Source organism: Silurus aristotelis (genome assembly GCF_946808225.1).
Source record: "Silurus aristotelis genome assembly, chromosome: 12".
Classification (NCBI taxonomy): domain Eukaryota; kingdom Metazoa; phylum Chordata; class Actinopteri; order Siluriformes; family Siluridae; genus Silurus; species Silurus aristotelis.
The window spans coordinates 17,363,950-17,416,253 of record NC_139585.1 but is presented as its reverse complement, the minus strand read 5'-3'; the positions used below and the strand labels follow the sequence as shown (position 1 = coordinate 17,416,253).

At 36.9% G+C, this 52,304-nt stretch overlaps 5 protein-coding genes across 17 annotated transcripts in view; 2 read left to right on the top strand and 3 right to left on the bottom strand.

Moving 5' to 3' along the window:
- Positions 1-1,784: 1,784 nt before the first annotated feature.
- On the bottom strand, positions 1,785-5,560 carry josd1 (Josephin domain containing 1). The gene is made up of 5 exons (XM_083556237.1): positions 5,405-5,560; positions 4,264-4,931; positions 3,907-4,035; positions 3,621-3,815; positions 1,785-3,212 (listed from the first exon to the last, which is right to left on the bottom strand). The coding sequence occupies exons 2-5, from the start codon at positions 4,548-4,550 to the stop codon at positions 3,110-3,112; spliced, it is 714 nt and encodes a 237-aa protein (XP_083412363.1). The 5' UTR covers positions 4,551-4,931; positions 5,405-5,560; the 3' UTR covers positions 1,785-3,109.
- A 700-nt stretch (positions 5,561-6,260) lies between these two features.
- Positions 6,261-10,394, bottom strand: xrcc6 (X-ray repair complementing defective repair in Chinese hamster cells 6). Its single transcript, XM_083556219.1, has 12 exons — positions 10,153-10,394; positions 9,911-10,023; positions 9,679-9,820; positions 9,353-9,604; positions 9,079-9,265; positions 8,518-8,704; positions 8,074-8,242; positions 7,792-7,953; positions 7,535-7,664; positions 7,356-7,456; positions 6,812-6,928; positions 6,261-6,713 (listed from the first exon to the last, which is right to left on the bottom strand). The coding sequence occupies exons 1-12, from the start codon at positions 10,214-10,216 to the stop codon at positions 6,514-6,516; spliced, it is 1,824 nt and encodes a 607-aa protein (XP_083412345.1). The 5' UTR covers positions 10,217-10,394; the 3' UTR covers positions 6,261-6,513.
- A 277-nt stretch (positions 10,395-10,671) lies between these two features.
- On the top strand, positions 10,672-14,590 carry desi1b (desumoylating isopeptidase 1b). Its single transcript, XM_083556244.1, has 6 exons — positions 10,672-10,918; positions 11,028-11,049; positions 11,167-11,236; positions 11,409-11,518; positions 13,407-13,529; positions 13,689-14,590. Exons 1-6 carry the CDS (start codon positions 10,834-10,836, stop codon positions 13,780-13,782), a joined length of 504 nt encoding a protein of 167 aa, XP_083412370.1. The 5' UTR covers positions 10,672-10,833; the 3' UTR covers positions 13,783-14,590.
- A 12,423-nt stretch (positions 14,591-27,013) lies between these two features.
- Positions 27,014-48,188, top strand: shisa8b (shisa family member 8b). 3 transcript variants are annotated; one of them, XM_083555568.1, is made up of 4 exons: positions 27,014-28,249; positions 35,379-35,500; positions 43,312-43,428; positions 46,184-48,188. In XM_083555568.1, the coding sequence occupies exons 1-4, from the start codon at positions 27,696-27,698 to the stop codon at positions 46,654-46,656; spliced, it is 1,266 nt and encodes a 421-aa protein (XP_083411694.1). In that variant the 5' UTR covers positions 27,014-27,695; the 3' UTR covers positions 46,657-48,188. The 3 variants fall into 3 exon arrangements, with proteins under 3 accessions (XP_083411694.1, XP_083411693.1, XP_083411695.1); XM_083555567.1 differs by having other exon boundaries at positions 27,638-28,249; positions 46,181-47,924; XM_083555569.1 differs by lacking the exon at positions 43,312-43,428 and having other exon boundaries at positions 27,638-28,249; positions 46,184-47,924.
- A 702-nt stretch (positions 48,189-48,890) lies between these two features.
- The window catches only part of mrtfab (myocardin related transcription factor Ab), a 26,766-nt gene continuing 23,352 nt past the window's right edge, over positions 48,891-52,304 (bottom strand). For 6 of the 11 annotated variants that reach the window (XM_083556207.1, XM_083556206.1, XM_083556209.1 and 3 more), the window contains 4 exons: positions 52,143-52,286; positions 51,917-52,003; positions 51,729-51,789; positions 48,891-50,424 (listed from right to left, as the gene is read on the bottom strand). In XM_083556207.1, the coding sequence (XP_083412333.1) occupies positions 49,892-50,424; positions 51,729-51,789; positions 51,917-52,003; positions 52,143-52,286 (825 nt within the window). In that variant the 3' untranslated portion in view covers positions 48,891-49,891. The remainder of the gene's footprint in view (positions 50,425-51,728; positions 51,790-51,916; positions 52,004-52,142; positions 52,287-52,304) is intronic. The other 5 variants (XR_014536010.1, XR_014536011.1, XM_083556210.1 and 2 more) reach the window with 3 other exon arrangements.

The window sequence follows — 52,304 nt, the reverse complement described above, 5'->3', positions numbered from 1 at the left end:
TAGCAGTTATTTTTACCTGTATTTACCAACGCACCAATTAGATATTTAGTTTCCTCTCTGTCAAAGGGATCTCAGTTCGATGTTGAGCTTTGCTTATTATGTATACCGTACAAAAGTTCCTCAAATTTGATTTGATGTTAGTGAAGCAAAATGTAAATTATGTCAAAAATAATATTTATAAAAAAAATTTTTTTACAGGTAGATCCCATCTTTATATTTTGTGTTTATTGTAATAAATAGCATGTTCTTTTGATTATTTTAGTTTGGACTTGCTACTTGTTTGTTGACCCTACATCAGCTCTGTTGTGTTTACACTGTTTCCAAAACCAACAGCCACCTGTTTTATACATTTTAATACACTATACACACTTTATACCTTACTAGTGCAAGGACTACCGTAATTTTATATTATTTATATATTATCATATATTTATGACTATAAAGCGCACCCACATATAAGCCGCACCCACTAAATTTGACAAAGATTTTTATTTTCAACATAAAAAAGCCACACCTGTGTATTAGCCGCAGGTGTCTACATTGAAAGTAATGAACTTTACACAGGCTTTAATGAAAGACAGTGTCTGTTACACTATGTAACGGGTAAAATATGTTATGGCTCCTTTAAGAGCAGAGCGGCATTTTGGAAATAGCCTGCCGCCGCATTTTCCCGGTATTACTGCATGTATGCAAGACCGAGGAATATGTCATTATTTTCTGATGCTCATTTCTAAGTTTCTTTGACTAACCCATAACGCTGTTGCCATGAGTTTTGGAAACCTGTCTGTGCTTATATGATTTCTGTTGCAACTGGAGTTAGTGAGCTCTCCCATGACCTAGACTCAACGCGCTACAACGGCTTGTAATCTAAACAGTAGCCAAGTAAGTCATTGTTCACTGTCTTCCTCGTTCCTTTCACAACAATTTCTCTCGGGAGTTCATCTTTCGGCATCGTTGTGCGTTTAAAAATCACCACCGGTGGAAGTTTTTTCTCCCGATGCCGTGCAGCTCAGAACACAGGTGAGGTGCGTTTTTTTGTTTCTATTCGGAAATTTCATTGGTCTAATGTTATGTCGCTCTGTTTTTTGGCTTGAAGCTTGTGAAACTGGGAAAAACCCAGGAAAAATAAATATATTAGCCGCTTCGTTGTTTAAGCCGCGGGGTTCAAAACGTGGGAAAAAACTAGCGGCTTATAGTCCGAAAAATACGGTAGTTACACATAGTTGTCACATGTAAGAGCTTGTGGTAAGCAAAATGTAAATGGGGAAAGTGATTTGAGACTTCATTATAGTGAACAGTATCTTTTTTCAATTGTTACACCAACTGGGATAATTTGACCAAAACTGTAAACAAAGAGTCATATTTTGCAAACACAAATGAATCGTCTAAGCACTCTAACATCAAGCTTACAACACAGTATAAAAATGCAATACAAATATAATATGGAAAAAATAACTGACCACATCAGTCTATATAACTTCCTAAAACGAAAATACATTTTCAGCTGCTATACTGTTTAATTACAAAACACATGCAAAATCATGTGTAGGTTCATTTTCAGATTACGAATCCTGGCCTCCTTTCACACATAAAATAATATATATAGCCCACAGGCCTGTGTGTATGAAAAATGTTTTGTAAGACTTTTGGCCTTCCACATCTCAGACTTAGTTTGTATCCTTGCAAAACATACATTAGTAGGTCAATCTAAGTTTTTCCTGGCAGTGTCAAAAAGATGCACAAGTTACATAAACCACATCAGCAGATATGCAAACAGCAAATCGTTTACATACAAAGCCATTTTATTGATGTCACAATACATCTGATTATACATAAAGTGCCATTACAAGCATTTGCATGGAAAACAATGGCATGATCACGTTGTGACTACATCTTCCCCAAAAGGGACATGAGGGAACAGGATTGTCATGGCAAGAAATCAAAAACACTTCTACAGTTTAACAAAGCACCCTGTGTATGTAAATGTGGAATGTCCCTCTCGTACAACAGTAATATTCTTCAGAATATTTATGGGCTTGGCCTAGCGAGGTTTCCAGAATGCAAAAAAAAAAAAAAAAAAAAAAATCTTGCTTCTATACCTAGATTACTAAATAAAATTGGAGTGTGCAGTTTTTAAGAAAACCTGAGGTGTACATTTAAATTTCCCTTTCGAATATTGTGATAAACAGACCCCCACCCCCCACCCCTGCACAATGAACAGGATACAAAGACTTGAACAAATTACTGCTATACTGCATAATTGGCTTAATTACTCAACCAACACAAAAGACAACCAACAACAAAAACAACACTCTCATCCTTTTAAATACCTCCCACAAAACTATCAACTATTTAACTCCAGCACATGAAAAACGAAATATTTTTTCTCTTTCTGACCTTTTCTTTAAGTTATGATAAAATAATTCTTAATATCTCTTCAAAATACAGCACAGAATAGTTGGCAATGTGACTTGGAAATGCTATTTTACTATCCATATAGGTTTTAACTGTATCTGTGCGAAGGAAAAAGTTGTAACTATTGTGGGATGCATGGCTGTAGTGCAAGACAGAAAGTAGCAGTTTTCCTACATGAAATTAACATGAAAAATCCAGTTATTACTTTGCCACACTGTGCTGCTTAGATGCTTCCTATCCATTACATGCACCACAAACCGATTACCATTACGTAAGGATGCTTCATGTTTCTTTTGTATGCATAAGAGGACAGAAGGGTAATCACATGAAGAGCAAAGAAGTGACTGTGTAACATATACAGATATATATGGCGTAATGAATTTTGAATGTCTTTAAAACAGTATGAAAAAACTAAACAAAAGGCAGACATAAAAAAGCACTGCCAAATTCCAAATGGCAAAAGTCTTATAGGCAAAAGAACAGTATAGTGTGTGTTGGTGACATCCCTGTGTTAATATACTTTGCTGCTTTAGTCTGTGTCCAGCATTTTGTGTGTTGTTTTTTTTGTGTAAACAAAATGTCTTGCCAGTGTGCTTTTGTGACTCATTGAGTACGACTCCATATGCTCTTATATATTCCCTGATTGAATCTTACATTCCCTCCTGAGCACGAGCTGAACAATCCATGAAAACTATCAGAAGTTATCAGTCCTCCAGGTCTGATGGACCTCCACCTCCTCCAGCACAACCAACAGCAGTTCACAGTTCTTTCCTCGAAGCTGGTGACGCAAGAACTTCCTGCAACATCATAAAAAAAAATAATGTTGCAACATGATTTCCAGCCAGTTGGCCATATAAGCTGAGAAACAAAACTAAAACTTTTCTTTTTTTTATCTGTGGGACTTTTCTGCACCGTTACAAAACTGAATAGCTCACTTAATATGAAGTGTTGTCCCTTACTTTTATTACACCACTATTTTATTTGACTGTGCTAAAACTTTTACATGGGCAATAATAATGCTGCTAATATACTGATGTTCTTCTCCTGCATTTACTTCATAATGCACTTCTCGCCAATATTATGGATTTGTTATAGTGTTGCAAATAAAAAAACACCTACAACCTATACTCCTTGAAATATACCAGATAAATTGAATATAATTACAAACACTTGTCGTTTAATCATTTTAGGTTGTTTCAGATTACCTGAGCTCATCAGCTGTTCCAATGGGATGGGGATTGCGTAGTTTTGAGTCCAAGTTATAGTAGACTCCGCCCACCTCCCTCACTCCAATCCAATGCTGGCGTTTTAGTGGCAGACGCAGAGGACCCCAACGAAGGTTGGACGGCACATTTAAAATGAAGCCCGTCACGTTTGGCAGTGCAATACTGCTTACATCTCTAAGATAAAGAAAAAATTCCACACAATGACCTAAAGACGCAGACGAGTAGCAAACTGCGCATTAAATTTGATCTCAGACAAAACAAGTACCTTCTTTTGTCCCACCAAACAGCTTCATACCCATGAGTCTGTAAAGCAGCCATGATGACATTTACATCATAGTTGCCGTTACCTAGCATGCTTTTCTTGTGAGGGGTTACCAATGTGCTCGGGGACAGCCTGAAATGTATGACAAAGAACTGTCAAAAAGGACATCATCATGATACATATTTGTGATTCTGCCTGATAACAGAATGTAAACTATTCTTGCTTCTGCTTGGTGGTGTACTAAACAGTGATCTCATAACAGGTATGGTAATCTTAAGTATCTGTCAAGGCAATCGAGGCAAGGTATTTAAAGCTCGATCACCTGGATTAAAAACAGTGCAAGATGGAAAATTCACAAACCTCTGGTAGATTTCTTGAAGTGCCTCTCGACTAAAGGCAGCACCATCCTGGAAGACATTATTTAGTGCATGCAGAGCACATAACTCTCTGTGTTGCTTCTCATGGTAGATGGCAGGAGGTTGTTGAGGAGGAGAGACAACTCTGGCATTTAAAGCTTCATACGATTCAGTGGTACATCCATCTCCAGCAGCTTCACCTTTCTGCTTGCTCACCTTCCATGGCATACAGCCTAACTCCTGAAAACTACCTCCCCCCCTCCCCTTACCAGAACACGGTGTGCTCCCCATCCCTGATGCTCTGCTACTCGGTCACTGTTGTCATTTCTATGACAACCACTCAGACGCTTGTGGTGAATGGCAAGGGGAGGGGAAGGTGGCTACAATGAGAAAACTGAAGCCAGTTTAATGTATGATTGATGATAGAGAAAGTATCAGCAGACAACCAAACTGTAAAATGTTCTTGAAATCAGCTTTGGCATCTCCTTTCAGTGTTCGAGACCTGGATCTCGCATGTAGACGTGCTGTAGACCCAAGTGTTCTCTAACACGAAGCAGTTCTTTCCATTTTTAGCTCTGATCAGATGGTGCAAAACATCCAGGAGAACACACACTCGGGCGACCAAGTGAAACTCCTGAACTCGTGGAAGTCATGTAGATCTCACGTGTATGACTTCATGAAAAAGAAATAAAGATTAAGCATTTGTTGAAACATTTTCAAGATCAAGTCCTTAAACTGAATGGCAAGAAAGCAACATATAATATTTCTTTAAACCTCTTTCTTCTCTACTGTAAGAAACAGAATGTTGTTCTCTATTAAGATTGATTTATTGCAGTCCATTTAAACAGTTCATGTCTGGTTACAGGGTTAACCTTCTCTACTTTGGATAGAGTGGCCCAAAACTTCCTGCATACCTGGCAGGAAAAAAGGAAGAAAGCTCTTTTAAAACTTCAGACATTCAGGAACTAATCAATCCAGGATTTTAACCGGGACTGTCACGGATTATAGTGACTGTCTAAAACATCCATCCCTCTCTAATCATTTTGCCATAGCGTTACTCCAGCTAGCTTACATGCTACCCGTTTGATTTTATTTATTGCATAAAACGGCAAAAAAAAGAAAACCACTTAATGAATTCTCCTCACCGGACATCGCATTCGGTACACAACAGCGTAGACCCGGAGCTTTCCGCCTGCTCCCAACCTGACGTTTTAATCTCTTTTCCTGAGGTTGTTTATTTCTTTGTTTCTCGCACTTTTCCTTATAGCGCTCTACTCCAACCTGAGCATGCGCGAGACGTCATTGGCTTTCTCCTGCTTGCTCCGCCCTACGTCATCAGCACCTTGTGAACTGTAGCCCCGCCCCCGCAAAGTTTGACTTTAAAACCCGAATCTCTCCAAATTCTACATATAAATAATTTATTTGTATTGATCCATTTTAGACAAATATGGTGATACACCATGTCAAAAATGTCAATACACCATTTTGCATTTAATTTAATTGAAAGATTTTAGACTTGTATTCCGATTTTAATGTGTTAACAGAGTGAATAAAAAAAACGCAATGCTATAAGTGAATACACACCTGACCCTGGTTAATAAAGTATAAAAAAAGGCTGCATACAAATTTGATATGTCAAGCTGTATTGGAATTAGTCGTTTATCTTCATATGTTCTTTGCCTGAAACAATAATACTGAATCATACTCTCGTTTCAACACAAGTCAAACTGCATTTAATGTCTCTCAAGTCGTGATCTATATAAATTGTCATAACGTATTAGAAACCTTCTTAAGCATCATCCACGATGGCAAACTCTAAATTTATCATCAGCCCCCATCCACTAATCCTTTTACATGCTTGGTTTGTATTGTAAAAAGAAATCTGTGAATCTGGAGAACATGCAAAACTCTCCCTAGATACTAATCCAATTTGATATTGTAATGTATTGAATTATAAATAGAGACAATTGTCCTGAAGAAAAAAAAAACAGTTCAAAAAAGTTTTAATCCAAATTGTTTCAAGGTTTATTTATTTTTTTGTTGTTTCTGTTTTACAAAGCGCTTAAAAAACAACTCAACATTAAGTGATGATTAAATTGCTGTAGAAGCATTTATAGTATAGTAACTGTTCCTTCACCAACTAAACATCAATGGCAAAACCGCTCTTTATTAAACACACTTTAACTTTATTATATATCAGGTTTTAGCACTAGGCACTGCATCTTATAAATCTTAAGCTGTTTACTGTCTCAATTTATGTAGAGAGCTGTGCAGTCAGAGCGTCTATGAGCTCCTGTTTCTTGGTGCCTGTGGTTCGTACTTTGAATTGTTTGCAGGCATCTTTTAGCACAGGTACTGTCAGCTTGCCCAAAGTTCCTTTAGAAACATGGGCTCGCAGCTCATCTTCTGAAATCTCAACTTTTGGCTTCTTTTCAGCACCATCCCCAGCCGCAGCTGTTAAAAAAAACAGAAGCATGTCTTCGGCAGCTGTAACAGTGACTGGTAAAGCTAAAGCACTTCAAAAAAATGTGTTATTTCAAGGCCCCCCTGACCTGTTTTGCGTTTGGCTGAGGGTTTGCCTTCAGGGTTGTAGTCCGATGGATAGACCAAATCTTTGAATTCCTGTACTAAAGGACCAAGCCGATCATCCATCATTTTCATCTTAGGCACTGGTGATAAAAAAAATAAATAAAAAAAAGATGGCAAAAAGTTTAAATGTACACTTGATAAAGAAGCAGGAAGCACACAGTTGTACTGGATGTCTTTTTGTTTCATTATTCCAATTTTCCTTCACTGGCCTCAACCACACTGAACCCTTTTAGGATGAACTGGAACTCTGATTTTATCCCAGACTTTCTCACCTATCATCAGTGCCCACTTCCCTATTTAATACCCATGTGCTCTTGTGGTTATATGGACAAACCACCAAAGTCAGCGACTTCATTTGTAATGGGATGTTAAAAAACACACATGGTCATGATGTTCAGATGTCGACAAACATTTGGCCATAGGTTATACAGCAGGAGTCAAATAATTCATGGTAACACGTCAATGACCCAAACATGGTTATAACTTAAAGAAAATAAAAACTCTTACTTGTAAAGTCCTCAATGGCTTCGGGTGCCATAAGGTCTAAAGCTAGGGCTTCCAGATTCCTATAATGCTGTTGCAGGACTGGATTTTCAAATGCATCACTCCTGTATACATAAAATTAAAAATTTTCTGTCATTTTCATTTGTACACATTACCTGAAATGGCAAACATAAAAACAATACCTGTATTTAAAACGAAGTTTGTGCACAATTTCTTTCATTTTGTCAACTTGTTCATCAGTGGCTGTTGGACACTCAGGCAAATCCAGGGTCCGTATATCATCCGCATAGGGTAAGAAAATAGCATGAAAGCCTGTATGATAAAATACATGTGTTTAGGGTTCATATCTTGACAGTTCTACAGATTTACAATAAAGATAATACAATAAAAATACATATTCATTATAGTGAATATTTTACTATAACACAACAGGTGGTACCTGGAGGTGCAGCTTGAACATGACTGTCATCCAGCACTTCTCTCTGTGGTAACAATGCCACAAAGCGAGGTGGAGTGTTACGGCGCGCAGTGAATTTGCACAATGCAAACACATTTCTTTCACTGCATCTTTTCAGCAGAGCTGTGAATACACAGGAACTCCCTGGAAGAGTATTATGAATAATGCGTTTTTGAGAGATAAAAGACATGCCATCATGTTAAAAAAACAAGCATTCGGGTTTAAGTCAAAACTGTACAGGAAAAAAATCGAATAAAGCCTTGCCTATGACTTGCTCCTCCTCCGGATATATGAACAATGCAGGCCGTATATGATGGTGTAATTTCAAACGATCCATTGGCTTAAACCCAATCAGAACCAGACCTGGATCATCACATTTTTTTATCTCCTCCACTTCATCCTTTTCCATTACAATTTGCTTGTTTCCATAAACCTTAATAAAACAAATAGAACATGTACATTATTCACTGTACATATGCTTACATATATATCACATGCTATAAATATGCTACATATTTATCTGCACTATTGCTACTTTTTGCACTTCTGGTAGATGCCAAACTGAATTTCGTTGCTGTGTACCTGTACAATGCAATGACAAAGATCAATCGATCGATCAAATCAAATTAATCTATTAAAGCTTGTTACTATGGGTTTATGCAGAACAGATGAATAAAAAAATAAATAACAAAAACTTTGTACAGTTACCTGGGCTCTCTTGGTATCACTGGGCAGAAGCAGGCTTCCATTCTGGGTGTGGAAGAGACGAGTCTTGGTGTGAACTGGCTCGTTGGTATCTCTGTACAACTTTACAGAAGAAGGTTTTGTGGCTGTTCTGACCAAAACATACACACCGACTGCCACATTCATATCATCCCCCAGAGAAAAAATCATTCTAAGAGGGGAAAAAAAAGGGGGTGTAAAACATTATTACACAGAAAATTTAGCGAAGGAAGCAGAGTTTGGGGAATATATAGGCTGTATGTAGCTTCGGCTTTCATTTGCAATGATCCTCATGTACCTGTTATTGTATAAATTAACTACAAATCATAAGCTTTAACTTTTTTTTTTATGTTGAATGTTAAAATGTTGATGGTGGCTACAGAATGGAAATATTCATTTAAATATTAATACTTTTTGATTCTAGACCATTTTACTCCTTTGTCATTTGTTTCAAAGAACAACGATGAACAATAATCAAACTGCAAACATTTGAGTTTTTTTTTTTTTTTATCCAAATTTTCTAACTACTTAAGTGTATTCACTTACCTACTCTGAGCTCTTTTTGGCATCTCTCGAGCACTGACCCGCTTCTGTAATTCCTCAAGTTTCCCACTAGGTTCACACTGCAGTCCAAGCTCACTCTCATCGTGCGGTGGGCTTACGATGTCACAGAAGAACAGGGATACATCAAACCCTCCTGGCTTGAAAAGGTGCATTAAGTCTATAACCACTCCTGAGGGAAGAGAGAAAAATTGATATCATGATCAGGTTAAACAACAGCTATACAAGCTTTCCACAGGTTAACAGTTCGCATTTTCACCTGTCTCTTTAAGATCATCAGCTTTAGTACAGGCCTGTCTGTCTCGAGTTCTTTCTCCTCCATGAGGGTTATCACTGCAGGTGAAAATCATGAGACGCTTGTGAGACAGCCGTAGCTTAATGTCACTATATAAGTTTGAACAGCACCACAAAGCATCTCCGAGTGACGTTTCTCCACTGCCCATGGTCTCTGCAGCCAACCTAGACCCTTTATCACCTCTCAGGTTATCGATATCCTGCACACGCCGAGCACCTGAGAGAACAATCAGGTTGGTTATAAATGGACAACTCTGACAACAATATACAACCACAAAGTCTGTTGCCTACCAGGAGAATCCAGATCATGGTAAACGTAGACATTTTTGAAAGAGTTTCTGGGGTTCTTGCTTTTCTTAGTTCCATAAAACACCAATGCAACCAGGTCTCTGTCACTACTTATGATTTTATTGTTGTACACACTCCGCACACACTAAAAAAAAAAAGACAAATAGAAATCGGTGGTGTAAAACTGTCCCCGGCCATCACTCTTTTCTTAATCAGGAGTTTTATGTTTGCATACCTGCATTGTCATGTCAAAGTTAGAAGATTCACCATCTTCACCCTTAACGAACATCTCTTTAGAGGCATCCACTAGAAACACCAGGCTGTCACGCCCACTGCTCTTGTATTCTCCTAGTAGAAAAATTAACAGAACATATTGCACATTAAAAAGCTTTTTAAAAAAAAGTAAATTTGCGTTGCTTATACATTCTGGTTGATAAGGTGTAGTTGATAAGGTGTAGTAAGGACAGAGGTGCACACCAGCAAGTTCTTCTTCTTCCTCAACTTCCTCGTCATCGTTACGGTAGTCTGACCAATCAGCCATCCTTTTCTTTCACTCAATATAACCTAAGTAGGACTTTATCTAAATGTTTATAAAACCCAGACTTTTCTTGTTGCTAGAAATGTAGGGTGATACTGATGGTCTTAGCAGCAGAAAAAAGACCGCGCAAGATGCGTGGTCCAAAAATGTACAATTTGAGTGACAGTGCAATAATCCAATCAAAATAGAGACAGAATCACTCCCACCAATCAAAGTGCAGGAGGGCGTGGTCTGTGCAGGCGGAAGTGTTTGGAATAAACAGAAATATAAATCTAACCAAACTAACGCAGAAATATTTACCTTAAATAAGAATAATCTCTTAAATACACACAAGGTAATAATAATAATAATAATAATAATAATAAATGACATTTGTTAGACACATTAATAAGTAATTATAAGTAAAATATTGCACGAAATGTCTCTTTTAGGAACGTTTGTGTGTCATATTGCCATCTAGTGGTGTGGAATACGTAAACGAGTCAATTTCTATTTCCTGATGTAAATAGCTCAGTCATCTTCTTGTGTTGTAGTCCGGTTCTTCTGCTTTATGGTATTGTGACCAATTCAGTGTAGTTTTAAACCGTTTTAGTTAGGAACTATATTCCTAGTGGTGGTGAATGATGGGGGAGACCTACAATGTGAAGCTCTATGTTTATGACCTGTCAAAGGGACTTGCTCGTCAGCTGAGTCCTTTGCTCTTGGGTGAGTAACTTGTGATTTCCAGCAAGATTCTCGCTAAAGTCTATGAGTTAGCAGGGGAACAAATATTCTTTACTTATTAAGCCATCAAACATTTATTTTTGATTGACAGGTAAACAACTCGAAGGAGTTTGGTAAGTATTCGAATGTCATATTTGAATTTTCCTCTGATCTTGCTTCTAATAAAAAAAAAATAATAAAATAGTTGTGGCATAAAATCCATGACTGAAACATGTGCTATTTAAACCTAGGCACACATCGGTGGTAATCCATGGAGCAGAGTATTTCTTTGGGGGACAGGGTATAACAAACTGCCCACCGGTAAGACCTGTTTAATACTCTTCAGTGCTGTTTCTTGTTTGTTTTTACAGAAATATGAAGGAGTTAGTTATCCGATCAGTAGGCAACACAGCTAGAATGCAACAGCATACCAAAAGAGCTGAGTCATGTGTTGTGAAGGACATGAGCAGTCGTGTATTGTTCATTGTTTTAGGGTGCTACACTGTTAGGAGAGCCTGATGCCATAGTGGATTTGGGAAACACAGAAGTTCCCAAAGACTTATATACAGAATATCTTTCATCCCTGCAAGAGTCCACATACAGGTAAATTCATTTGGTTTTCCTTTTCATAGCATGCTCCACATGATGAATAAGCACAGAAGCAAATTACACACACACACACACACACACACACACACACACACACACACACACACACACACACACACACACACATATATATATATATATGTGTGTGTGTGTGTGTGTGTGTGTGTGTGTGTGTGTATATATATATATATATATATATATATATATATATATATATATATATATATATATATATATATATATATACAGTGAGGAAAATAAGTATTTGAACACCCTGCTATTTTGCAAGTTCTCCCACTTAGAAATCATGGAGGGGTCTGAAATTGTCATCGTAGGTGCATGTCCACTGTGAGAGACATAATCTAAAAAAAAAAATCCAGAAATCACAATATATGATTTTTAAACTATTTATTTGTATGATACAGCTGCAAATAAGTATTTGAACACCTGTCTATCAGCTAGAATTCTGACCCTCAAAGACCTGTTAGTCTGCCTTTAAAATGTCTAGATGTTTAAAATGTCTATGTTTAGATGCACCTGTTTGAGGTCGTTAGCTGCATAAAGACACCTGTCCACCCCATACAATCAGTAAGAATCCAACTACTAACATGGCCAAGACCAAAGAGCTGTCCAAAGACACTAGAGACAAAATTGTACACCTCCACAAGGCTGGAAAGGGCTACGGGGAAATTGCCAAGCAGCTTGGTGAAAAAAGGTCCACTGTTGGAGCCATCATTAGAAAATGGAAGAAGCTAAACATGACTGTCAATCCCCCTCGGACTGGGGCTCCATGCAAGATCTCACCTCGTGGGGTCTCAATGATCCTAAGGAAGGTAAGAAATCAGCCCAGAACTACACGGGAGGAGCTGGTCAATGACCTGAAAAGAGCTGGGACCACCGTTTCCAAGGTTACTGTTGGTAATACACTAAGACGTCATGGTTTGAAATCATGCATGGCACGGAAGGGTCCCCTGCTTAAACCAGCACATATCCAGGCACGTCTTAAGTTTGCCAATGACCATTTGGATGATCCAGAGGAGTTATGGGAGAAAGTCATGTGGTCAGATGAGACCAAAATAGAACTTTTGGGTCATAATTCCACTAAACGTGTTTGGAGGAAGAAGAATGATGAGTACCATCCCAAGAACACCATCCCTACTGTGAAGCATGGGGGTGGTAGCATCATGCTTTGGGGGTGTTTTTCTGCACATGGGACAGGGCGACTGCACTGTATTAAGGAGAGGATGACCGGGGCGACGTATTGCGAGATTTTGGGGAACAAACTCCTTCCCTCAGTTAGAGCATTGAAGATGGGTCGAGGCTGGGTCTTCCAACATGACAATGACCCGAAGCGCACAGCCAGGATAACCAAGGAGTGGCTCTGTAAGAAGCATATCAAGGTTCTGGCGTGGCCTAGCCAGTCTCCAGACCTAAACCCAATAGAGAATCTTTGGAGGGAGCTCAAACTCCGTGTTTCTCAGCGACAGGCCAGAAACCTGACTGATCTAGAGAAGATCTGTGTGGAGGAGTGGGCCAAAATCCCTCCTGCAGTGTGTGCAAACCTGGTGAAAAACTACAGGAAACATTTGACCTCTGTAATTGCAAACAAAGGCTACTGTACCAAATATTAACATTGACTTTCTCAGGTGTTCAAATACTTATTTGCAGCTGTATCATACAAATAAATAGTTAAAAAAATCATACATTGTGATTTCTGGATTTTTTTTTTTAGATTATGTCTCACAGTGGACATGCACCTACGATGACAATTTCAGACCCCTCCATGATTTCTAAGTGGGAGAACTTGCAAAATAGCAGGGTGTTCAAATACTTATTTTCCTCACTATATATATATAACACATGATCATTGTTTTTTTTACAGACCAGAGACGTACCACCTTTTCGAACACAACTGCAACACTTTCAGCAGTGAAATGGCACAATTTTTAACAGGAAGAAAAATTCCATCATATATTACTGACCTGCCATCTGATGTGCTTTCCACGTAAGTCTTTAATACGGACGTTTATTACAGGGAATGACAATAAGCATAGTTCAAGCTAATGACTTAATAATAGTGTTGAAACACTTTCTTATTGTGTATGCCAGAAAGTCTGCCAACCTGAAACAATCAATTTAACAAGAGTTTACCTGCTTTCCACAGGCCTTTTGGACAAACACTGCGTCCTCTGATTGAATCCGTCACCATTGCCCCGCCTACAGACAACTCTTTCCATGGACACTATGGACAGAGGTAGACGCTGTTGTAAGGAACAGTGGCATGGTCATTCAAATTCAGAAAATGACAATTTAACAAAGCTCAATATATCAGCAAATATATAACAATATATGATCACATTATCTGCTACATTTAAATACAGGCAATATGGTTTTGGCAAAACAGACTTATGTAGCTAACAAATTAGGAATTCTCAGAGCTGAAATGTAAAAAAAAAAAAAAATCACATTTGTCTCAAAGTACATTTAATATAAACTGCTAAGTTCAGGAAGCAACAGGTCAATTCAATTCAACAACAGATGAATAATTGAGTTTTTAAGGCTTATTAAACACAGTAATAAAACAGATAATTGAATAATTTATCTGACTAATAAATACTTCCATTTTGGCTCATAGCCATAAACCACTAGCTTGCAAATATTTACAAAACAAGCTTTGACTGCAGTGATCACTTTTCATTAAGGTCTAAATAATAATAATAAGTTTGATTTGTAATGCTTAAATATGTTAATGTTTATAGAAATAACAGTTGAATAATACTTCTGCTGTTAGGGCCTGTTGTGTATTCCTCTTGGATATCAAATGTCTGCCTTTGTGTTGCGTTTTATTCGATCTGCAGTAACATCTGAAAGTCACACGAGCTTGAGCAATGTGATTCCAAAATTCATGTGGAGGAAGTGATTCTGGCTTCATGACTACTGTTGCCTTTTAAAATTATTCTGAATGTTTTTGACACTTGACTGAGTGTATGACATCGTGTATGATACAGTGTCTGAAACTAAAAGACTATTTACTATTACCTAATATATGTGATTAAAAAAAAAACATGCAATTTATGTGCTGATTTTTTAGACTGTAAGCTTTGGGAAATCAAATTTTTATATATCTATAATTTTATTGAATAGATAGATAGATAGATAGATAGATAGATAGATAGATAGATAGATAGATAGATAGATAGATAGATAGATAGATAGATAGATAGATAGATAGACATTTAAAGAATTGAATAAAATGATTAACATTTAATAATAATAAAAAAGTCTGTAGAATGTGCTATTTGGAAAGCGGGACTACTTTTAAACTGACACCAAATATCACAGTACACAAACAGGGAACTTACATTATTTATGATCTTTTTTGTAGGTGGGAAAGCATATGTTACATCATAGACACACTCATTTTTTAAATTGTCTCCTGATCAAAATCAATGAAAGTTATCTTCATTTACTTGTCACTCATCTGTATGTCCCAATTGTTGTAAGGCACATATGCTTATGAATTCAGTTGATTTATTGCAGCCTTTCCACTTTGTTTTGTTATTTTCTTCTGGAATAATTGTACATTTACAGTCTGTAAAAAAAAATTGATTTACTGATGAATTCTCAACTTTGTGACTTTTTTTAAATTCTACAAGTGTTCTTTCATTAGCACCACTGTTTCGTTTATGTGTTGGTGCTTCGGGTAAAGTGTTTTATAGGTTTAGCTAATTTTGTTTTTTCTAATACAGGAAATGACAGAATACAAAAAATGTTTTTTACATATACAGCTTTCAACTTCATATTTTACATCTATGTCGGATTCTACATGTGAACTTGTTGGCAGTGACTAAATGGCTCCTTTATTTAGTGTATACTTGAATTTACTTTGGTTGACCTATTACAGGTAGTCGTCGACTTACAACCTATGCAACTTACGACCATTCGACTTTACGACCACCATCGCTAGCCGTTATTTTTTTACAACTTTTTTTAAACTTCCGGCATAATTTTACAGTACGTGTGTAAAATTTCATCGTGTTACGAGTGTCCTACGCCAACCAAATCGTGTTACGACCGATTTGTTGGTCCCAATTGTGGTCGTAAGTCGACGACTACCTGTAACTGATTTATTGGTTACGGTTTTTGTCAAATTGGTGTAATTTTGTATCTCAAGTAAAAGTAAAGGATAACTATTTTTATTTTTAATAATTAATGGAAAGCAAAATGTTATATAGCTGTAATAAACCTTTCTTTTTGTTTAACACAAGAACTTTCCTTGAACAAAAGGTGAATGTGACTAGGTGTAAAATAACCGTTTGTAAGACTTGGATACTTGTAGTGCAGTAATGAAAATGGCCACTAAGTGGCAGAAGTACCGCACAATTTTGAGGGAAAACAAGCCAAACAGGCATCACCGTCTGTATATATTTATTTCCACTGTAATGAATATTATTTTAATTATGTAATTGTAAAATATCTGCTATAACCTGCAATAAAAAAATTTGCTCTACCGTGTTTCGTATAATATAAAATTATAAAAATGTACATTACACAATTTACAGAAGGATAAAGAAGAAAAACCAGGGACGCTGTCATACTACTGCTGTCACTTGTCCACTTAGAAAAAAGGATCACTGAAAATCACTGCAATGTTTTCTGTTTAATTATCCTATAACAAAATATTTTCATCCTTGTAGGCCAGGTCTTGTTGAGAATAGCACACACGCACAGGGCACAAAAGCTGGGTAAATAGTTTGAGAAGTAATTATGTAAATTATGTTTTACGGTTTTCAAAGTCATAAGATCTCAACCCATTTGTATAGCCAATGGAAACTTTGTCTGCCTCTTCAGTGTAGGTCCATAGATTAAAAGACCCGTTCCAGCAGTCACTTGCAGGTTTTTCTTATACTTCAAGGTGCTTCCTGTTTGTACCAGGGGAGAGGTTTTCTCATACACGACATGAGGGAAAAATATGAATATGAAAATATGAGTAAACACAGTTCAGAATCCTGTAGAGACTCAACTGTAAAGCCATTTCATATCTAAATGTGCTAGTAGCAGAGATTTTGTCTCTAATCTGTCAGAATCTGTTGTTATTCAGAACAACAAAATTAATAATTTTGATTCTGTGGTATATGATTTACTTTGATAATATAAAAAACCTTGCAAAATAAATGTCAAATTCAAATTTTATTTGTCACATATTTATACAGATTTTTTTTACAAATTTGTCACATTTATACAGAGTACGACATGTAGTGTAATGCTTTTGTCTAATATGTAAACATTAAGTATAAAGTATATGTATATTAAAAGTATGGTATAACAAAAAATTATGAAAAAAAGTTAATAATAATATATAATATAATATATTTTTATACACACCCTAGGGGTAAAACCTACCCCCCCCCCAAAAAAAATAAAATAAAATAAAATAAAATAAATAAATAATAATAATAATAAAAAATAAATAAAGAAAAAGAAAGAAAAAGAAAAAAAACTAATTATATACAGCTTAGGTCTTGTCACTGAGCAGTTATGCAAGGTATGCCATTGAGAGTATAGTTTCTCAGAGGTATTTGTTATGTAAGCTGATAGTCATCTGCATTTTGTCCGATAGAGTAGTGAGGATGGAGCCTGGTAAATATGTGGACATGTTTCATGAGACCATGCAGAAGAAACAATTACTCATATAGAATTAAAATGATGATCCCTGGGCACAGAGGAATTTAAAGAGGTGTCTCTGTACAGCTAAAATGACAACATAATGTTTTTGTGAAAGTTTTTTTTTCTTTCAAAAATGTATATAACATTTACAGTATATGAAAAGGAGGGGAAAACAAATTTGAATGTAGTCTAGTGCTGCAATTTCACAGTAACAATAATGTTCAGTAACAATAATAAATGGGACTGAACTGTGGATAAATTGTTTAATCTCTAGAAGTATATTTTATTTTTTATTGGCAAACACTGCCTTCATGCAACTCGGTTTGTGCACAGAGGCATTGAACTGCTGGAAGATGTAAGGGCCTCTGAAGGCAAATTACAGTGATGGGGAAATTGTATAGGCACAGCATTCAAAGACTCTATACAATAATGCGCTTTCAGTGTTGTGGCAAAGGTTTGAGAAGTTATTTATGGGTGTGATGGTCAGGCATTCACAAAATTATTGCCATGCATTTCATTATAAAACATGGAGGTTGAAAAAAAATAACTATATATAAAATTTAAATGATGAATAAGATAGACAAGTGTTAATGTCTCTCTCTCTTTCTGACACACACACACACACACACACACACACACACACACACACACACACACACACACACACACACACAATACAAAAGATTAAGCTAAGCATTAAGGGATGCCTATTGCATGATGGGTATGTGCACAAATTAAAAGCTCATACATGTTAATTTATAAATATGCTACTAACTAAGTAACTAACTAACTAACTCATTTTTGAAAACTATTACTATAGAACTGTGATACTCTAAACACCAGTTTGTATCTTTCACAACACATTAGTTTGACAGTGTGACAGGCAGTATTTCTAGTTATGTAAAAAAAACTAATACAAGCCACTGTGAAGCAGACCAACATTTAGAGTGGAACCTAAACAAATGCCTTTTCCCTAAAGGCTTCTGTTTGTGGGACCAGTCAATATTATGGGTTCTATTTTGTTTGGAGAATGAGTGATTAAAAAAAGATGGAAAGCCATGAGTTTTCTCAGTGGATCAATGCATTTCCAGACCAGCTCACAATAATAATGAAATCAATACAGTGGATGTCTGGTCATTTGCATGTCTCTTCAGTCGGTAAAGGTCACGCTTGACAGACAGGCCCCTCAGGTACCAGGCTGACTTTTCTGTTTGCGATACCGCTATAGCAATGCAAGCAACTCACAGAGTGTTTGAAAATATCATCAAAGGATGTTTCTCTGAGTGTTCACTTCCTTCCTCTCATCTTAAATTCGCTTCTCTGCTACTGTACAGATATACTGTATTCCATGTTGTATGCTTAGTCACTTTCTCTATTCACTTTATTTTGTTGCACTTTACTGCTTTTAATTTTTTATGTCATTTTCATGACTCTATGTTCTGTTAATGAAAAGTTCTCAAAGTTTTGTCTGCTTTTTTTGTAGTAATGTCCACTTTTACAAAACAGAATTGCTTTGAATTGATACGAACAATCAATGGCACTCAATAATAGTATTGTGATTTTGCCTTTCTGGCAATTGGTTAATCAGTTAAATAAAAAAATGTAATCAAATGTCAGATGTATTCCTTCTTCTCCTATTTTCATTTCAACATCTGTGTTTCTGCCTCTGTGGCTTATAGAAAAGTAGAAAATGCTTTGTAATGATCATGCAAATAAGGTGGAAGAGAGAGTTTGTGTCTCTGTGTGTGTGTGTGTGTGTGTGTGTGTGTGTGTGTGTGAGAGAGAGAGAGAGAGAGAGAGAGAGAGAGAGAGAGAGAGAGAGAGAGAGAGAGAGAGAGAAGATATAAAACTCTTTCACACCCTTGTGTAAATGATAGGCTTTTTTTGTGATGTACCAAACGAAATGAAGATAAACTATGTCAAATCATTTTCCATATTCAAATGGAAATCATAATTTAATGATTTTACATGATTTATCTTGGTTTTTAAAGGTGTGTACACTTTTATTTCCACTGTATCTATAAGTATTTCATATTACCTATGCATGTGATGAAGCAAGATACAGTCAGATACATAGAACTGCTAAACTTATTAATATTTTTTGTTACACTAAATATTGTTACGTAGTCATTTAGTGCTTAAAGGTGTATACACTAATGGCAGTCTTTCTGATATGCCTGGAAACCATCATAATCAGCCGTCTTCCATGCCTCTTCAAATTTTAGCTTCAGTTTAAAAACAAGAAAAGGAATCCACTGAGGGTTTCATCTCATCCTCAACACACATTTTAACATCATTGATTAACATTCAGCCTGACCTTTTAACCGAATTTTAGACAGGAATGACGTCTTGTTGCATTCCACAGTACCTTTAGAATGTAGATGATTATCTGAGCTCACCATGTTATCAGGTTTGTCACTTGATATTTACATTTTAATTAAAAATAATGTAAAACCCAAAGATCTGATTCATCACATTCACCAGATAATTTTGATTTATTTTGTATAATGCTGAGATTATAAGTGACCAATAAATAATACACATGCCACATAACACCTTAAAATCTAAAACTTTGTAGCCACATTGCATATGTCTTTTCAGAAAGCATCTCTTCCCACTTCATAACTAATCTGTTTATTGAACCCCTCCTTTTTGAAATGTAACTAGGTGTGGTATATCCACCCACAATAGACAATTAATCTTTCTTTCGGCTTCCGCCACAGCGGATCATCCGTATGTTTGATTTGGCGCATGTTTTTACGCTGGATGCCCTTCCTAACGCAACCCTCCCCATTTATCCAGGCACTAAGGCTTGTGCAACCCTAGTGACTGGGGTTGGTTCCCTGACCGGGGATCGAACCTGGGCCACAGCGTTGAGAGCGCCGCATCCTAACCACTAGACCACAATTACTGTAGCTTATTCCTTTCACTTAATTGTAACCTCTCTCTCTCTTATTATTAGTGTGTGCATTCTTACACACTAATAATAAAAATATATCCAGGAATGGAAGGTCATGGTAAGCAGAGATGACCAGTAATCCTGTTATCATTTAAAATAGATGTTTAAAATACAAAACCATTTTGTATTTGCTGGGTGCAGAAAATTGTTGTAACTTTTGCAGTTTTCTAAACACAAAAAATATGTAGTACTTATGTAGTTCCGGTTTTTGAGCAGAAATACATACATCTCACTGTACAGTATTATACCAGTTGTAAATATATGAATATACCGTAAGTGTTGTGTTCACCGGTAGTAATGGTGTGGTTGTCATTTGTGTTGGGTGTGGGTTTCTTCCCTGTTTTTTGTCATGCAGTTTGGGAAATGGTTTGTCTTTTTTTGGGGAGGGTAGGGGTCCACCCTGAAGTTTATCCTGGTGCTGTACTGTATATATTCCAATATACCTACGTTTTTAAGATACCCCAGTGTTTGTGTTTCATTCTTTATCATTCATAATACCAGATACACCCACATCCACCTTATATGCCTTTAATCATGCTGTGCGGCCCAACCCTAGACTGGGACATAAGAACTCTTCAAAAACTAGCAAGTTATCTAATAGAAGGAAAAAGCTTCTATGATGATTTAACTTTGTAATTTATCTTGTGCAAACTAGAGAAGAGTATTAATAATTTTTAACTACTTTTGGTTTCTCATGGTAGTCTAAGTTTAATAACCGATGAATTGTGGTACTTAAAATAAACTAGATTAGATTAACTTTAATCATTTAGATCATCTAACTATTATTTAGCATCTAACCAGAAGTACAAATAACTATATAACTGACTACACTAAATAGCTACACTGCAGATGGCTTCCTAAAGTTTATTTACCACATGCAAATATCAGTCCCCTCCAAAATTCTAAAGAAGAGTGGAGCATTTTGATGATTATAGTGGGTGACCTGCTTGGTGCCATCAAGGAATATGCAACCAAATATTAAGTATTATTTACTTTAATCTGTTCCTATAACTTTATTAAACAAAAAGAAAGATTCTACTTCCAAAGGTACCATGATGTAAGATGTTTATCTCATCTACATGTAAATACAAGGAAATAAAATCTAACAATGTGATCTATAGTTAAATATTCATATTTTACTCTCAAACCCAAATGTCTTCAGTATATTGTACAAGCAATAGAATAGGCCTTATCCATAAAATGCCTTCGGCAGGAAGTGTATAATGAGAGAAAAAGGCATAAACGTTCTCAGAAATATTTGTGAACTGTTAATTTTACCACAATGAACTTTAATTCTGGGAACCATAAACAGAAAAGGGCACAAAAGCCTTTGAACCATTTACTTGTACTGTACTTTTAAACAATTTCCACACATCTCTGCTATAACCTTTATATTTATTTACTTTACATATGTTTACACATTAGCACAGTAGCACAATTGCTACTATTTGCACTTTTGGTAGATGCCAAACTGCATTTTATTGCTGTGTTCCTATACTATGCAATGACAATAAAGTTATATCTGTCATAAAAAAAGCATAGCTCAATCACAAGTATCTACCTATACATAAATGGATAATGTTAAGATAAAATTTAATTTCAATCTGCATATATAAAAAATTGGTAAGAATTTAGCCTAATAAGGTTTTCAAATTGCATCTGTAAAATATTGACTTTCACAGTCTATGACTATTTTACATGTATCAGATAAAAATCAATTAGTCTCAAATTGACATTAAGTCTAATAGCTTTCTATACTAATTGAATACATAAATATTCAGGAGACCTTTTTTCCTTTGGTCAGACAGTTGTAATAATTTATGCAAATTAGATACATTGTTATTTAGTATGTATATATATATATATATATATATATATATATATATATATATATATATATATATATATATATATATATATATATATATATATATATATATATATATACAGTGAGGAAAATAAGTATTTGAACACCCTGCTATTTTGCAAGTTCTCCCACTTAGAAATCATGGAGGGGTCTGAAATTGTCATCGTAGGTGCATGTCCACTGTGAGACATAATCTAAAAAAAAAAAAATCCAGAAATCACAATGTATGATTTTTAAACTATTTATTTGTATGATACAGCTGCAAATAAGTATTTGAACACCTGAGAAAGTCAATGTTAATATTCGGTACAGTAGCCTTTGTTTGCAATTACAGAGGTCAAATGTTTCCTGTAGTTTTTCACCAGGTTTGCACACACTGCAGGAGGGATTTTGGCCCACTCCTCCACACAGATCTTCTCTAGATCAGTCAGGTTTCTGGCCTGTCGCTGAGAAACACGGAGTTTGAGCTCCCTCCGAAGATTCTCTATTGGGTTTGAACCGGAGACTGGCTAGGCCATGCCAGAACCTTGATATGCTTCTTACAGAGCCACTCCTTGGTTATCCTGGCTGTGTGCTTCGGGTCATTGTCATGTTGGAAGACCCAGCCTCGACCCATCTTCAATGCTCTAACTGAGGGAAGGAGGTTGTTCCCCAAAATCTCGCAAAACATGGCCCCGGTCATCCTCTCCTTAATACAGTGCAGTCGCCCTGTCCCATGTGCAGAAAAACACCCCAAAGCATGATGCTACCACCCCCATGCTTCACAGTAGGGATGGTGTTCTTGGGATGGTACTCATCATTCTTCTTCCTCCAAACACGTTTAGTGGAATTATGACCCAAAAGTTCAATTTTGGTCTCCTCTGCTCAAATGACTTTCTCCCATGACTCCTCTGGATCATCCAAATGGTCATTGGCAAACTTAATACGTGCCTGGACATGTGCTGGTTTAAGCAGGGGAACCTTCCGTGCCATGCATAATTTCAAACCATGACGTCTTAGTGTATTACCAACAGTAACCTTGGAAACGGTCTTTTCAGGTCATTGACCAGCTCCTCCCATGTAGTTCTGGGCTGATTTCTCACCTTCCTTAGGATCATTGAGACCCCACGAGGTGAGATCTTGCATGGAGCCCCAGTCCGAGGGAGATTGACAGTCATGTTTAGCTTCTTCCATTTTCTAATGATTGCTCCAAAAGTGGACCTTTTTTCACCAAGCTGCTTGGCAATTTCCCCGTAGCCCTTTCCAGCCTTGTGGAGGTGTACAATTTTGTCTCTAGTGTCTTTGGACAGCTCTTTGGTCTTGGCCATGTTAGTAGTTGGATTCTTACTGATTGTATGGGGTGGACAGGTGTCTTTATGCAGCTAACAACCTCAAACAGGTGCATCTAATCTAGGATAATAAATGTAGAGGAGGTGGACATTTTAAAGGCAGACTAACAGGTCTTTGGGGGTCAGAATTCTAGCTAATAGACAGGTGTTCAAATACTTATTTGCAGCTGTATCATACAAATAAATAGTTAAAAAATTATTTATTGTGATTTCTGGATTTTTTTTTAGATTATGTCTCTCACAGTGGACATGCACCTACGATGACAATTTCAGACCCCTCCATGATTTCTAAGTGGGAGAACTTGCAAAATAGCAGGGTGTTCAAATACTTATTTTCCTCACTGTATATATATATATATATATATATATATATATATATATATATATATATATATATATATATATATATATATATAGTTTTTTTTGCAGGACAGTGTAAACATATGTAAAGTAAATCTGTTTTTGTTGTGTTTGTTTATGGCAAATTAACTTGCCTTTTCTGCTACATTAACTTAAAATTTGCACTGTAAGGTGCTTGATCATCTCATCCATGATGTTCCTGTTCTTGATATGTAAAGATTTTCAACTTTCCTATTTCTTGGATGGATTAGGGATAATATAGGCAATTCTAAAATAATATTCAGTTTAATGTGCAAGAAGCAGACAGTTGAAGGTAAAATACCAATATTAGGCAATAGATATGCATGTTTACTGACTCAGTTACAGTGTCTTTAATTCACATATGACCAGAGGTGGCAAAAGTACACACATCCTTCACTTAAGTAGAAGTAGAGATTGAAATAATAATAATTAATCTGCATTAAATTGCATTAATCGTGCATTAATAAAAAAAATAGTGTTGTAAAAATGTATTTGCATAATTTTTACAGTCCTAATAAATATATTAATACAAAACGAATTTCCAATTTTGTTATCTTATAAATGTATCCAGGCTAAAAAACTACCATATAGAACACAAGCAGAGAAAAGATGATGATGATCAGGTGGTCAGGGATGTCTCTGTTCTCAGTCATGTTTACATCACTGACTCCCTCTGTCTCATCCACGCTTGCCCCAGACATCTTGTTGCCTTCTGCCCTGCTCATTGTTAGCTTCATAAACTAACCTACATCTGTGGTGTGTGATAACCAATGGCAGGAAATAGGTTGATGGGTTGAAAACGGCACACAGTGAGAAGAAAAAATGTCAAATAGATGACAACTACAAAAAAGAAATAAAACCTGTTTTAAAAATGTAAGAAGTAGAAAGTACAGATATTTGTGTAAAAATTTAATGAGCAAAAGTAAACAGTTGTCTGAAAAATAAATATTGAAGTAAATTACTGACAAATCTACTTAAAAATCTACTTAAGTACAGTAACTAAGTATTTGTACTTCATTACTTCCCACCTCTGAATATGACCACATGTATTTTTTTTTTTTACAAATGTATATTTGATATTTGATTGTTGTGTTTGCCTACACTTGCTGTTGGACCTGGCAATTTGTATGTAAATATAGTCTTTCAAGGTATTTAAAGGAGACAAATCAATCTACTATCAGCTTTGTTAAAAATAAGTGCTCCCTGAAATACTGGACACAGATAATTTCCCAGATGAATAACCAATTACCCGTTCTTAATTTCTGGTTTTGCTCCTCATCCTCAGTTTCTACAACCCTGCTGGCCCATAACCCTATGACATGTAATACAATATATGTTCTCACTTTCATCTGCAATTTTGTTGCATTCTGTGCAAAAAAAAATCTTTATGTTATGAATGAATCTACCCTACAATTTAAAATGCATGTTGCATTAGCAGCAACACACAAAAATCATACATTTATATTTTATGCATTTGCAGAAAATAAGTGCATCAATTTTGAAAATAATTTTTCAAACACAAAAACCTTCCTAAATCTCTCTATATTTTATTTTTAAATGACTGGGTTTTCTTTATCTTTCTTTCTAGTTTTTGCTTATATAGTGCATGGCATGCTCACTTGTATACATTGACCGAGAATAGCACTCTGCTCCATGTCACCTGACAACTTCCCTTCACATCCAACAATCAAAGAGAAAAAGATGTGAGAGGGAACAGAAAAGAGGAATATATGATGACAGAAGTGCCATGTGAGTTGGACTCCTATCTGGCTCAATTTTTTATTTTATTTTTACTTGGGATCCTTTAAATACAACTAGATGCCTCTAAATTAAGCATTAAAGGATCAGGAAAATAACAGTTTGATATGCTTCACTCACACAAAGTTTCTGGTGAGAGTATGAGGTAAAGGCAGATGCAATGTTTGTTTGTAGATAAAAGAGATCTGGACTGGTTTGGCACAGTGCAAAGTGGAAAAGGGGAACTTGTGAAAAATAAGTTTAAAACCAGTATATTTGTGCTTTGGTGAAGCAACCAATAAGACATGCATACAATTAGAATGCATACAGCCATAGGCAAAAACGAAATGGCCTAATTTGCTTTACGGACAAATCCTGATATTTAGTTTGAACATCAGATGCATCAATATAATCTTGCAGTGTAAAAGTGTCTGATACTTATTCTGCTAACTATTAACCTTTTTTTTTTTTTTTTAGATTTTGCTTTTAAACTGTTAAATTTCGATTAATACTGCGGCTAGGTTCTTCTATGGCTAACTTTGACTCTTTCTTTTGAGATTTCTTTACACATGGAGCAGTTGTGATATGTGTCTCTAATTTTGTCTTTACGAACTCTTCAAGATCATGCAGACACATAAAATTTCAGTTCCACATGTCAGAAAATGTCAAATTCAATGTGTTTCTGCTGTTCGAACAGCAGAACTATTTAACTGTGGTGCATTTGAATAAAAAAAAATATGTGTCAGAGTTGCCCACTGTGTGCAGGCAGCAATAGTTCATTCCCAATGACATTAAGGTGTAAATGAGAGACCTTTAAATTGAAGTCACCACTTTTTCGTGCTTTGTGCATACTTACCTGAGGAATGTTTATGAATCTTTAAAAATGTAGATGGACAGTGGGTGGGGGTCTCTTGGCAGCCATAACAGGTTTGGATTTTGCAATTGCATGAAGAGGATTTAAGAAGTGAAACCTTTGGATTTAATCGGACAGTCACACACACACACACACACACGCACGAACAAACACACACACACACACACACACACACACACACACACACACACACACACACACACACACACACACACACACACACACACACATTTATAATGCCATGTCTTTATCTCCATGCTGCACCTTTAGGACAGTTTACAATGACATGCTTTGGAAGAGGAAAATTCCCTACATGCTACACTATAGCATCCAACCTGTGCTGGATATTAAAATATTTTTCTCACCCCTTGTATTTGTTTCCCCTGCTTAAATACATTTGCAGGTACTTTCTACAAATATGTGTACTTATTCTGGCATCAAAACTAGAAATAGTTTCTTGCTTTATAAAAAATGTAATTTAAGATTGTGATGTTTGAAATAATAACATAATATCCATTCCTCAACCTTTTTTAGTGAGCACCAGCTGGGTAGATATGATCCCCTCCCCCATCTCTCTCTCTCTCTCTCTCTCTCTCTCTCTCTCTCTCTCTCTCTCTCTCTCTCTCTCTCTCTCTCTCTCTCTCTCTCTCTCTCTCTCTTTCCCTCTCTCTCTTTCAGAGTTGTGAGAAGGGTTCAGGCAGAGAGGAGGGATTTCATTTCAGTCCTGAACTGTTGCTTTTTATGGGACTTTAAATCTGGGCTCTGAGTGTGGACTATGTTGGATTGCTACAAAACGCAAGCTGTGAGCTCTTTAGGACTCCTTCCCTCAGGATGAAGCGGAGAAACAGTTATTCATAAAGGAACCACTTGCAGTGGCAAAAGCTGAAATAATACTACCTGGATGTACAGGTCAGCTCTGTTGACCAGACTACCTGGTGCAACACTGGAAAATATTAACTAATAAGCGAGAACAGGGAAAGCAGAAAATGTCCAAAGAGCTATGTTTACATTTTTCTCTTATAAGGCAGAGGTAAAATATTCTTTCTGTAGGTCTTCTATCGATAATTTGTGACCACTGCTTCTAACATATATTTTACACTTTTAGCAGTATTACCTTGTAATAATGTATACAATGTTTCTTGGTAATGACTTCTTAATTATTTGCATGTCATAAATTGTTTTTTGTTCTAGGCTAAGCAGTAAATGTATTAGTTTGTTAGTGAAATAATGAATTAAAAGAATAATTTAGTTGATTAAATAATTAATTAACTTGTTCAAAGTTCAGGCTTGAACAATTAACACTTGCTATGTTCATTATTGGAATGTTCTTATAATCTCTAATAAGTATTTAAAGCACCATGGTTAGTCCGTCTTTTCTACTCCATGTTGTCCTGGCTACTTTACTTTGGTGCACCTCACAGGCCCAGAATGAGGCAATTACTGTAATGGACATGCAGCTGACCAATCGGACAGTAGATCCAACTGTTACATCAGAGGGAGCACTAATAATGACCTCACCTGCAGGAGAACTAGTGGAGGGAACAGTCCCACCCACAGGTACCCGCTGTCAGGGTTATTATGATGTGATGGGACAGTGGGACCCACCATTTAATTGTAATGCAGGTATCTTCCTGTACTGCTGTGGCACCTGCTTTTACCGATTCTGCTGCCAGTTCCATCAGCAACGTCTGGACCAGACCTCATGCTCCAATTATGATACACCAATTTGGGCCAACACAGGTAAACCTGTGGCAACTATCACTGAGGTGCAGTCAGAGCATGGGAGGGATCGCACACAAATGATTGTCTACATAATTTGTGGCGTGGTGGCCATTATGGTTCTGGTAGGAATCTTCACCAAGCTGGGTTTGGAGAGACGAAGAGGCGGACAAAATGACATCACCAATTCAAGGTGAGTTTAAAAAAACTCTGTAAGTAAAAGTGCTCATTAAAATATTTTATGACCTTATTTTACAGTGTCTTGGATTCACCAGGTTTCATTAACACCAGATTGTTACAGTGTCTCTGCACAGGGAAGGAAAATCTTTGCAGTGTTGTGTTTTATCCCAATCGTGGAATAAAACACAAAAATATTAATCAGTAAGAATATTGGAGGCATTCTATAATGTAATTCTTTTCTCTAATAGCTCAATCTGTCTGGCACTCATTAAGGGCTTCATTAAGGACTTATTATTTTCATATTATGACTGTTAAAGGGGATGACAACTATTAAGTAAAAGGGAGTGAAAATGTTCATGTATTATAAAGGACTATCCTAGTAATTTCAAGAGACACTGCATAAATTCTTAGGAGGAATTTTTCAGATATTTAATCCTAGTATTGTGTCTTTTTGGATTCCTAGCACTTTAACACACGCTTTGCCATTACAGTTCCTACTAAATATCGCTTATCCACCTCTAAGTCAAGTCTCTGATAAAATCAAAACAATTTTGTCCTCAGTCTGAATATTCAAGAACATTCCCTGAATACCAAATGACCTGTCAAGAATCATAAAGCAAAAAGCAATTCATGTGTGCCATGCTTTTCCCTCGCCTTGCCATTACTTACATCTCAGACTGGATCTGTGCTAATTATGTAAAAGCCCATTAGAAGTAGGTGATATTTTGCGGTGCAAAAGAAAATTTCCTACATTTTGGTGCTGTTTAAAGTTAATATCTCTCTAAAGCAGAGCACTACTGACATGATGCTCATCACTGCTCCTGGGATTAACTCTTCTCCAAGACTAACACTGCATGAATAATTTCTTCCTTTTGCTCTCTTTGCTCTTTTTACACTCTGTGTGCATGTTTTGCAACAAATCCTCGCTCTGTTTCTAAGCGCTTCTTTACAACCTCTATTGAAACCTAGTGCTTCTACACGTGTAAGTTTCAACAAGGCAACGGTGCATAACATTTTTTGCTTGCTAATTTCTTTCAGTATTTATTTTCAATTTTGTTATATATTTAGCACATTTAACAAACCAGAATGAATGTGGTGTCTTGTCTCAATCAATTATATAGCATCTAAACATTGCCTTCCTTGTATGACTTTATGGCAGTTTGATAGATTTTTAGCATCAATTGATATGGTAGAATATTATAAGACAGAAGGTGTTAATGTGGAAGGTTCCCTGTCAGAAGGTCAGAATTTAATCTGCATCAATCTACATGTACTCAGTATGTATGCATGTTTTCAATTATGAAATTTAAGATTAACAAGTGCATGGTTTATAATTGAAAAAAAATGATGATTAAAAAAAAGTTATTTTGAGGTTTATTTATATCTAAGGCATCTATACACCCAAAAAAATGTTGGCCTTACTTAACTTTTTTATGTCAACAGGTTCCACGTAACCCAGTTACGTTGCATTTAATTAACAATATTGATTTCAGTAAACTTAAGTGAATTACATAAAGTTAATGTAATGTTGTTTAGTTAAGTCAGCTTAACATTCTTAATTTAGTTTTAATATAAAAAAAAACCTTTCATTTGGCTTCTCCCGTTAGGGGTCGCCACAGTGGATCCTCCGCATGGCACATGTTTTTACGCTGGATGCCCTTCCTAACGCAACCCTCCCTATTTATTCGGGCTTGGGACCGGCACTAAGAGTGGCTGGGGTTGGTTCCCTGATCAGGGATCGAACCCAGGCCGCAGCGGTGAGAGCACCGCATCCTAACCACTAGACCACCAACCTGTTTGTCCACAAGGGAAAATCTTCGCTTGTTTTCTCTTTTTGCACTGTGAACTTTGTTTAAATTGATTCCTATTAAATGGCCCCAATCAAAAACAGAGCAGAAAAGTTCGTGTTGAATCTGCTTTTCATGTGCGCATGTGCAGATATTACTCTACCTGTTGACCAAAGCGCGATACTGCAGAAGCAACACAACTCGTTTTACTTAAATTAGTTGTGTTAAACTGAAATATTAAAAGTTCGTAATTTTGTCAACACGACTCTTTTAATTTTAATAAACAAACTTAAGTACATTATTTAATTTAGACATAGTTATATTCTTTGGGCCAACAGCAGCCACATTTCATTTTTTTAAATGCAAATACATTCGACATTTATGGATGTGGCTCTCTCTCATTTCTACAATGTGTGTAACTGAGGGTTCAGGTGTCTGGAGGTATTTGTGTCTCTGATTTGGAAAGTCTGTTGTCTCCTGCTTTGCAGAGGCATAGTGGGTGAGCAATGACATTTTCATCCTTCTGGCCCCCTGCCTACTAATGCCTCTTTCCCACCTTCTTCAGGCACCCTGAGAAGTCTTGTGGCAATGCGTGGGTCCATGCTCACAGACAAAACCCTCAGCCCTGTGCACATCAGCACACCGGTGTTTTGGATTTTTTTTATGCCATTAAAACTCCCCATTGCTTTACAGTGACCTCTTTTTGCAGTGTGGCCTAAGGGAGTCTGGAAGCTGACACAGTCTACTCTAATGACCATGAGTAATGGACACAGTGCACATTAACTCTATAGATTTAAAGTACTTACACAAATACTTGGAATTATTCTGTGATACAGTGCTTAAGAATTCACTCCCTATAACTTTTCCACATTTTGTGTTCAAACATAAAAAAAACTGTTTTTGTGACACACTGGTTAATCAAACAAACAGATAAACAAATGTTGTTTGCACAATTGTACACTCTCTGGGCCAATTCTGTGTGGAGCCATTTTTAAACGCAATTACAGCTGCAAGTCTTCAGGGATGTGTTTCAGGTTTGCATATCTGGAACCTGATATTTTTGTCCATTCCCCGTGGCAAAATTGCTACAGCTCTGTTAAATTACATTGAGACCATTGGTGAATAGCACATTTTTGGTAAGTCTTGCCACAGATTGAGGTCTTGGTTTGACCAGGACACTCTAACAAATTTAGATTCCTAGTTTTGAACCACTCTCTTCTTCTTCTTCTTTCGGCTTTTCCCATTAGGGGTTGCCACAGTGGATCATCCGTCTCCACACCCCCCTGTCCTCTACATCTGCCTCTTTCAACCCAACTACCTGCATGTCCTCCCTCACTACATCCATAAACCGCCTTCTTGGCCTTCCTCTTTTCCTCCTTCCTGGTGGCTCCATCCTCAGCATTCTCCTACTGATATACCCCACGTCCCTCCTCTGCACATGTCCAAAACATCTCAATCTCACCTCCCTCACCTTGTCTCCAAAATATCCTACATGCGCTGTCACTCTGATAAACTCATTCCTAATCCTGTCCATCCTCGTCGCTCCCAACGAAAACCTTAACATCTTCAGCTCTGCTACCTCCAGCTTCACCTCCTGTCTTTTACTCAATGCCACTGTCTCTAAACCATACAACATCGCAGGTCTCACCACAGTCCTATAAACTTTCCCTTTCACTCTTGCAGATACTCTTCTATCACATATCACTCCTGCCACTCTTCTCCACCCTCTTCCACTCCAACTGGAATTCCATTAACAGGTGTATTCATATAAAGATAATGTGATGCTTTCTTTAAATACGATCGAAATCCTAAACTAATTATGCCATTCCATATACAAAAGACGCACCAAAAGTAGCCAATGGATATCACACAGATCGGAGTGAATACTTACACAAACACAATTTTTTTCATTTTTTATTTGTAAGCATGCTATTTCTAGGTTGTACCTACCAAATCTAGAATAGCGGGAGGTACTGTATCTACAAAGGACTTTAGAGTCTGTAATTCTGAGGCCGACCTTACAGATTTGAGGGTCATTGAAACTTAATGAGGCAATAGCCATGTCACAGAATAATGATTATATTTTTTTATTTTAATGGACATCGAGATGGATTTTAACAAGGTTGGCTGGTCTTTAAATTGTTCACATTATGAGTATGTATATTAGTCTGGGAGAGTGCAAAGGAAGATGATAATTTGATATTTTGATATTGCTGTTATAAGGAGATATAAAGGATGCTGGTAAAGGAACAGCTATGCTCACGCTTTGCTGGACAAATTAGAAAGAGAGAGTACTGGGGCATTTAAAGGTTTAATAGGTAGTAGAGAGTCAAAGCAAACCACACTGACTACGCTAAAACTAAATCCATCTTAAAAAATATGTTAAAGTTCGATTTCTACAGTATACTGTATTTTTTAAACGAGAGTGCATTCCTTTCTTTGAAAGATGATTTATTTAATTCATTTTTAATTTCTTCCAAAATTGCTCTTCCAGATGAGAAGATCAATTAGGATCGTAATTGCCATTCAAGCTCTCTGTTGCACTCTGCTTTACTGTATAATCAGTTTCAATTAGCATTATATTCAGCTGTGTATCAATCAGAACATTTACACGCAAGAAACCTTGATTAAGCTACTATTGTTTCTAGTGAAATATTAAATCAGGTATTTAAAATGTAAAATGTATATATATGCATACTAAAAATATCAATTAATTTAATTTATAACCATTCATTTGTAATTAGTACGTTCAGTGGTGTTGATTTACATTGATGAATAATGCTGAAAGTAATATTTTCTGCATAGAACATTCTGCAGATGCTGTAATACACTATTTGTAATCATTTTGACATCTTTAATTTATATAGCCAAGCTTCTCACCTACTACAGCGTTCTCCCAGAGAGACTACTGGGAATTATTGGAATTACTAATCTGAGCATTTTATGAATTAAAGTTGAATAGCGGCTTCAAATTATACAATTAAATGTGTAAAACTCACTCCTTGTTTTACAAACAGTAAACAGACTTGAGTCAAAAGTAAAAACAATGCAATGGTAGGCAAACCTCCAAACTTTATTTGTATTTTCATAAAGCAGAATAATGGAGAAAATATTTTCTCAGACTATTGCTCCTTTAATTATGGACTAATTTTGGTTAATGGCAGTAGTGTTCCCAGTCTCTAAACTATCAAGCAACCCTGCATTCCAACTGCCTGGGGTAACATTGGTCTCAGCTTCCCTAATAAGATCTGTGACAGATAAATGTGTCATTTTGTGTCAGCTTTCCTTTTATTACAGAATGATTTGTAGAAATTATGATAGCTCACAAGATTAACACACTGGTTGACCTAAACCATGCTTTTCCCTTTTCTACCCTTTCTGTCATTTCTGAAATATGCTCCACTATTTACATGAGATCATTGTTGTACATCATTGTCCTCTCATGCCTTCCTTTGTTGTTGTCCTTAATTTGTGCCTCACTGGTCTACTGCCATTGGCAGTTTCTAGCGTAGGGGCTCTGCAGTCACATTAGATCTCATCATGGTCTTTTGCCAGCCAGAAGGCTTATTGTACATGTTTGGGCACTCACTGGAAATATTTTACATATACATGATGACTTTGTAACTACAGTATATGACTAGATTTTGGAGAAAGCCCTTTCATTGTTTGTTATTGTTGTTGTCTGATAGACAGTACTTTCCTTTCCAAAAGTATTGAAATGGCAGGTCTATCTACTGTATCTATCTGTCTGTCTCTCTATATTTATGTACATTATAATCACAAAATTGAGTTCACCCCTCACATTTTCCCAAGGGACAATACTATAAAAATGAAACTTAGTATATCCTTGAGAGTAGTCAATGTGCAGATTGTAGAGCAGTACAGATTTATTGTCCACTAAAAATAACTAAACATACAGCCATTATTGTCAAAATAGCTGGCAACAAAAGTGAGTACACTCATCATTTCCATGTTTTTTGTCTGCTGGACAGGACTATACAAATTTGTGTATTTTGTATTAGAGCAGTTAAAATCTGGTGCGTTGAGTACAATTCTCTCTTACTGACCACTGGATTCTCAAAAAAGAACTCTCTGAGAATTTGATAATTAGAGTTGTTGCTCTCCACGAAGATGGCAAAGGCTATAAAAAGATCAGTAACAACCTGAAACTGAGTTACAGTACAGTGGCCAGGGTCATACAGAGGTTTCCAAGATGGGTTCTACTTGACACAAGCCTCGCAATGGTCCATCAAAGAAGTTGAGTCCTCATGCTGTTCCTCAGGTGAAGATGCTGGCTTGAAAAAACAGATGCATGATTGCTCCCGGCATTACTTTAGAGGTTGCAGAAGCGGAAGGTCTGTCAGGCCATATGCCGCACACTGCAACAAGTAGGTTTGCATGGCCAGTGTTCCAGCAGGATGACTCTTCTGAAGCTGGCTCACAAGAAAGCATGCAAACAGTTTGTTTAGATAAACTTGTTTGGCTCAGATGGTGTCCAGCATGTGTGGCAATGCCTTTGTGAGAAGTACCAGGAAAATTGTGTCTTGCCTGCAGGTCGAGCATGATGGTGGTAACATCACGGTCTGGGGCTGCACGAGTGCTGCTGGTACTGGGGAGCTGCAGTTCAATGAGAGAAACATGTATCCCAACATGTACTGTAACATTCTGGAGCAGAACGTGATCTCTTCAGAAACTGGGCTGAATGGCAGTTTTCCAACATAATAATGGCCCCAAACACACCGCCAAGATACACCTGCCATGCTGAAGAAGTGTGCTAAAAACAAACAAGTCAACCAAGCAAAACTTCAACAAGGCAACAGTAAAGATACATTTAGGAAGATGCAGAGCAGAAATAAAATTATAATAAAAGATTATAATTAGACTAGGCTAGTTCCGAATTTGCAAAGAAATATTGAGAAAATCCACAAAGGTTCTTGTACTGAGATTAAACTGTATTTTGATTTTTATCTCTAATGTCTTACAGATTAAATGGTTAAATTTTTATCCTTACATGGAGACAAGTTTTTTTCCGCAAATTTTAAAACAATCCTCAACTTGCTGTTAGCTAGGTTCCAAATGAGAACCCGCAAATTTTCAGAGCCTTGAGTTCTCAACTATGAATTATTGGAGGTTGACTGAATTCTGCTGATACTTTGGAGTTAGTCCTTTAAAACAATAAGTGATTGTTAGGTATGATCGACACACACACACACACACACACAAACACACACAAACACACCAAAGACCAATGCCCAGTGACACATCTATACCTATAAATACTGTATCTAATAATACTTGAAGATTACTAAAACATTTTTTTATCAGTGCACCAATGTTTCCATATGTGCTGTACAGGACTCTGCAGGAACTGCTGAAGCAACCAGGTGGGGATGTGAGCCCTGTAGATGGAACCAGTAGCAGCAGCACCACTCCTGGAAACAATGGCATTTCTGCTCGGATGTTACGGAGCCGCAGTGGTAAGACATTGAGGCCCTCCATATTTACCTCATGTATGCCAACATCTTTCCACTCTTATTAATCTTACATTATATATTTTTTTAGACTCTTTCTATTAGGACCTTACAAGAGACATATTTTGTAATAAGGACTAAACAACACTGTGTATCTACATCAATGCAGACTTCATTAGATCTATTTCAAAAGATTTTGTAAAACCACTTGACAATATTTGACAAATTTGCTATATATTTACTGGATGTTATTAAAACAGTGTTCTTGAATATTTCATTAATAACATCCTTGCTTTGATTCATAATTAATGTTGTAATTGAGTTACAGTTAATTTTGAGATAAACCTCAGTAATATTTTGATACAAAGACTACATTACAATTGAAACTGTGCCCTATTTTAATGGCACAAAAAGCAAGTGCTCTTTTTCTTTTACCAGTGTAAATGCTCCACTTATATAGGGAGCACATGTTCAATAGAGGTTTGATCCTCCCATTTCATTTTTTTAAAGTGCCATTTGGTAGAAATGCTGAATTTATACGACAAACTGTGCTTTAGAGGCACATTATTCTCTCTTCATCATGGTAAGGATTTAGCTTTGGCTCTCTAGTGCTCAGAGCTTTAATGTGTGTCTGATTTGACATACCTCCTTCACATTACCTTAAGTAATGGCTTTAAAATTAAGAAACAGTGTTGCATTTGTCACATGGGTTTCAGAAAGCTAACTCAGGGAAATTGACATGTAACCGGATGTTTTCAAGAAGGCTGATCTCCTGAAGTCTTTGATCTCTGAGGGTTACAGAGAAATAGCAGGCTTCTATGTACACTGTCTCATATGCACTGGACTTTTTGGAGAGAGCTTGCAGGTTATATAATGTCTAGGTCTTTATAAAGAGACATGACCTGGTAAGGTGGCCCCGATGGCAACAGTGTTTTTCCACTGGAAAGATAAGTTGACATCTTCTTAGTGATGAATTACCCTTATAGTTCCTGTTCCTGTTTACAATAATTGGCCAAAACAAATAACAAGCCTGTAAATCAGACAAAAATAATCATGATAATGTCTTTATTATGTGTTATGGCTCATTTATCAAGAGTACAAGTTTACACTGTTGTACTTACTTTCAGTTGTGCATGTCTTGGCAAAAAATAAAACTAGAAGCATTTCTTGGCTACGGTATTTTAGCATCGATTTGCATCAAAGGATAAAATATGTGATGATTCTAAAATACTTTTGGGAACTGCTCAGTAACTGATTTGTACTGAGCAGTTTTGTCTGATTTGACATATTATTTTAAGAATTTGAGCTTTTTCATTAACTCTTTTTTTTTTTCTTTCTGCCCTTTTCTGCTCTGCCCCCATTTCATTCTCCCTGTCAGGTAAACTTTCTTTCATCCCTCAATGTTCTACTTTCTTTTTTCCTGTGCTTCTTCTTCCCCATCCCCCCCTCCTGCCTCTGCCAAGCTCCCCACAGAAAATCAGCAAGTATTTCAAAGCTTAGTTACAGCATCTCTTTCTCCATTATTACTTCAGCATGAAAAAAAATAATCTAACCACCAGGTTTCTAGTGAAATCATGTAAATGGAACTATAATTCCAAATTTGTTCTCCTTCAGTCTTCTGTGAAGACTTTCCACTAGATTTTGGAGTGTGCCTTTGGGTATGTACTCATTCACTCATGTACTCATGGATGATGAAACCTAATACACAGTCAGTGTTTAAACCATTGGGCTTCTGATCAGGAGGTCAGAGGTTCAAATCCCATCACCACCAAGACTTTAAACAAGCCCCTTAAACATCAATTGTTTAGTGCAATCAAATTAAGTAAGGGTGAGATCAATTGGCTAAGGGTGTCTGATAAATGCCATAAATGTGCAACCACAATTAAAAAAAAAGTTGGGATGCTGTGTAAAATATAAATTGAAATAATGCAATTAAAAAACTTTTTGTATAGTGCTTTTTACAATGTACATTGTCTCAAAGCAGCTTTACAGAGATAAAAGGTTATAAAGTTGTATAAAAGAATGTAGAAAGTTAGTGCCTATAAATTTGTTCCTCATAATTTTAAGTTTATCTATATTGAGCAAGTCAGTGATTGGCAAATGTCATGAACTCATATTTTATTCACAATAGAACATAGAATACATATTAAATGTTTCAACTGAGTATGTACCATTTAAAGGAAAAAAATATGGCAATTTTGAATTTGATGGCTGCAGCAGGTCTCAAGAAAGTTGGGATAGAGACAGCAAAAGGCTAGAAAAGTAACTGTTATAAAAAAAAACAGCTGGAATAACACTTTGCAACTAATTTGTAACTTTTTATTTATGAGTGGATAAAAATGTAACTGGTCAAGCACACAGCAAGCCACCAATCACTGTAGAGTGCGTGCTCTGTTTTGAACTTCTTTTGATTGGTGGTATCTACACAAGCACAAACATACAGTTCAGCATCAGTTCAACAACAAGCAGAACATTTAAGAATAATAAATGATGGAAGGAACTCGTGACTCTAACTTGTCACAACACCTGTGGCATTTTTAAATCCTTGAGTAGTTGAAAAAAAGGTTTTGGGCTCATGATAATTTTAATAGATATCAATCAGTTTTTTAATAATTAATATCATTCTATTAATAGATTGAAGTGCTAAGAGTAATACTAAAATCTTGTAAGAAATATGATGGGAGCACATTACAGCCATAATAAATCATAGTACTTAGGATACTTAAGTACATTTAAAGGCATAAAATAAATATATAATAATATTTACCTAGTGTGTCTTTACTTTAACTCAAGTACATGTGTACTTCATTCACCACTGGACTGTTGTTAAAAGAAGAGGATATGCTGCAAAGTGGTAAACATGGCCATGTCCTAAATTCTTTGAGATATTTACAGCTATCAAGTTCAGAATACCCTAATTTATTTCCTCAGAATGGTACTTTTCCTAAGCATATGAGTTTTGCAAATCATTGGATTCAGTTTTTATTTATATTTCACACAGCGTCCCAACTTTTTTTGAAATCACAGGAGCATTGTAATTAAAGCTTTGGCTTTTTAGATACAATGAAGGTAAATTGTAATGCTGCAGCATACAACTGTGTGCATTCAATGTTGTGTCATCAGTTTGATAAATGCACACATAAAATAGCATATAAAAAATGACATATTTTCCATAATCTAGGAAATGTAGAAATGAGATTTTTCTTTTTTTTGCCAAACGGAACTATAAAAAGTAAGTAAATAAATGTAAAAATATACGTCAATCAGTATGTAAGATTTGTTTTATCCTAATTTTTATTAGCAGCTGATACATGCAGTCATTAAGGGCTAACACAGTGATCACTATACACATAGAACTTTCCCTGGATATTATCGAGGCATAGATGTTCGAAAAATCCTCCAGTCTGCCTTAGTGTGTAAATAATTTAAAAACTTAAATAAGACATAATCTGCTCATCAGATATATTTTTTGTAAAATTAGACAAAATATGTGTGTGTAAAATGAGAGCTTATGATCCATGCATGTGGGGTAACCTAATTCATACATGTACATATATGCCCACTACACCTCATCTCTGTCTTTCATGCACTGAAGGCTTGTTAGTGTGCCATTATGGCCATGTCAAATGGGTCTGAGAGCCTCAGGGCTGTGATCATGCACAATAGTTTGTTTTAGAGAGATATGATGGCATTATGCTGAGGCTGAGGACAGTGAATAGCAGTTTTTAGACTAACGTGCATGCATGCACACACACACACACACACACACACACACACACACACACACACACACACACACACACACACACACACACACACACACATCACGTCTTTCTGTTCCATATCTTTGCTGCACACACACAATATCCCACACAGTTCACATTCCTACCCCTTAAAATACAGGCTGTATATTTGCCTTCTAAGCTTCTAAGCAGTTAATCCTGCATGTGCTTGCATGTAGTGACTGCAAGGTTGTAGCCCTAACAAACATCAAGCTTTTCATTGTGGAAATTTGGAAATTAATGTTGTAAGGGGAACATGAGAAAAAAAAGCTAAAATATAACTTATAAAAGGTTTTGGTTCACTTCATAGAACTACTTGAGGACTTTTGAAATTTTTATTTCATATATCACATTCATAACTTAGATGCAGTCTGATGGAATTTAATAGGCTTGGCTATTGAGACATGCTTTGGTCTGACAGCCCCATCATTAGCCCCTGCTTATATCCTGCATCATTATCAAACACTGGAGGGGGCTGGGGCAGAGATGCAGTAGTAGAAGTGGAGACCAGCAGTAGTACTACAGCTATTGAGCTCAAGCATGAATTTTTAGCACTACCACTCCAGGGGGTTATTATCAGTGTATGAAACAAAATTGAGTTTCAAACAGTAAAGATAGTTATTAACAAAAAATGTATTAATAAATCATACAATCATAGAAAAACTAAACTTGTCAAGTATGCAACAAAAAACATATTAACACAATCTTAAAACACCTATAGATCCAACAGTTTGATTTTTAGTCTTAAAGAGGTGTTACTGTTAAAACAAAAAATTCAGAAATACTTATTTTTTTCTGTGAAATAACTTTTCTGTGTTCTTTCCAAAATGTATGTCGAATAAGAAGTATATACCACATTAATGCACTGTAGAATGTGCGTGTGGTTTTAGTAAAACCTTTTTAACACTAAATAGTCTCTTCTTTGACATCAACAGGAAGCGGTAGCATAATTCTCTGAACATATGTTGCAGGTTAACCCTAAAAAAGCACATTGATCTTAGCTCAACACACTGTGCTATGTTTAATGAGACATGACTAATGATCAGTGGAAACATAAAGGAAAGCAGCCAACATTCACTAATTGGCCTGTCCATTTTACCAGCCAACTGTGGAAGTAGGCCATACAGGCTGGGGCAGGACTCTCAGCATGGCCTGTGCCACATTTGTGTGTCATACATGACATAGCGGGCATGCAGAGCAATACAGCACTATTATGCCTCAAACCAGCAAAGGCACCAAATTTGTATTTATCCCTAGTTCTTGTGCTGTTTTTAGAGTATCACCTTGTAAAAGTAGCACAAAATTATAATCTACTTTATTTGATTGATTTGCGGAGCATATCATACACACAGAGCAACAAATACCAGGGTTTATTTGGAAACTACATATTTTATTAGCATAGATATAATCATATAAGAGGCAACTAGGCACTTGCATTATTTTTCGGCTGAAAAGTGGTCTATTATGCATTATTCAACCCCAATACCAAAAAAGTTGTGAAACTTAACTGGTGAAATAAAAACAGAATGCAATGATTCGCAAATCTTATAAACCTATATTTTATTCACATTAGAACATATAAAACATGTTCCAATCAGGCTGAGGCTCCAGCATCAGGTCTGGACTGCAGGCAGGCCAATTCAGCACACATACTATTTTTCTACAAAACTATGCTATTCTAATAGATGCAGTACGTAGTTTACATTGTCCTGCTAATGGAAGCAAATGTTGCAGTAAAACCATTAGATATGCAGGTTTTTATACAAGCACTGATAACAAGCTGGATGGTCTCTTTCCTATTTTAGTTTTGAGGACGATGCATCCATGGTATCCTAAAAATTTTTTACATTTTAATTATTTTTTTACCACAGAACAGTTTTTCACTTTGCCTCAGTCCATTTTAAATAAGCTTTGGCCCAGAGAAGACGGCATTGTTTCTGGTTTATGTTGACATCAAACTTTCTCTTTGCATTCTAGAGCTTTAACCTGCAATTGTGGATAACAAGGTAAACGGTGACTTCTGAAGGGGTTTTTTCATCCCATGCAGTGACTTCCCTTACAGAATCATACCTGTTTTTAATGCAGTGCCGCCTGAGGGCATAAAGATCATTGGCATCCAATATTCATTACCGAATTTTTTCCTTTTTTTTTTTTTTTTTTTAATTCTCAGAATCTTTTGATAATATTATGGACTGTAGATAATGAGGCATTCAACGTCTTTGCAATCTTATGTTGAGGAACATTGTTCTGAAATTTTTCCACACTATGTAGATGCATTTTCAAAGATTGGTAAACCTTTACTTTGGAGAGACTCTGCCTCTCTAAGACACTTTTTATACCCAAAAATGTTGCTGATATGTTCCCAGTTAACCTATTTAGTTGAACAATGATTCTCCAGCTGTTTCTTTTTAGTAACACTTATTTTTCCACCCTTTTGTTGCCCTGTCCTTACTGGAGACATATTGCAGCCATTAAATTTAAAATTACCTTATATTATCATAGCAATGGTACAGATCCTCAATCAGAACATTTGATGTGTTTACAATGCTCCATTGTCAAGTCAAGTCAAGAAGCTTTTATTGTCATTTTAACCATATATAGCTGATGCAGTACACAGTGAAATGAAACAACGTTCCTCCTGAACCCTGGTGCTACATACAACAACAATCACAAAAAACACAGGGCTAAGGACTAGTAATTGTCCTCGCCACATAAAGTGCATCGTGTGCAACCTGGTGCAAACAGTGCAAAGACAACACAAGACAGTGCAAGACAACACAAGACAGTGTAATACACAAAACACAAAATAGCGCCACCAATAAACCTGTTGTATATTGCACACTGCGGTGTGTAAAAGAGTAAGGTGAACATTGTATTAAAAAAATGTACACAAAATGCTGTGCAAAAGACCAATAGCAGCAATCCCAAAAAAATATGTGGAAAAATGCCATGTAAACAGTTCGTAGTAATGAAGTGATGTAATATGAGTGTGCTGAAGACATGGATGTGTGAAGTGAGTAAGATTGTGTTTAAGTCCGGGTTTTACAGATCAGTCACACAGATTGCGGATGCAGCGTGTGGTGTAAATGTCCGTGATAGAGGGGAGAGAGACTCCGATGATCTTCTCAGCTGTCCTTACTATCCTCTGTAGGGTCTTGCAGTGATGCAGCTGCTCAAGATGTTTTCAATGTTTCGTCTGTAGAACGTGGTCAGGATAGGGGGAGGGAGATGAGCTTTTTTTAGCCTTCTCAGGCTGTAGAGATGCTGCTGGGCTTTCTTGGTGATGGAGCTAGTGTTGAGTGACTAGGTGAGGTTATCTGCCAAATGAACACCAAGGAATTTGGTGCCCTCGATGATCTCCACGCGGGATCCACCGATGTTCAGTGAAGAATGGTCGCTCTGTGCTCACCTGAAGTCAACAACCATATCTTTAGTTTTGTCAAGGTTGTTCGCTCCACACCAGGCTTTTAACCGTTGCACCTCCTCTCCGTATGCTGACTCATCGTTCTTGCTGATGAGATCCACCACGGTCGTGTCATCTGCAAACTTGATTATGTGATTCGAGCTGTGCATTGCTACACAGTCATAAGTCAGCAGAGTGAACAGCAGTGGACTGAGCACACAGCCCGAGGTGCTCCAGTGTTCAGTGGTGGTGCTAAAGATGCTGTTTCCTATCCGGACTGACTGAGGTCTCCCAGTCAGGCAGTCCAGGATCCAGTTACAGAGGGAGGTGTTCAGGCCCAGTAGGCTCAACTTCTCAAACAGGTGCTGAGGAAGGATTGTGTTGAATGCTGAGCTGAAGTCTATGAACAGCATTCGTACATATGAGTCTTTGTTGTCCAGGTGGGACACTTCACCTTATTTTCATTTTGAAAAATTAGACACAATTAGAATTATAAAGTAAGTTGCCCAAAACCTTCACACTGTAGGAACCTAACTGTTATATAAAAATGGTATTTAAGCACACATTGGAAGGTGTGAAACTGATTTATAAGCGCCTTTTTTAATCTGGTTCTTACTTTCTTCTATTTGCAGAGCAATATCACATCAGCAACACTCCATTCAGCCCAACAGTTGGACTCTCACATCCCCAAAGCAACAACAGCCTGCCTGGTCTCACACGTAGCAAGTATACCTCACTGAAGGCTGTTGGTAAGAGATTGAACGAAGATAGTCTGTCAGTCATGGGAATACTAGAAACCCAGCCTATCTCTACTGAGCTATTTACATTTTAATCAAATCCCTTTGATGTTTATCCTGCAATTCATTTATCATTTATTCATTTGATTTAACATTCTGTAGCAAAACAGAATTATATACTGAACAAAATTATAAGCACAAAACTTTTTGCCCCTATTTTTCATGAGAGGACTCAAAGATCTAAGACTGTTTCTATGTGCACAAAAGGCCTATTTCTCTCAAACATTTTTACAAATCTGTCTAAATCTGTGTTGGTGAGCACTTCTCCTTTACAGATAGAATCCATCCACCTCACAGGTGTGGCATATCAAGATGCTGATTAGACGTCATGATTATTCCACAGGTGTGCCTTAGGCTGGCCACAATAAAAAAAAGTATTAGATCTTTGAGTTCAGCTCATAAACAATGGGGGCAAAAACAAAGGTGTTGCGTTTATATTTTTTTCCGGTATATAAAGCTATATAAAAATAGGTTTTACTTTTTGCAGTGGTGCATAACTTGGGGATATTCAGTTGTCATTTTATAATTTTATAATTATCATTTTAAAACACCAATATACCAGAAGCCAAACTGCATTTACTATAACCTGTGAAATATGTAGTTGCATGATCATGCGGATTTCCTGTGATAACTTTCCATCAAATCTGCACTTATTACTGACACAAAAAGAACCAGAGAGCTACAGTATACCAGATAAAATAATCTAAAAACCTTTAATAAGATTGCCAGAGCACTGAACTCTACTGAGTGTCAGGATGTTAAGGGGTAGTAGTAAATACATGTCTAGCACTATTTGCAGGTGGTGAAAAGGGAGACTTTTTTATCAATGAGAAAATATTGTGCATTCGGAAAGAATTCAGAACTCCTTCTCTTTTTTTAATTTTGGTATGTTGCAGCTTGATAATAAAACTGCTCAAATACAACTGCTCAAATCTCCTCATTAATCCACTCCTGTGTTGTCTTGGCTGTGTGCTTAGGGTTGTTGTCAATGTAGAAAAGGGAACCTTCTAACCAGTTGCCAAGTCCCTGCTGCAGAAAAACACCACCACAGCAAAATGTTGCCACCATCATGCATTACTTTTCGGATGGTGTTGGGCAATTGATAACCGGTGCCTGGTTTTCTCCAGATATAACGTTTAGAATTGAGAATTGTTTTAGAATGTTTAAACTGAGAAATTGTACGCTTTTATGCATAAAATGAGCTCATTTCAAATTTGATGCCTGCAACTGCTCATTTCGTGCAAAAATATGTCAAATTTCTCAGTTTAAACCTTTGTAATGTTCTCTATGTTATATTGTGATTTGAAAGTTTAGTTTATTTTTCATTTTATTCAAATTTAAAAAACGTCCCAACATTTCTGGAATTTGGGTTGTATGTGTTTTGCACTGAGGCTTCTGTGTAGCCACTCTGCTATAAAGACCAGATCGGTGGAGGGCCACAGTGGTGGTTGTCTCTCAGGAACTTTGTCCCATTTCCACACAGGATCTCTGGAGCGCAGCTGGAATGACCATCGGGTTCATGGTCACCTAGCTTACTAAGGTCCTTCTCCCCCGATTGCTCAGTTAGACCAGTGTTTGGAAGAGTTGTGATTAAGCCACACTTTTTCAATTTGAGAATTATGTAGGGCATTGTGCTCTTGGAAAGTTTTGTCACCTTCCCCAGATCAGTGCTTTGCAACAATCTGTCTCTAATCTCTGCAGGCAGTTCCTTAAACCTCATGGCTTGGTTTCTGCTTTGATATACATTGGCAACTGTGAGGATCTTTATAGAGATGTATGTGCCTTTCCAAATCATGTCCAACCAATAAACATTTCCACAGGTTGACTAGAATTAAGGTGTAGCAACATCTCAGCAATGATGAAGAGAAATGGGAGGCACCTGAAGTGTTGTTGCAAAGGGTTTGAATACTTATATACATGAGATATTTCATTGTTTTTTTTAAAGATATACATGCATTTCTAGAATTGTGTTTTTAATTTGTCATTATGGGATACAGAGTGTAGACTGAAAAAATCTATTTGACTAAAGTATCAGGTTGCAACATTAAATAAAAAATGTGATGGGGGGTCTGAATATACTGTAATGTAGTGTATTTTTTTATTGTACAGCAGCAATAGACATCGCAGTACTATACTGTATTTAATGCCATTAAATATATCTTCTAACAAAAGTCAGTACAGCCATTCATTGTACTGATCAGTTGATCTATTGGCATAAGCACACTTCCTCCCCAACAGTGAAAAACTAAACAAATACACACTAAGAACATAATGAGTAGAGAAAGAGAGCAGCGTGCAGGTCTTAGAGATAGGTAACTCATGTCTAAGGAATGTCCTTAATGCACTGACACACTAATCTAAAATGACACCACTGTTTTATGTGTTTGTGTCCACTGCACTCAGAAATAACTGTTTTTAACTTATAACTTAGGGTCAAGCCTTATGTGCCTAGTTTAGCTTATTTTACACCAAGACGTTGGGGCTGAATTGGCAGTTTATTTATATAATTTTAGATCTTACAGAAGTTTTGTTCAGTTATTAGTGTGTCTCTCTCTCTCTCCCTCACACTTTCTCTCTCTCTCTCTCTCTCTCTCTCTCTCTCTCTCTCTCTCTCTCTCTCTCTCTCTCTCTCTCTCTCTCTCTCTTTCTTTCTTTCTTTCTTTCTTTCTTTCTTTCTTTCTCTCTCTCTCTCTCTTTCTCTCAGCAGACATGGCTGGCAGAGGTTACTATAAAAGCTATCCATTCATGGACTTCTCTCAATACCAAACTCTTCCTGCACCATTTCAACCCATCCCAGTGCACCAAAAAGACAAGTCCTATTTCCATCAAGACAAGCCCTACATCCACCAAACTCTGCCTTCCCCTGACATTCACTCTGCTCTTTCTATTTCCATCCCCACCAGCCAACTTGAGAGAAGCTGCATTCAAAAGACCAGCACTCAACCCCTTCACCTGAGTTCAAGCTTCACAGTATGCGGTACTGCACCCAGACATGTCCATCGGCAGACTTCACACCCTGGACACCCTAGTCGCAGGCAGACCTACGCTGGTAGAAGGCAGTACAGCATAGAGATGCTTCCTGAGCTTTTCTCACAACCCATGTCCCATGAAAGACATTTGTCCTACCCTCACAAACACAAGAGCTTTAAAACCAACAGCAAAACAGAAGTCACTGTCTAAGAGTCCTCAGCTGTTTCATTTTATTTAAAGACTGACTAATAATATGGCTCTCTTACCACAGCTGCTTAGCTTTCCACTGGGTTCCTCCAGCCTCAATAATTCAGTCTCTGTCCTCTGGTCCTTATGCCTCTGCTACAGCATACTATCCTATACACACAGCTGGGAAGTAAGTGTGTAGCAAGATATACTCCATTGGTCAGCTCACAACAGTGTGAGCTGATTATCATTATGTGGAGCTTTTCTCAGAAATGAACCCAAAATGATTCAGTTCATTTGATCAGATGATCTCAGGCAGAAGATGAGGTCTCATTCGAAGCAGCCTGGCACGTGAACCCGGGGATGACAAGAAGAACACATTCACTGTGGTTCTTATGACAGATCTAGTTGTTTTCTTTTGTCCGTAAATGCCAAGTTACAGTATTACAGATCATGCACATTATGTTTATACCACAAATGAACACAAATAACGTCTTCAATCCTGTTCTCCTACTCTTATCTCAGCTCCTCCTTATGGATCATGAGTCTGGGACAGTTAAAACCACTGTGATGCTGAGCTGCATTTTTCTGAACTGTTCTTACACATTCAGCTCTCAGCAAGGGAAGCCACCTCCAATTACAATTCCCATTTGTTGGGCTTATGGTCCAGAGCACTAATCTGGAACTGTGAAATCTCTTCCCCCTATGCTTCAGCACAGAGATCTCTCAAGAGTTCTTGACAACTGTGACATTTAATTTTGCATGGATGGATGAGGAATCATGTCGCTCCATTATAAAATACAACTTATGCATTGAATTCCACCTTCTCACCTTTTAACATATTAGTTATTAGCAGTACTTGTAGTAGTAGAACTAAAATCTCTTAAAACGAGCCTGAAATTGAGGAATAAGCTGGTGGGGAGACGAATTAAAAAGATTGAAGATTTCAAGCACATTTGATTTACAACAATGCCAATTGTTTTATATACAGTATATACATTTTATAAAGTGTTTGTAGTATTCACCATATAAATTATGAAAGTGCTTCCAATAATCTTCTGTATTAGCATTTTCTCAGCCCTCCTAACTCTGTGAACATCACATTTGTGCACTTTTGTAATCTTAAATGTACATTTCATTATACTACATGTGAATATGTGCATGCGTGAGAAGAAAGTTTGAATAACAGATAACACTGCATTTGTATAGCAACTTTGTGGAAAAGTATGTACATGTACTAATATGTTGTGTTGCATTGTACACTTATAGAAAATGTAAAAACTTCAATGGTTCTTTGTTTGTCTGTTCAGGGAAACCCTTAATAGTTGTATTTAAAGTTTCCCTGTCAGAAAGATTTCCAAGTAGAACAACCCCTTTTTTTTTTTTTAAACTTGCAACAACAAATAATTCAGTGACCCTTAAAAGAACTTTTAACAACTATAAATATGTTGAGTCTGTATAAATGTGTCTGCTGTGCACTGGATATGCCACTATTATACTATTTACATTTTCATTTAAAGGGCTTTTTAGAACAATTAAAAGCAAATAGTTGTAAACAACCCTATTAGCCAAAGTAATATCTGGAGGTCTAATATTTGCATTGAACGGATAGAGGACAGTACTAACATGCCAATTTAAAAAATACAGAAGCTATAAATATTCGGAATGCCACAAAATCAAAGACGTAATTCAAGGGAATTTTGTGCTAAAGTTTAGTAATTGGTCTGAAAATGTCAAAAGAAGGGCAGCACACAGTGCAGTGAATCGTGTAACAAAATCAATTTTGCTCTTAAAAGGTCAGATCTCTGCCTAATCCCTCTCCCAATGCCTAAATACCTATTTGAATACTACAGACAGTTACTCAGTAGAGAATATAACAGTCTGAGCATTTCTGTGCAGAATGTGAAAAACATATCTGTATAACAAATGTCAATCATGTGGTTATCAAAGATAGATTTATACACAATATATATAGCAGAAAAGTTCTTACATACAATATTTGTACACTACACTAGAAGTACTAAGAGTTTCAATTTTTCAAAAGGTTCAAATGTCTTATCTCATTTTTCCAGTCCTTCAGCACGAAGCCTATTTACAAAGTGGCAACACACCTCTGGTGATGGAGAGCTACAAATTGCATATTGTAGCCCTCTGCTGGGCAGTACAGGTACTGCAGAAAAAGAAAGGCGCTGTAGCATGGATCAATTTCTATACACAGAGAATGAAAGATTCACACACACACAAAAAAAAAATCAAAATTCGTTTTCATCATTTATTTTTCTGTTGGTTTTTTTTTTTTTCTTTGTAAAAAAAATTACAATTTTCAAATATTCAGAAATCTGAATCCCAAACCTGTCATCCAGTAGCTCAATATGCAATCAGAGAAGAGAAAGGCCTTTGTCAATAATAACATGTACCTTAAATACAGCAATGCATAGAGTAAGGTGTACATAACCAAACCCAGTTCCCAGCAGAGTTTGTTCGATTGGAGGCTTCCTGAGACCAGGACAGCATAAGTGCAAAAGTTGAAAGCACTGGCGTTTTGGAAACTATTCCAATGCCAGCCTTAGAAATTAGGTAAAATGATCTCTCTGCTAAATCCTTCTTCCCTTAATGTGCCCATGTTTCTCAGGGAAACTATGGTGGAGTAACAGCGATATGGCATGAGGGTGGTAACCCACATAAATAAACACTGCCTTTCTGGATAAAGCCAAATAATCCTGACATTTACAAAACTGCCAGAATTCATGAATACTATTTATTCAGGACCATGAGCAACCAGCTGTGTGCGTTTAAACCCCTTATTACATAGCCATCAAAACAGCTGGAGCAGCCATTTTATTTGGAGGTGAAAAATTCTTGCCATAAATATAATTATGTTTTTTGGGGGGGTCGTGATGTTAATACATTAGTTATTCTTTTAAAAATGATGAACACAGTTCACTGTACCATGCTTATGTTTGGCTGAGGGTATTAGGGGTAATACTCAGTGCTTTAGTAGACTTATTACACAAGTGAATGTTTAAATATCATACACCAATTTAAATGGTTTTAGCATTTAAAACAGAAGGTATGATGGAGTGTGTGTGTGTGTGTGTGTGTGTGTGTGTGTGTGTGTGTGTGTGTGTGTGTGTGTGTGTGTGTGTGTGTGTGTGTGTGTGTGTGTGTGTGTGTGTGTGTGTGTGTGTGTAAAGGCTGTACACTGTATAAGAGCAAAGGTGCTATGTTGCATCTATCTGCTAAGCGTTTAAGACCAAAGCTACAAACAAGAATCCCAGTGGAGCTGCAGGTCTGAACTGTCCAAAAAGTCTGCTGAGAAAACACTGGGAGGAGTGTGTGAACTCAGAGGAACTAGGATTGTCCCTCCTGTGCTGCTCCCTCCTCCCATGGACAAGTCCAGCCAATCCATGCCATCATGCATAGGGTCTTCAAAGTCCAGGCTGGTAGGATGAGGGGAGAATCTCAGCTCACTGGTGTCCATTGGGGAATGGGGATGATCAAGAATACTAGAAGTGCTCAGCATTTGGTTGTAGAGGTCGTCGATCAGCGCCAGTGGACCACCAGGTTCCACGCCAAGCAGTGGTGATCCCGTGGTGCTCTCCAGGAAGTCCTCCAGACGCCCGCTACCTGAGTAGGACCGATGCTGTGTGTCAGAAGGCTGATCAGTAGGGGTGGGGTCAGCTGGAGGAGTGGGTGGGGATAGATGAAGTGGGGATTCTGGAGGAGAGGGGGGGTTGGAGTGCAGCTCAGAGAGAGAAGGGTCTGGATTGGCCTTGAATCCTGCTGAGATTTCTGGTTCAGGTGCAAAAAGAGGCAAAAACAGCAGACAATAAGAGTCATTATTTATAACTGTACGTTTGTTCATTGACTTTAGGCATTTTTACACTGAGATGCTGAAACCCGAGAAACAAAAGCGTTTTGCATTTTCTCTGCACCGAAAGACCATGCATGTAAAATTATTAGGGCTGTCAAAAATAACATGTTAACACAAATTGATTGTAACGGCACTAAATGTATTAACGGCCGATTGATGCAGCACGCATTTCTGTTTGACAATTTTTCGAAAAAAATAAATAAATACAAAAGATGCGAAATTAAAACCTTCAGAGCAACACACATTTATTCACCACATCCTATCTCTACTCCAATTAAAAAAATATATTTTATCACTAAACATTTGTTTTACTGATCTGCCATGGTGCACATATCCGGCAATTAAAACTGTCCGTGTAAAAACATGGCAAAAATTCCTTTTGGTGTCCTTATGATTACCCAATTGAAAACATTTGCAAGGATTTTTTTGAGCTGCCATATCATCTGAAAATTTTTACAGGCTTATGTAAGTAAATTGCTCAGTGCAAAGAAAAACTTTGCACTAAGCATTCGGTCCCGCATTCGGTCCCGCTGCGGATTCCCGCGCATTTTAAGATAATCTGCAACTTTCTTTTAATTAAATTCCAAATGAACCTGCGAATTTTCCGAGCTGCGAGTTCCGAACCGTGAATTATCAGGGGTTTATTATTTCTTTTTTTCATGTGTCTAATAGACATGAACAAGTTCTTTGAAAAACTTGTATGACCTTTGAAACCTCTCATTTCAATGCTTTATGGTGAGTTTGGTTTCACTAATAATAAACTTACATTTGCATAAAGCATCGATATTTGTCCATGGCCATGTTAATTAGAGTATTAAAAACTTGAAAAGTTTTTAGTACAGATACAAATGTGCGATTAAATTGCGATAAATCACGAATAAACTCATCGTGCAGTTAATTGCGATTAAATCGATTGGCAGCCCTAAAAATAACATAAGACATCAAGTGATCAAAGGAATCAAGTCGTTACAGCACAATGATACAGCAACACAAGTTCCTTTCTGCATAACGCTTATCAATGATGTCATAACCAACCAAAAAGCAATTTCAAGCGTTTAGACTTTATTTGGTAATGTGGACAGCATGCCACCAGAAATGTGCTCACACTAGACTTTTTAATTTTACATATCTCACTGTTATATATATATATATATAAAAAGAGAGATAATTGAGCATTTTATTTGGCAAGCTTCAAAACATATTTTACTAAAATCTTACTTACCTCCACTTTTAATGAGAATGTCAAACAAATCGTCTATATGGTGATTGTTGGAACCATTCTCCTGTGAGAACAAAGATTGAATCTAAAGCTCTGTATCGACATCATAAAAAGTGAAAGAAACCGAATCAAATATAGCAATGGAGCAGACAAAGTAGATGCAGATGAACAAAGTGCAAAGAATGTCATACTTTGACATGATGAAGGTTATGGGATTCCGGTTTTGGAGATGGAGGAGTAAATAAAGTGTGTCGGTCAAAGCTTGGACACACTTCTCCCTGCAAGAGAGGGGGATAGATCATGGTGGAAATGGAAAAGGAAGGATACAAAAAGGAGGAAATGAGATGTGAAATAGAAAGTGTTAAGATGTTATGAGATTATGAAATGCACATATGGCTGGATTGGATAATACCGTACCTTGAGTGAATGAGGGGAGCTAGGCTCGATGAGAGGGTGAGGCTCTTCACTGTGGAAAAAAGGATGAAGACTGGGTGGGGCTGTCACTGACTGACTTGACTCCTGAACAAATGGAGTTTGTAAGTGTAGTCCTGCCTTTTGTACCTAGAAACAAAGTTAAGG

Coding starts and splice junctions, on each gene's coding strand:
- desi1b (XM_083556244.1), top strand. CDS start 10,834: ATGATGGGGGAGACCTACAATGTGAAGCTCTATGTTTATGACCTGTCA. Junction 11,050..11,166: donor AAACAACTCGAAGGAGTTTG/GTAAGTATTCGA, acceptor ATTTAAACCTAG/GCACACATCGGTGGTAATCC. Junction 13,530..13,688: donor CCATCTGATGTGCTTTCCAC/GTAAGTCTTTAA, acceptor TGCTTTCCACAG/GCCTTTTGGACAAACACTGC.
- josd1 (XM_083556237.1), bottom strand. CDS start 4,550: ATGGGGAGCACACCGTGTTCTGGTAAGGGGAGGGGGGGAGGTAGTTTT. Junction 3,816..3,906: donor GTTTGGTGGGACAAAAGAAG/GTACTTGTTTTG, acceptor TCTTTATCTTAG/AGATGTAAGCAGTATTGCAC. Junction 3,213..3,620: donor GGAACAGCTGATGAGCTCAG/GTAATCTGAAAC, acceptor ATGATGTTGCAG/GAAGTTCTTGCGTCACCAGC.
- shisa8b (XM_083555567.1), top strand. CDS start 27,696: ATGGTTAGTCCGTCTTTTCTACTCCATGTTGTCCTGGCTACTTTACTT. Junction 28,250..35,378: donor AATGACATCACCAATTCAAG/GTGAGTTTAAAA, acceptor TGTGCTGTACAG/GACTCTGCAGGAACTGCTGA. Junction 35,501..43,311: donor GATGTTACGGAGCCGCAGTG/GTAAGACATTGA, acceptor TTCTATTTGCAG/AGCAATATCACATCAGCAAC.
- xrcc6 (XM_083556219.1), bottom strand. CDS start 10,216: ATGGCTGATTGGTCAGACTACCGTAACGATGACGAGGAAGTTGAGGAA. Junction 6,929..7,355: donor AGCCATTGAGGACTTTACAA/GTAAGAGTTTTT, acceptor TTTTATCACCAG/TGCCTAAGATGAAAATGATG. Junction 6,714..6,811: donor CTCAGCCAAACGCAAAACAG/GTCAGGGGGGCC, acceptor TTTTTTTAACAG/CTGCGGCTGGGGATGGTGCT.